This window comes from Tamandua tetradactyla, chromosome 18 (assembly GCF_023851605.1).
Source record: "Tamandua tetradactyla isolate mTamTet1 chromosome 18, mTamTet1.pri, whole genome shotgun sequence".
NCBI lineage: Eukaryota > Metazoa > Chordata > Mammalia > Pilosa > Myrmecophagidae > Tamandua > Tamandua tetradactyla.
In genome coordinates this window covers 28,720,028-28,792,116 of record NC_135344.1, presented here as the reverse complement: position 1 = coordinate 28,792,116, position 72,089 = coordinate 28,720,028, and the positions used below count along the sequence as shown (strand labels likewise).

Sequence of the window (72,089 nt, the reverse complement as noted above, 5' to 3'; positions counted from 1 at the left end):
AAAGAGGGTTTCCTTTTAGGAATTTAGCCTGCAACTAAGAAGAGTGTAAGAGAATGCCAGTAAAGTTCTAGTGTTCATATTTAAGAGCAGTTTAGACTAAGGCAACCATCTGATGGTGTGCGGACAGCAAGGTTAGGAGATTGATTTTGAACTGCCATTGAAGAGCAGGTACCCAGTTTTTACTTAGATTATACACTTATATAATGATTACATTGAACCTGTTAGTCTTCTAATACCACACAAACCACTTTATGGTCTTCTCCTATGACTCTCTCAACCCAGGCTATAGGGCTTGATCTTCCCTTCCCTTGGACGAAAACTAGGTTCTGCCACTCTGTGCACACTCTGGTAACTAAATATTTCACTCACTTTGGTCCCTAAAACAGTCACAGTTGAATAAAAATTATTCTGACCCAATGGAAGATCAAAACTCCAAATTTTGTTTCAGATTTAGCTCAAGACCATTGTCAGCATGAGGTAGTAAGGAAGCTGAGGCTATTTCAATTGAAATATCTAAAATTTCCTCTACAGCAGAGATAGAGAAGGAAACAGATGTTTTTCCTAACTGGAATCCATCTGGAATCGTATTTGTCTGGCCACAGCTTTGAAGCTGTCTCTTTTTGTGTGTTTTCATAAAGTCCTCATGGTTGTAGAACTCTTGCTTGCCATTTCCTGCTTCAGTGATGTGCTCCCTGCCTGGCCCTGCTTACCACTCTTAGGCACCTGGTTTTCTCCAGTCCATATCCTCACAGACTCTTTCTTTAGGTCCTCCATTCCTTTCCAGGAAGCTCTCTTGGAAAACTCCCTGCAGGATGACTCTAGACTCCAGGCAGGCATGCCCTCTCTCACTGACCAACCCTGGTCCCTGAGAAACAGATCTGGAACCTTTTATTGGTGGTAATGAAGTGGGGTCCCCAAACTCGGACTCAAAACTGTGACCTCAATGCTCTGATGTCTCATCGCGGAATGTGTGGTGCAATCAAGGCTGCACCTGAGCAAAATTGAGAGGAAATGTCCTAGTGCCCCCATCTTATGTATTACTAGAGGCAGATGTAAGGTTGTGAAGGAGATTGACAGGTATGCTTAAGGCTCCCAAGCTACTTCTAAGCCAATGGAGGGTACAAGGTGTTTAGAGGAGGTGAGGGAGAAAGAGAAAGCTGATCTCTGTTGCAGGGTAAGGCTGCTTGGGGGAATGAGTCCCTTGTCACCACAGGCTAGCATAACTGCCTGCAAAGTCATCGTTGAAGTAATAAACTTATTTTTAAACTACCAAAGCACAAGCAATGAGAACAGTCCTACATCACAGTTGCCAGCTCAGGTCCTGACAGACCTGCACTCACCCCATTTGAGGAGAGGCCACCTAAGCATTTCTCCCAGGTTTTCCACTTAGGTAAAGAAGGTCAGAACTCTCTCCAACCAGGGGGCAAGATGTTGCCTCAGAGATTCTCTAAACTTCCAAAGTAGCCTTAAATCTTTTAAAGAGAACTTTAAATGATTGCGTCCAACTGGAAAATACAATGAGTACTTGACAAAATTTTTGTTATTAAGTGGAAAGAAGTTTCCACATGGCAAATGTTACTGTCAAAAATCCCTTCCGGAGGGAAAATGAAGACAAATGAATTTTTAAGAACTATAGCCATTCTTTGAAAAAACAAAAAACCTATTAAAAGACAGTGGGATTTTTCCCCAGTGCCACCAGACCACAACTGGTGTAGAAGAAAATCCACTGTCCTTATAACAATGAAAACACTTTGTCCTATAAGACAGACATGGCTCTGCTAATAGGAGAAATATTTTTAATAAGGGATTAGGCTGTATAGTATAGTAGAAACATTTAAGGTGATGAGCTTATTTGCCAGATTCTCTAGAAAGAGAAACAGCAGATTCACCCTAACCATTAGCAGAGATATGTGAAAATAATTTGGGGACTTATACCATCAACCAGAGCCTCCAGGGGCTTTGGAAGTGTCTAAATCAGAACTCAGGGCTTATCTAACAAAAATTTAGGACTGTACCTGAAATGAAGATTCAGAGAGGAGTCCAGAAACTCCACTTATGTACAGGTAGGCATTCCACAAAGAGAAATGGTGCTTGAGTGACTCAAGGAAAAGGGAGCACATAGAAAACTGATGATTCAGGAAAGAAAGCTAATTAACTGGTGTAGGAGGCACCCATGAAGGGCCTACTTAGGAGAGAGCCCCAGACATGAAAGGCTTCACTTTTGTCAAACAACCAAAAGCCCAGATTAGCTGAAATTACAACCAACAAAGCTGTTAAATTATAGGGTTTGCACTGTAACAAGTCATGGGCTATAATATTTTTATAAATTCCTTCTGAAAGCGTCTTAACCCTTCAATTACAATCCAGTGAATCAGTTCAAAGAAGGCCGACAGCAGAAGGAAAAGAGCAGTCTCCTTGTCTAACTGCTCCCAGTGTTTTTCCTGGGCCCCTTCAGAGAAAGGAGGTGTTCATCCTAGAATGCAAAACTCCACATGGCTCCTAGAGGCATCCAAGAGAGATCTATGACCTTCAAGGTGGGAAATGGGAGTCATGAAGGTGTAAAATAGCAAGAACAAATCTGATTGCCCTGTAGATTAGCAAAGGCAACCTCTGCAGCCCAAGAAAACTAGTTTGCCTTTATTGAAAATCCATGCTTATTATAATATCAATTACATTTCCATTGGTTCCAAATTTCACCATAAATTAACATACTTTAATTATATCAGTATACTTAAAGCTCTTTGGGGCCAGCTCTCTCCAACATGTTGGAAGAGCACAACATGCTCTTTTCCTCCTGAAAATGGCAGAAATTTAGGGCACATAATATCAGAATACACAGTATAACTAATGGAGGAAACAGTGCTTGTAAAATAAAGGGGACTGGGTGATTCATGGGCAAATATCACCATTCAATACATTAAACACGGCTGCCGGTTAAAATTATTGGGGATCCCAGAGTGTTCGCTTCTGTTTTCTAACTCTTGAGTTTATAAAACTGATTCCCTAGTCCCTTTTTCCAATTAAAATTGTATCGCTCTGTTCTTATCCAAATAACCACATGCCACAGTGCAGTAACAGCTTTTCTCAGATTAATAACTATTTGTCTTTGTGGGTGACACAGTCTGAGCTTGTGGGCGATGATTGGTGGCAGAGCACAGATGGACAGGAAATTGTGCGTCTTCCACAGCACACTGCTCACATATTTTACTAGCGAATATAAAATACAGAGGTAATATTTAGGGCAAAGAGACGTGGGGGTCTTTGAAATCCAAAACCTTCTAGTCCCTCACAATATGACCAAGTAAGCTAATTTCCTCCATCTTCCAGCTCAGTCCTTCCAATAGGGAACATGAGAGAGCTCCTTGTTTTATGGTCCTCAACGCAATAAATTTGAACTCTATCAAAGATTCATTTCCCCCTTCAGCCATTTCCCCTCTCTAGAAGAACATTTGAAGGAGTTGCTTAGAAATAATCTCAGTTACAAGAGGTAGCTATTTAGGAGTTTCTTCTGCCATTTACGTAAGTTCATGTTCAGCAACGTAACTCTTTTTTAACTCGAACTAGCCTGTTGCAGGGACCCCTGGTGTGGCCACTGCAATGGGTGCTAAATAAATGCCATTTGTTAAAGCTGTTATTTATTTCCCTATCATAAGCAGCTTAAGGCATGAGAATGGCATATTTTTTTCCAAGTGCTTATCTGCATCAAGAGGGTTTTGCTCATGTACTTCTCTTAGCATCCTGACCCACCTCAAGTAAGTAATGCATACCTAAAACTTTTCTAATTAAAAGTTTATTTTAAAAATCCTGTGTTCACTTGGTAGCATGTTTGTGGAAACAGCTACAATAACCTTCACTATAGCCAACTGTTTAACAAGCTCTTCTATACATATGGAAACATATACATGTATATATATATATATATATATTCTTATATATATATATATATAGGATTAAGAAAATACTCTTGCCAATATGTTGTCAAAACCATTGTTCAATGTTGAATTGGAATAGAATGTGGAAATGCAATTCCAGATTATTTTGATGTATTATTTCCCAGTTGTCACATCCTATGTTGAATTTACATTTCCATATCCAGTGCCTAGATAATCAAAACCTCAAAATAGGTTTGTTCGATTTTCTTTCAATTACTTCAGAGTTCCAATCTACTAAGTATAAACAAAGTTCGGATCAAGATATGTTGCCCAGTGTTCTGACATTAGATCTTCAGTAAGTGAACCTATATTTTATTCATCACAACAGCATTTTTATCCATTTTAAAAATAAGAGCACAGTGATCTGAGACCTATTTCTTGAGACAACAGACAGTGCTGCCTGCCCAGTTGGAAGTCTTTATGATATGGCACAATTTCGGTGCTAGAAAATTTACCTATTGGGATTCTCAGTCAGGAAGGCTTAAAGGAGGAGATAGGAGCATAGCATATACATTAGCATATTCAAATGGAAAGAGAAAAGAGAATTCATTGTAGGAGATGAAGGGGATGGCTGTGTCTGATCAATCGAGTATGAGAGTTGCTTACAACAAATGTCAACTGACCATGGCGACAAATTTTTCAGAACTGAAGGCAGTCTAGAGCCCTTGAGGCAGTACTGGCCCAGAAATCCTTGTCAGCAATACCATTAACTGCCATGTGGCCTTGACTTCTTCTCTTAAATAGTAGATAAAATTTAAGAAAATATAAAATTCTACCTATCAAGTCGCAATATTACTCAACTGCCCCAAGCAATAGGACCATTTTCCACAAGAGTAGGCTCTCTTTCAGCATAAACCTGAGTAAGAAAATGAGTTGTAGCAGAGGTGCAGAAAACTTTGAGAGCCTATCACAAGGGCTTCTTTGGGCCATCTTAATCCCCAATTCCTTTAAAGCCCTGCCTAGCTCTCCATTTGCTCCAAAAGAATATATCTGATAAATCCTAGCCATAGTAATCTTGATCTTTTTAGTATTATATTTGGCACCTAAGAATTTTAAATAATGTGTTTCTAGAATCCAATACCCTACAACAAAGCTTACCTTTCACCTTTTTCATCTTAGGTACTTTCATACCTCCACAGCCCCACTTCATCTATCCATAAAGCAAAGAGATTCCAAGGAGACAAGATTGAGAAAGGGGCTTTAACTAAACTCACCAAAAAATTAAAAACAACCACAAAACACTTGTAATTACAAGACCTTACAGTTAAATGAGGGACCCCTTGCCAGTTATGGTTTAAGACTTCAACCTCCCAACATTCTCTTTTTCAAGGCACAATTCAAGTCCTATATTTTCTACAAAGCTGCCTACTTCCTTCCTTCCTACAAAATTGTATTGGTATATTTATTGTTGATATTATACATCCTACAAAATTATAAGGTCTTTTAGGTCACAGACATTGCCTTAAAATCATCATATCTCCACCCCACCCACCAAGCATTTCATGAAGTGCCTTTACATATAAACACTGCTTGATTTATGAAGTTAGTTTCTAGCCAGTTTTCCCTCATCCATTTGCCATGAGAACTGTCTCAGCTCTCTTAGATCCCTCTTCAAATTTCACTTGTTTAATGAAGCCATTCCAAAAGGCAGTGAATTGGGCTTCAGGGACATAACGCTGAAAACTGAAAGAAAATGCCGAACACATCACTTTAGTGTAAATCATTCATCCTCCATCAAGTACTTTTTACCCTTGCAATTTCCATCTTACCATGATTGTCAGCTCACAAAGCTGAAATTATGTCTCTGTATGCATTTCCCCCTCTGGAGCTAGATAATTGATATCAATATTATACATTTATTTTTACTAACTGTAAAAGTTTTCCCATATTTCTCCTGCTCTGAACTCTTTGTGTATATATACTCAATGCCTTCTGGTCTTATTTATACATTTATTTTTTTTGTTGTTGTTGTTTTTGTTTTTTTAACATGGGCAGGCACCGGGAATCAAACCCGGGTCCTCAGGCATGGCAGGCAAGCATTCTTACCTGCTGAGCCACCGTGGCCCGCCCTATACATTTATTTTCACTTACTAGAAAAAGGTTTTCTCACACTCCTACTGCTCTGGACTCTTTGTGCATATATATTCAATGTCATCTGGTATTATGGGATATGGGCAATGTGAAGAAGAGGGAAAACACAACTAGTACTTTTGGCTTTAGTTTTACTAACTGCAATTATAAGCAAGCCATTAATCAATTTAGACTTTAATTTCTTCATTTATTGAAAATAAAAATAACGAAAGAATCTCTAAGTTCCCTTCTTCATTTCACGGAGTACATTCATTCAAGTCTTCACAAAAGAAAGTAAAAAATAAATTGACTTAAAATAATTTACATCCCTCCTAACTTCACAGAGGCACGTGATCCAGGGATAAAAGAATGGTTCTGCCATTCTCAACAGATGGATTCTATCCTGAGCCTAAGTGGTCTGTTCAAGCTGCCACCATTAACTCTGCATCCCAGCCCTATGGAAGAAGGAAAGGTCAGGGGAGGGCAAGATCATTGCTTTTATGATCATGTCCTGAAAGTGGCACATAATCTATTTGGTTCACTTCCCACTGGCCAGAACTTAATCACACTGTCATGCCACATTGAAAAGGAAGGTAGGAAATGAAGGTACTACCAGGGTGGCCAGCCCAAACTTGGGCTCTTTTATTAAAGGAAGAAAGGAGAACACTTAATTCAGTTGAGAATATAATTGACTGTACTGACTAGAATATTAAGAACTTGAAGCATCTGAGATTTTATCCTACTTGCATGCTATCAATTTTGCCTAGCATGGTCTCATGGATCCTGATAGAAGATATGGGATTCCTGGGTCAGAGACAAAAACATTATTACTCATAGCATAGCAAGCAGTGTGTGTTTCACCATATTTGCTTCAGTTCACCTTGCCCCCAAATCCCACAGGGGCAGCACAGAAAGGTCCAGAGGGACACCTACGTACACAGGGGTTACATTACAAGAGAGGAACTTTGACATTAGGGAACCCAAATCTTTTATAAGGGGCAGCAAGCATGCCTGACTTTTGCACTAGAGAAAGGCACTATCCTTAACTTCCAAGGCTGCTCTTTCTATAAACATCCTTGAAAACACAGTTCAGAACAAAGGACAGTTGTTACCTTGCTTGCAAGATATGCACACAGGAAACAGAAACGTTGTGGGATGTCTCCCTACACAGGACAAAATGAAGAAAGAAAAAGGAAGCTATTACTAATTCTACTGGGACAACAGGCATGAACCAAGACTATTTCAGAAAAACCAGACATGTGTTCATGCTAATATTAGTGAATACTTAGCAGTGTCTGCCACATCTAATTTTAAAATGTGGCTTTCTAAGATTTCTGTATCATCTGTCATCTGAAGGAATAATATGAAGCACCACCCATTCTTTAGAGACCAATATATTTAAAAAGATAACAGTGCCCAATTTAGACATTTTCCAACTAACATGACCACTCCTTAATTCTAATGCCTCTAGTGTTAGTATCTTAAACAGATTTGAGAGATTCTGATTTGAAATGCTGTGTAATTCAGTATAAGAGCTCTATACCAGGACACCAGGTACCTGAGATCTGGGGCCAGATTTTCTATTAATTTTATTTCTAATCTCAGGCACGTCACTTAACATCATTTAACCTCCATTTATTTATTTTATATAATGAGTTATTAGTAGCTTTTCTGCCTATCTCAAGTTTCACTTGAATTCAAACATTGACCGTAGTCTAGGAATCTGAGTTAAATCTAGGTCATTGGCTATCCCCCAGACTAAAGTGCTTTCCCCTTTAGGGTGGTTCTACTAATTCAATGAGCTATTTTTGCCTCTTTTAGAGAAGACATTTCTTCTTTATTCTGCATAGCACAATGAAATTTTCTTTCTCTTAAACTTATTATGTTTGGTCTAATTTTAAGTGAATTTTATAGGAACCAGGTGATTTACTTACACTAGCTTTCAATTGGGTTTATTTAAATTGTAACTTTCATCTCACATACCGATTCCAGAGGCCATCCTAGGAAACTGTAGAGGAAGTTTCTGAGGCTGTCTCATATAGGCACTAGAGGAAAGATTGGTGCCTCTTGCACCAAATACTTTCCATCCTTGACCTGAATCCTTCTTCCTTATTTGCTACAATTTGATCTACTCCATTTCATTTAACTGCTTCAAAAGACAAAGAGTGAGCAGTGCAATGGTGGCTCAGTGGCAGAATTCACACCTGCCATGCCTGAGACCTGGGTTTGAGTCCTGGTGCCTGCCCATGCAAAAAAAACACACAAAGAGTAATAATCTTCTTAGTCACCTTTTCAATAAACACATAAGAAACATTTACCTAGTGTATTATTTCCTTTGTACTTTCTTGCCTTTCGGGTTTTAATTATTTTTCAGTTTGGTTCTGAAATCATTTCAAAATGCTTTACAAACTTTGAAAATAGATGGGAGAGGGGAAAGACTGTCTACATACCTAATTTCTCATCTATGACTTTGCATTATACCACCCTCCCCATTTCTTTTTCAAAAACCATTTTTCCCCCCAAAATTGTCTTTTTGCAAATTAGTCCTACAGGATTTCAATTCAAATACTCATCTATGTCTAGGGTTCCAATCATAGTATTTTTAAATATAGACTCCAGACTTCCTGTGTGGCTTTTTGTTTTAACTTTTCTTTTCAATATCTTCCTAATTAACACACTTATTTTATAACCATCTCTTATATACAATATGTTTTTTCAATTAATTTCTTCATTTGTATCAAATGTCATGAATGCATATGGTTTCAAAATAAAAAAACAGAAGGGCTCATAAAGAAAACCAACAATTCTCTTTTCTATGTCTCCTCATCCAGAGTCTTGATCTCAGGAGCAAACCCTTTTAACTGTTTCTTTTTGTTTTTCTAAAACTCGCCTCCAAATACTTAATTAGCACATTTATACCAGTATTTCTTGTCTATTGTCTTCCTGCTATGACAGATGGAGTCGCTTTACATCACTCCCTACCTCCTCAACCCCTTCTCTCTATATATAATTTTATCACCATAGTTTCTCCTCTGAACACGTCTGCAGTAATACAATTATTTAAAATTCCATTTTTGGGCTCATAAATTACAAAAAACATATCTTGGTTTGTCACTTTGTAAGATGGAGGACACTAAAGCCCCTACCCTTCTCTCACCCTATCCTCCCTCCACTATCTCCCATCTCTGTCAGCTGTATCTATACAGTAAGTAACAGGAGATTTGATACTATTTTATAATAGATTATATCTTGTTATATAATATTAGTACAGTCTCCTGTGTTCTATCTTTAGGCTGATTCTAAAAGATGAAAATCAATAAGCGATATTTAATTTATTATGACCATGTTGACTGTGAGCCATGCAATGAGCTATGACCATTTCCTTCTCCAGTGTCATGCTCTCCAGTTAAACTAGAAAGTATCCAGATTGATTCAAATGGATTTTTTTTTCTACTGTCTACCAGTTTCCTTTAGCATATTCTCAATCATTTCTAGGTTCATAATCATTGTATCTATCCTTTCATTTTTTTTCTTTCACTTCCAGAGGACTTTCTTTTGGAGTTTTCCTTCTCTCACCATAATATGGATTAGCTGTTCTGTAGGCCTGACATACCGACTTCCCTTCATTGCACTTCTGCTTTGAATCCTCTGTCTCCTGTATCCTATAAATCTTCGTTTGATTTACTCTTTTATTTTTCAGGAGTATATCCTCAGGAACTTTCTATGAGAGGGTATCTGAGCATCTTGGTGGGTGTGAAAATGCCTTCATTCTATCATCAAGTTGGATTTTCTGGCTATTGTCTTTGAGGCTACAGTGCTGCTGATGAGAAGTCTGATCTCATTCCTTTGCAAGAAAGGGTTTTTTAAATTTCTCCATGACTCACTTTTTAGGATGCTCTCCTTGTCTTTGGGGTCTGAATTTTCAGAAATATGTCTCTAGGTGTCTCTACACATTCATTGTGCTTAGCATTTCCTGATCCTTTTCAATCTGAAGACTAGGGATCTTTTTCAATCCTGGGAAATTATCTTCTGATATCTTCTTATCCACAAATTTGCTATAACCTAGTCTCTGTTGGTATTTTAAGCTTAAGGCTCAGTACTGCCCATACATTCTTTTCTATCTGCAATCTCTCCCTAGGAATTTCCTTCATCTCCCAATGCTTAAAATTCATCCATTTCCTGATAATTCCTAAATTTACATCTCCAGCCCTGTTCTCCTTCCAGAACTCTAGACCTTTAGATACAAATGCTTACATACAAATGCTTATATACATAAAAGCTTAGATACAAATGCTAGATACTACATACTTGAAAGCCAAATAAACATCTCAAATTTAACTAGGTCTAAATACTATTCTTCATTTCTTTTTTCACCCTTCCTTAACACCTGTTCCATATCCTTTCTGTTACAAGTCAACACCACAAGCCACTTAACTTGCTTAAAAAATACACAAACAAAAAATCTAGAACCTATCTGTAATTCCTTTGGTTCCCTCTCACCGAAAAGCATGTCCAACAACATATCCAAAATTTATCCTGAATCTGACAACTTGTCACCACCTTGAATAATCCACACCAGACTTGTCTTTTCCCAAGACCACTATCCCAAGAGTATATAATCTTATGTGCAAGAACACATGTTCTGGAGTCCAACTGACGGGCTTGGATTCAAGCCCCAGCTTTACCACTAACCATCTGTGTGACCTTGAGCACTGGCCTGTAACAACTTAGTGCCTCAATTTTCTTTTCTAAAAAATGCAGATAATAAACTATCTTCCTCATGGGTTGCTTTTTGGAGCACATGATATTCAATGAGTGTTCATTATAACGATCATTATCAGTTTTACTGCATTAAGCTTCCTAACTAATTTTACTGATTTTACTCCTATCCATCCTCTAGCTGGATGATTTTTTTCTTTCTTTTTTATTTTAAAATCATAATGGAATATAACACACATACAAAAAAGAACAGTATGTGTGTATGTACAGCTCAGTAATTATTAGAAAATGAATGTCTATGAACTCACAACCAGGTAAGGATATAAAATTTTGTCTGCACACCAATGTCCCTTCCCACCTTCTCCCAATCAATACCCCTTCTCTTGTCTGCAAAGGGAACCACTGCCTTCATTTGTAAAACTATAGCTTAATTGTGTACTCTTTTAACTTTATACAAATAGAATCACACAATGGGGGTGCAAGGGTAGTGCATGGTAGAATTCTTGCCTGCCATGTGGGAGACCCGGATTCGATTCTCAGCCCATGCACTTCCCAAACAAACAAGCAAACAAAGGAAAAAATAATTCAACAAAATGGTGCTGCAATAAGGGGATACTCACATGGAAAAAGAATGAAATGTGATCTCCATACAGCATACCAAAAAAAAAAAAAAATAGAACCACACAGTATTCACGTTTTGACACCTGACTTCTTTTGCTTAATATGTTTATGAGAGTCATCGGTGCTGTTGCGTATAGCAAAAGTTCATTCATTTTAATTGCAATATAGTCATATAACACTTCATTTTATGAATATTTGAAAATTTTTTATTCAACCAGCTGTTGATGGGCACATGGATTGTTTCCAATCTTTTGCTATCATGAACAATGCTGAGACAAAAAACCTACTACATATCTCTTAGTACACATCAGAAGGCATTTCTGTTGGGTATATAACTAAGAGCGGAAATTTTTGGCCATAGGTTGAATATACATTTAGCTTTAGCAGATAATATTAAACAGCTCTGCCGAATGGCTAATGCCAATTACACTCTCAACAGCAGCATATAAAAGTTTTAGTTGCTCTACAATGTCACCATCACTTGGTAATGTCAATCTTCTTTATTTTGGAGATTCTGCTGAATATGTAGGGATGTTTCAATGCGAATTTAATTTGAGTTTCAAGATAAATATTAGGTCACATGGATGCTCATATGGATATCCTTTTCAATGAAGTACAAGTCTTCTTTCTAATTTTCTATTAGGTTGTCTGTAACTTTCCTATTGATATATAGAGGACAGATAGATGAAAAGTTATAGACAGATACATATACACATAAAGATATATTCTAGGTTAGAGCCTTTTGTCAGTAATTTAAGTTTCAAATATTTTTTCCTACTCTGTGTGTCTACTGGGTTAATGATGTCTCTTTTAATGTAGTTCCTTTTATCTGTTTTTTATCAGTTTTTTTCCTTTATAAAAATTGTTTTTCAATTACTATTTAAGAACCATGCCTCTTCTCTCAAAGACATGGAGATATTATCTTCTCTTATTTTGAAAGATTTCTGATTTTAACTTCACAGTTAGATATAGAACTAACGTAGAATTAATTTTGGTTCATGGTGTGGGTAAGTAGCCCTTAGTTTCTCTTTTTTTTTCAATATTGATTTACTGGAAGAATCCTTTCCTTAATCCTTTGCAGAACTACCTTGATCATATGTCGTTATATGCCCAGGTCTGTTTCTGGCATCATCATTCTATTAGTCTTTTTTCTATTCTCATTCTAATATTATACTGCCTCAGTTACTGTAAGTCTCAATGAATATTAGTGTAAATCCTTTAATTTTGCTTGTCTTTCATAGCATCTTGACTACCCTTAGCCTGTTATATTCCTGTATAAATGTTAGAATTAACTTCTGAAATTATATACAAGGATTACTAGAATTTTTATTTGGTTTGTGAGTCTATAAATGAAATTGGAGTGAATTGACATCTTAATCCTCTTGTGCATTCCAATTCAACAATATGGGATATTTCTCCATTTATTTTAATTTTCTTTAATTTCTCTCAATAATTTTTTATAGTTTTCCACTTGGAGGTCTTATACTTCTTTTGTTAGATTTACTGCTAGGTATTTTAGAGTTCATTGATGTTATTGTAAATGACATCTTTAAAGTTTATTTTCTAATTTTTTTTGTTTATAGTATATTGACCATGTGTCTAGTGCCTTTTCTGAAGTCACTTATTATTCCACAGAATTTATCTGTAGATTTTTTTGTACATTATACCCTGAGTCCCAATAAATATATCCACATCTACTTTAAGTCTCTCAAGAAATTATTGAAATATCTATTCTTCTAATAGTATTATTCTTGTTCTCCTCATTACTATGAAGTTACTTCTCAATTTATTTACTCATATTTTAAAAGAGCCTTATGGAGGGCAAATATAAATCTGTGTACCCATTGACATCTTCAATTGGTGATTTCCTTTTGCAAAACAGATTGCTAATTCTTTAATTAAGGAAGAAGACTGATTAAAGAAAAGTGGCTTAAGAACAATGAGTCGAATATTCATAGCATATCACACATCATCACAGACTTTTATTTGAATTATAATGATGGTTTACTGTTAAATGCTTGTCAGCATTTACAAAATAGAGATTAAACTATGTATCCACAATGGGAGCTACAAATAGAAAATATATAAGAATAAAAAGACAACTTTTATTTTACTTTTAATACCTTTTAATTTAACAAATATAATTTCAAATTATAATAGCCAATGTTGGCAAAGCTGTGGTCAAATAAATAAATTCTACGTGTTGGAAGTTTATATGATGCTTTAGCAAAGCCACCGAGAACTATATAGTAAAAACCATGAAAGTATTAATACCATTTGACCCAGTGATGTTGTAAGAATTTACCCTAAGGAACTAACTCTAAAGGAAAGAAAACAATAAAAAATAAAATGATCCTTGTAACTTTGATACAATCATAGCAATAGTTAAAGATAACCTACATAGACCCCAAAAAATCACAGATGAAACCAGTGAACTACAGCAATTATGTGCATAGAAAATTATAGCATATAATTTTACTTTTACATATCTTTCTTCAACTCTAAGGGTACAGTTCCCAGTATCCATGAATCAGGGAGTTGGGAATTTAAAGGAATGTGAACAGGATGAGAACAGACATGGAGATCTTTATAGCAATGCCTTAGGGAAGATAAAAAAAAATCTGAGAAAATTAACATTTGATTATTAGAACACAATTTCTATAAGTTTCCAGAGGACCAGACTACTGATAGTAATGTTGGTAAAGTTGGCATGTACTTTGGTGTAAGGTCCTCATGGACAGAACTAAAGCTATACAATCCCACATCTAGGGATGAGTATTCAAACATACCTTAATACCTGAGTTATTCTGCATCTCTAGAATTATGATGCCATAGGCAAGTTAACATTCCTAAATTATGGGTTCATTCATGTCCTCAGACACTCAACCTTCAACCTTCATTTTTCCATTACATTTTGAGTCTCTCTACCTTGAAGGGCTTTTTTTTTTGCACAGACAGGCACCAGAAATCCAACCCAGGTCTCCCTCATGCAGGTGAGAAACCTTGAAGGTTTTTAAGAACCTAATATTTGTGATTGGGAAGAGATTGCTATCTTATGCATCAATTGAGCATTCAAGTTATAGACTATGCAGCAATCTGTAAAAGGAAATTAAATAATGTATTATGAATGTAACACACCATATTTAAAATTTTGTAGAAATATACAAAATGAACATATGAAAATGAAATCAGCTATTTTTTAAATTTTTATAAGGTTATAGATGAATTGTTTTCCTTTCTTAAAGACTTTTTTTATAGCAATTAGGGTCAATGGGCTATTTATGGTTTTAAAAAAATAAATACTAATTTTTCCCTTTCTGTTTCACAGAATTTGTTCAAAGTCATGTGAAATAAATGACTGGTCTTGCAGTTAGTGGAGAAGAGATATGGCAGAAAACATCATTACTAAGAGTCAGATGAGTAAGCCAACTGCCTAGAAGGCAGGCCCCCCAGCAGCACCCATTCCCTCAACCCCAACCACTATAGCTTAGGCCTGAAAGTACATGACTAGCAATTGGAGGTTTTCTTGACCGTTGACGATGACAATGACCAGTGAAAATTGTTAACATTTTTCCAATGTAGAAAATATCAACCCAGAAATAGGTGGAACCCCTAACTTGGTTTCACCTAGGGATGAAAGTGACTATAGAATAATACATCACATGTTATTCTTGCACAATATTTTATTTCAGGCCCTGGTCTAGCACTGAAACTTCATACGTGTGTTATTTAAACAAACACATTAAGAGTTCTGGGTGAGCTGGGACTGAGATTCAGGTATGTCCAGTGTGTCCACTTCTACAACACTTGTCCTTGGATCAAGTGTTTCTTTATATCCGGTAACTCATATGTGACTTGAAAGGATGCTCCCCCACCAACATTATTTATTTATATCCATTGATTTACCTGTGGCTAAGGTTAAAAATGAAATAAGCTGGAACCATGTTTGCATCTGGGGACCAGACAAATTCAGATACATCAAGTGCCTAGGGGAGAGGGAAGGGTGAACAGAGGTTAGATTTCAAGGGGGAAGACAAAGACTTTAAGATAGTCCACCACGAGGGAAGAAGAAACCTGGCTCTACTGGCCAGATTTCGGCTAAGTGGCCAAAATCATGGTTACTGAGTCATGAAATTTTCCTGACATAGCTACCTTACCTGTATGTGAGAACTTAAGGGAAAAAGCCCTACATTCAAGAACTAAAAGCGCCTTTTCACTCAACTCAAATACAGGCAAATTATACAGATTATATACCACATCATTTTAAACAAGTTCTGTGAAACAGGAAGGGACGAGAGTTTTTCTGTGTTGTTAATTATAAATATCTCATTAATTGTAATTATTACAAAAAGTTTATTATAAAAAGCTTATTGGTGATCCCATACACCAAAGAGCATACATATTGGTTGAAAGAACGATACCACACCCGGACATCTGACAGTTCTGTTGAGATTTACACCCCAGTGATAAATTATCAGTGCTGAGTACACTTGGTTCAGCAAGGATGAGGACAGCATTTCTAGTTTCCAGTGAAGATGACAGACTTTCTGGTTAAGGACAATTGCATTGTTCAATTTCTACTTTGTCGATAGTCAAAGATGGAATAAATGTGGTGTTATCTCAGAGATATATGTAGATCTATTGAAGGGAGCTTTGTAAGCAAATAAATAATAAGTGGGACTCAGTTCATCTAGAACCAGCAGATGGGTCATTCCTTTCCTTAAATATTTCCAGGGTTTTGAGATAGGGTCCTGAGGATTTCAGATGAGAATTCACATGAAAGTGATTGATTAGAGTATCCCAGGGAAATCAGGGGAATGGGAAAGTGGGCCTGGGAATGGAAGGAAGCCAAACAAGGGTACAAAATTAAGAAATCCAGCAGATGGCAACTTCAGCTCCATCCTACAGGGAAACGCCTGAAACAGCACTGGTCACTCTGAGCTCAGAGCAGCCTGCATGAAGGGCATGAGCATTTGGGTATTTTTTCTTCTGTACCTAATAGTCCTTGATTAAGAGCTCCTCCAGGGGACAAATATCTCTAGGCATGGACAAGCAGTCTAAGTGGACTCTAGCAGCCTGGGGCTATCCTAACAACAGCCACTGGCGCTGGATGTTGGGTGTGGAAGAGCAAAAATGGTCGAGGAACTCAAGGGAATATGGCAATATAGACCCAGACTGCTGTATGTGGTTTCTGGGTACCAAAGAAAATACAACTCAAAGTTTCATACTAGGGCCTCCATGTCCCAAATGTTTGTGCTCACCTGCTTCTGGCACCTATCTCCTACCTCTGTCCCTTCATACCCTCTCACTTCACACCTGTCACACAAAACTTTCTGTTCTTCCACTGTAAAAAGTTCCCACCTCTGGACTTGAATTTACTACTCCCCATATGCAAGTATAAGAAGGACATTTCAAAGCATGTAATACTCAGAATGAATACAACATAAAAATCAATTTCTGATAAAACAGTACTCATGAAGACCTCCAGCCAAAGTAAAAATAAACCAAGACAACCAACAAACAACAAACCTCAAGCAAGAGAAAGACACAACAATAAAGAAGTAGTGATAAGAAAACCAGTAAACACTAAAATTCCAAATGATTTTTAACTAAGATTTCAGATAACATTATACTGAGTAAAAAAACTAGGTGACATGAAATAAAATAAAACCAAAAGTTTCATTCTATTTGGAAAGAGTTGTATAAAAACTGTAAAATTACCTCTAAATATTAAAACATGTTTTTTTTAATGTGTAGAAAGATAAGGAAGATACAAAACACTTCCAAATAACTAGAGAGATAAAGGGGAGAAAATCAGATTGTTCCACGTAGAGTAAGGAAAAATGAAAAAGAAAATAAGAAATAACTATTTTAAAAGCAGCCAAATTAATTCCATATGAATTACAAATTTAAAAGCAAATATAAATTATTAAAACAAAATATAGATAAATGTATTATAAAGTATTAGGGTGTGAAAGGTGAAACATGTCACCAAGACCAGAAACCTTAAAGAAAATGATTAATAGATTTCACTGCATGAAAAAATAAAACAAAACAAAAAACTTCTGTAGTTAAGCTCAATAGAAAACCAACATAAGTAGTAAACAAAAAAGGTTTTAAACATGTAAATATTCTACACAAATCAATAAGAAAATATATATATTTACCTTTTCTTATTGATTTCTTGATATATATATAATCTCTTTAAAAACATGAGCAGATAATCCACTAAGACATTAAAACAAATGGCTCACTCAAATATGAAGATGCTTAATTTCACTAACAAATAAATATTCATTATAAGAGTGAGCACCTTTAATCCTGTATAGACACCTAGGGTATATATGAGATTCCATAAGGGTTCCATGCACTAGAGTAACTTTCCAGAAATCTACAACCCCAAGATGGGTCCCTGGTCCAGATAAGTCCTGAAACCTAGCCTAGTCGCTCCAGAACATCAGATAGTTCCATCTCCCAACCCCATATTAGTGACAGATACTTTCAATATGAAAAATTTAGAATTGCCATAGCCCAAACTATGGAAATAGAAAGGGATGGAAAGATCAAAGGTGATGGTGGAGTTATACAGAGAAGATAGTATTTAACAAGTGAATATGAATGCTGAATCATTAAATTGATACCTCTTTTGGTCTCTAGTATTTTAGAGCAGCTAGAAGTAAAAACCTAGAATTGTGGAATTGTAACCCATATCAAACTCTGCGATCTGTTCTACAACTAATTGTGGTGCTGTGCTTTGAAATTTATAGCTTTTTTGTATATATGTTATTTTTCACAAAATAAAGAAGGAAAAAAAGTCAATTGTGATGATTAAAAAAAATACTTAATCCCTCTAGCCTCCTATATTCTGGAGCAGCTAGAAGGAAAAATATGAGAGGATCATATGGTAGCCCATGACAAACTCTGGGATCTGTCCTGTAACTATTTGTTGATGAGTGCTTTGAAAACTATTGCTTTTTTATTTCTTTGCTTTGTATATGCGTTATACTATATAATTTAAAAAGTTAAAAATATAAAAATAAAAAAGTATTGGCAAAGTCCCTTGAGGGATAGGAAAAACAATAAGGAATTATTAAAGGCTACTACCAGGGAAACCCAGATACTGTGTCAAACATTAGGGACGCCCAAACCAATAGACTAAACCCTTGATCTTGAGGCTTGCTCTTGTGAAGTTTATGTTTGCAGCACAGAAGCTTAGCCTACCTATAGGTATGCCTAAGACTTACTTCTCAAGGACCTCTTTTGTGGCTCAAATGTGGTCTCTCTCTCTCCAAGCCCAACTTTGCAAGTGAAACCATTGCCCTCCCCATCACGTGGGACATGACATCCAGGGATGAGTTTGGCCTTGGCACCATGAGATCAACAATGTCTTCCTGCCAACAGGGGGGAAAGAAGGGTAACAAATAAGGTATCAGTGGCTGACAGAGTTCAAATAGAGTCGAGAAGCTACTCTGGAGGTCACTCTTATGCAAGCTTCAGTTAGACATTGCTACCATCATAACTTGCCAAACCCCAACCAAAATCATTCCTGCCAACCCTAAAGAACACCTAGGGCTCTATGTGAGATTCTACAAAGGTTCCATGCATTGTGATTACATTCCAGAAACCTATAACCTCCAGATAGGTCCCTGGACTAGATAAGTCCTGAAACGGAAAGGCGCCAGCTATCCTCTACTGTCAACAGCCCCTTCTAACATGAAAAAGTTAGAATGGCCATAGCCCAAATACCCCTAAAGAGTGAGAGAAAGATCAAAGGTAATGGTGGAGTTATACAGAGAAGGTCAATTTTAACAATTGAGTATGAGTACTGAATCAATATATTGATATTTCTTTTAGGCTCTAGTACCTTAGAGCAGCTAGAAATAAAAACTTAAAATTGTGGAATTATAACCTATACCAAACTCTGAAATCTGTTCTACAACTAATTGTTGCAATGTATTCTAAAATTTATCGTTTTGTATATATGTTATTTATCACAAAAAAAAGAGTATAACAGAGAAGATAGGATTTAACAAATGAATATGATTACTGAATCAATATATTGGTATTCCTTTTGGTCTCCAGTGTCTTGGAGCAGCTAGAAGAAAAAATGAAAAATTGTGGAACTATAACCCATACCAAACTTTAAAATCTATTGTATAACTACTTGTTAAAATGTACTTGGAAATTAAATATATATATAAATATGTTATATATATATATATATATATATGTTATATATATATAAATTAAAACAGATATCACATTGAAGATAACAGTATTCATGAAGCTATCTGGAAGCTAGTACTCTCATATTGTTGATGGGAGTGTAAATTTGTATAATCTTTTGGAAAGCAATTTAGAAAATGTGCATGAAAGTTTAAAAGTTAAAATACTCTTTGACCCAGAGACTTCACTTTAAGGAATTTATCCTACAGAAATTGTAATACAAATTCACCAAGATATTTACACAAAAATGTGTAGGTTTATAATGAAGAACTGGAAATAATCTAAACAATTTAAAGATCTAAGAGAATGCCTTAAAAACATGTTATAGTTATAGAATGAAATAATCATAGCCATTAAAAGAATCAGGTAAATCTCTGTAACCAATATATAGAGATACAAATGACATATTATGTTAAAAAGGTGCATTACTGAGACATGCTACATGTTTGAACCCCAAAAACATTATGCTAAATTAAGACTAGCTGCAAAGTAACGATATAGTACGATTCCATTATGTCCAGAAAAGGAAATCTATAGAAACAGAAAGTAAATTAATGGTTGCCTTGGGCTGGAATAGGAACAGGAATTGTAAGCAAAATGGGCACAAGAAATCTCTCTGTGATAGAAATGTTCTAAAACTGAACTGTTCTGTTGGTGGCACAAGTCTGTTAATTTACTCAAAATCACTGAATTTACTCTTGGTGAATTTCACAGTATGTAAGTCATGCTCCAGTAAAGCTTGTGACTGTTTGGAAGCATTACGTACCCTAGAAAAGCCATGTTTTAATCCTGATCTATTTTGTGGAGGCAGCCGTTTCTTTTAATCCCTATTCAATACTTATGTTGGAAGCTTGTTTAGATTATCTACATGCCCAATTGTGGGCATTAACCTTTGATCAGAGGGAGAAGTGACTTCACCCATTCCAGGTGTATCTTGATTAGTTTACTGGAATCATATAAAAGAGGAAACATTTTGGAAAAAGCAGCCAGAGACCTTTGGAGATGAAGGAAAATGCCCCCGGGGGAGATTCATGAAACCAAAAGCCTGGAGAGAAAGCTAGCAGATGCCACCATGTTCTCCATGTGTCTTTCCAGTTGAGAGAGAAACCCTGAATGTCATCAGCCTTCTTGAAACAAGGTTATCTTTCCCTGATGCTTTAGATAGGACATTTTTATAGCCTTGCTTTAATTTGGACGTTTTCACAGGCTTAGAACTATAAACTAGCAACTTAATAAATTCCTCCTTTTTAAAAGCTGTTTTGTTTCTGATATATCACATTCTGGCAGCTAACAAAATAAACAAAGCTCCTTTAAAAAAATAAGCAAAATACTGTTCACTATAATAATGGCATGTGAATATACAGGGGTATTTACATTCGTACAAAGAAAGTTATGCCTTAGGACGTTCTTATATTGTTTGATTTTTTTTTTTCAATAACAACCATTACTTTTACATTCAGGAAAATTTATAAAGACAAATACAAATATTATCCTTAAAAGCTCTTGGATTAGGTATGGATATGGTCTTTTTAAAATAGCTAAGTCTTGATTTTGTATATTTTCTGCCAGACATACCATTCTGATTTATTTTGCAAAAAAAAAAATAATAAATAAACAGGGTAAATAAAGAGGAAGCCATTTAAAATGGCAACATCCCAGAATGGGAGTAATAAAATAAATAAATAAATAACATGTATAGAGCACTGCTCTAAATGGTTTAAAAGAATTCACCTATTTAATCAGCATAACCACCCCACGTTACAGTCCAAAAGCTATGCACTTGGCAAAAGCTGTAAAGCTGGTGAATATAGATCCGGGGTTTAAGCCCAGGCTGCCAGACCCTTAACAACTACACCAGACTGCCCATTCCCGGGAGTGGTTATATTACACAAATCAATTCTTTTTTGATTACACAGGTCTGTTTCAATAAAGCATTTCCTACATTCTGCACCCTTGATTCTGGTGGTAAGCTTTTAAATATTTCTTTTGACTACATCCACATGTTGCCAATTCAAGTCAATAGAAGCTGTAAAGTCAGGCATTCAAGGTTTTTGTTTACACAATGTTAAATAGCTAATACAGGAAATGGCACAGAATAAGAGCTTAGCAAATATTTGTTGAATTATTTAAAAGCTTTCATCATTTTCCTCTACAAATCCAGGTTGGCTGGCAGTTTTGGAAGCAACCTTTTAAAACAACAAAAAGACATAATGAATGGGCCAAAGCCTTCCCATTTCCCTCAAGGTTTAAGATATCAGGAAGCCTGTTTCAATAAGCATTGCCCACTGAAAGAACATCACAGCCCATCACCTTTCAATTATTTCTACATCTTCACTGTCAAGTAATTAATAAACCGAATTCCCAAAGATACTGATCGTATATCAAACAGACATGACATGCTCTCCTACACCTCCCGCAGAAACAGGTAATGCAGCATGTTACACTGAAACTGGGACATCAAACCCCTTTTCAATTCTCACATCATTAGATGGGAGAAATAAATCTGCCCACTAATGCTTGGCTATGATTTCCTTAAAAATGATGCTGATCCACTAAGTTCCACATGTCTGCAGTTAAAGCTTACCAATGTTCTCACCACAAAGCACACCCTAAAAACAAAAAGATTCCACTGGTCTTAGAATTTGAAAACAATGGCCTTTTCCTTATTAAGTCACCCACAAAGTCAAAATAAATGCAAATCTCATTTGACTTAATAAAGGAGTATAGAAGGCTTCCACCCCTGTCTGGTATTATTGACATTATCCCTACCCTCCTTTGCATCAAGCTGAGATTAAAAATCAACAGTTTCCTAAAACAGCTGGGTTTCAATGCAATTTAAAAAGTCTCATTTAAATGGAGCCTCATTCACTAATTTTGAAATTAAGTTATATCAGCACTTGTAACCTCAATGTTCAAGTCCTCCAATATACATGAAAAAGTTATTATCTTATTCTTCTGCAGTGTTTAAAAATTAATAATGGGGAAAGTCCAATTCTTGACCAGCCACAGCACAGAGTCAGTGAACTGCATAGATTTTAAGTTTGGGTATCATTAGTAATTTTAGCCTCCTTTGCACTTGTAACCAACATTCATGTTCTATCAATATCATCATATTTAAACTCTGCATCATAAAGCTAATTTACAAACCAATTTCTTACTGCTAGGCATACTCCAGATTGGGTACTATTTTCATGTTAAGCCATTCAGAGAAGGAGTCTCTTCTATCTGGATTCTTCTTGGGAAATTCAGTTTTGGTTAGAGCTATCCATTTCGATCTCTGGAGCACCGATAGGAACTTTGGTGTTGCGTGTTTTGAGTTTAGTTAGGTTTTTATAGTGTGCTTCTGCTTTTAATTTCTGAGAATCAGTGCTTCAAGTCTTCTTTTGGTAGTGAAGGGGGCCCCGTGGGTCTTTGGGGTTCTTGCCTGTTGCAGCAGAATTGACAGGCCACACCAGTTTGGTCACAAAGGAAAGTGATGTGATAGAGACAGTAACCTCATGGTCGAAGATCTGCCTCCCCTACGGACTGCAAGAACCAGTTTTATATGCAGTATTCGGATCAAAGAGAATCCGGAACAAAGAAAAATCAGGAAGACAACATTTATGGATTCTTTGGGAAATGAAGAAAGTTAGAAAGTGTAATTTAAAGTTTAGGATGGGGGCAATCGAATTTCCTATTTGGTTTGTTAAAATGTCACCAAGATGCACATGGCTAAATAATTTGCTCAGGGAAACTTTGATGGAGGCCTGGAAGTCTGTTTATTGTTCAAGTTGACAGATCTTCCTTTTGACGGAAAAGGTCTATGGAGCTGGGAGAGGTTACAGATAACAGTATAATGTCATTCCCTCCACTGTGGACTAGGGAACTTCATCACAGGGGCCTTTTACAGAGACTAACACTGTGTTCCTATCATCAAAGCTGAAGATAGAGAGACCTAGCTGCAGGGACATTTTAGTACTCAATTGAGGAACCATTGACTTATATCTAAAATGCACACCAAACTGTTATATGCATACTGACTCACAGGGAGGGAGGGGCCCAGAAAATCCACTTTGTTGTATAAATGTGGTGGGTCCTCTTGGAGTTTACAGAAGTTACCTTACAAGTGAACTAATGGTGATCAGGGCTGTAACAAAGGCAGCCTCGGTAAATCTGATTAACTCCTCCTAACAGTTAGGGAAAATGTCTTATTTTATTTTGTATCCCTGGTATCTGGCACAGTTCCCAGCACACATTACACACTTGATAAAAATGAACAAAGGAATGAAAGAAGAGAGGGAAGAGATGTAATACAAAAGTGCTTTGAAAACTATAAATGCCATGAATATGTTAAGTTCAATGTTGTTATTATTTTCATTAGCACTCAAGAAAGTTTCTGATTTCCTTACTAGTGATCAGTTGTACTTAGAACATGTGCTCCGGCCATCTCAGTAGGAATGTTTCCGTGTTAAAGCCTGGCAATTCCTACATGCATCTTCTTGAACAAAAAAACAAATAGCAACAATAACAAAAAAAAAAATTGTTGTTAACCTAAGTCTAGTTGATGAGGGAATAAAAAACTTCTGCCTTCTGTCAGAAAAAGTAGTCTCTGCTTTCTTTCAAATTTTACACTCATTCAAGCATCCCCAGAGAGTTGCAGATTACCCGAAGAAAGAATGAGTGAATGAGTAGGACAGAAGGCCATTAAGTTAAAATGTCACAAAGAAAAAAACTACTCAAAATAGCCACTGCATTCTCTGTCTTCATACAGATTTATTTTATACTACTTTTTTTAACCTTCTCACAGTGCTCTTTTCTGATTTAGAAAGTAAGTTAAAATTATACGTAAAAATCAAAACTGTTCTGTGAAAACCTGTCAAGATGTGTTGTTTGTTGTTTTGTTTAATTACAGTTGTTTAGTTTTATTAAAAACAATAACAGAACAATAATGAAACCAGATGCAAGCCAAAACTGGTTTGTGCAGGGATCCTCTATCCTTATACAACATCTTATTCTGAGTTTGTTTAACAGCAAGTCACAGAACATGAGCATACAAAGAAAACACTGATGTGCTTTAGATGGCCTTTGAGACATCAGGAACAGAGGTCCCCTTCTTGGGAACCAAGATTATGTAGACAGGGAGACATCAGAAGCAAATCAAATGTGAGAAGTCTTTCTATAAAGAAGATCCAGCCTAAAATCCACAGCTCTATAATTAACCAATTGGACTGTGCCAAGTCAAATTTCCCACCTTCTTTCCCCACCTCTCACCTCGCATCCCTATAAAATCTCCCTTAGTTCTCAGATCAGGAAGACAGATGTGAGCCTGTCCTGTCTCCATGCCAGTTGACCTCACATTAAAGCTCTTTCTTTTCTCGAAATCCTGGTGTCACTCATTGGCTTCTGTGCACATTGCGCAACTAGCCCCCATTCAGTAACAAATTATGCTGCTGATATGTACAGAGAAGCTCAACATACAGAATTCCCAAGGACACATATACACTCATAAAATGTGTGTGTGTCTATGGGTGTGTGGGTGTGTGTGTGCGATATACCCCAGAAGGGTTAGATCATAAAAGAAATATCAGATGTAATTCAAGTTGCCATATTTTGAGAAAAACAATGAAATGAGGATATTCCTAGAGAAGAATATGAAAAATCTATGGGTATTTTTACATGAGGACAATTTAAGAAAGTAGGGTTATTTAACTTTGATCCCAAAGAATCCTAGAGGAAAAGAAACATAGTCATTTCTTTAAATATTTGAGAGTATTTCCTATTATAGATGAAAGAGACATATTTTGAACGTCTCAATGACAAAACTATGAATATTATAGGATAACTGAATATTATGGGATGCTTAATCCCAATCACTTGGGAGAGAAATTCAAGAATTTGTTTGGGGAAGGTAATTTATAGATATCAATTAGATAACTAAGTTCTGAAAATAAGGAAAAGTTTGAGGTACAACTTTGGATGATACTAGAAAATGTAGGCATGTTTGTATTTACTTTGGAAATAAGTCTTTTTTAAGAAAAGAGTTCCAAGGATTGAGCCTTTGACTACTCTAACATTTAAACATCTGTGCCAGTTTGAAAGGATTATATACTCTAGAAAAGCCATGTTTTACTCTTAATCCATTTTGTGGAGGTAGCCATTTCTTTTAATCCCTATTCAGCACTGCAGGTTGTAAATTTGATTAGATTATCTTCAGGTGAGTCTTGATTAGTTTACTGGATCCTTTAAAAGAAGAAGCATTTTGGAAAAATCTCGAGATCTACAAGAGAGCCATGAGAGCCCTTACAGCCAGAGACCTCTGAAGGCGAAGAAGGAAAACACTCCTGGGGGAATTTCATGAAACTAGAAGCCTAGAGAGAAAGCCAGCAGATGTTGCTATGTTCACCATGTGCCTTTCCAGTTGAGAGAGAAACCCTGAACTTCATCAGCCTTCCTTGAGTGAAGGTAACTTCTTATTGGTGCCTTAATTTGGACATTTTTATAGACTTGCATTAATTTGACATTTTCATGGCCTTAGAACTGTAAACTTGCAACTTAATAAATTCCCCTTTTTAAAAGCCATTCCATTTTTGGTATGTTGCATTCTGGCAGCTAGCAAACTAGAACAACATGGAAAAGAGGAAGATTCAGGGTGTAAAAATGGCTTAGTTTGGGTTTCCCCAGAAGCAGAGCTGGGGCAAAATTTAAATACAAGTAGTTTATTTAGGAGGTGATCCCAAGAAACACTGGTAGAGGAGTCAGAATAAGAGACAAGAAGGGAGTAAGCCAATAAAAACTACATTACAAAAAAAAGAAGTACATTAGAAACAAATCACTACAGTAGGCAACTGGAACTTATTCCTATAGGTGCACTCTGTATACTTGTGTAGAATGCACGCTTCATAGTTATTCTTCCAATGAGAAAGGAAGCTGGGGATCTTTAGATTTCAACTGCTGTAAGTCATTAGTTGGAAACTGTTCTCAGAAGCATTAATACTTTGGTTAATCTGAGCCTCTTATGCTTGTGGGCTGAATGGGCTCCAACGGCAAAAAAAAAGCCCAAAGTTGCAAACCGAAGATTGGCTAAAGAACACCGAACTGATAACACCTGTGGGAGTATGAGCACAACATCAGCCTCCGCCACAAGATACTATGGTCCAAAAGATGGGGAGAACACAAAGAAAGGGTGGAAGCCAAGGAAATTATGAATTAAAAATATAAAATAGATCCTTGCATTATGTTTGATATTAGGGACATGCCCTGTAATTGTCCTTTCAACAATAATATTCTATTATATTAACCAGTAGAATAAAAAAAAAAAAAAAAAAAAAAAAACTCTTGACATTGAGTCCCAAAAGTAACATTCTCCTTCCACTACCTTTAAAGGGCTTTCTGCATAATAGCAGATAAGTGGCTTATAAAATCCAATTGAGCAATACATTAAATGAAAGAAGAGGTGCCAACAGCAAGAGCATTATTTATAAGCTTTGAGAATCCATATTTTCAGAGGCCAGCACAGAGGGCATATTGTGTGCACAAAAGATATTAGTTGACCAACCATCAGTAATGTTTACTATTGAGTACATTATGTATTTTATAAAATCATGGAAAAATGCACATTTGCTTCTCTATACAGCTTCTACTCCACTGGAATGTAATTCTTCACAGATAAAATCCTCCAATTTCAAAGCACCAAAGTCCCCAATCATGTTCATGATCACATTCATGTTTCCTTACTCAATCGACATGTTTCTTTTTAAAGTATTTTCTTAATTATTTGAAGAAACAAATGTGGGTATTTGTTATGGGTTGTGTCCCCCCAAAAGAGGTATATTCAAGTCCTAAACCAAGGTACAATTAATGTGACCTTATTTGGAAATAGAATCTTGAAAGATGTGATTAGTTACCATGAGGTCAATCTGGGTTAAGGTGGACTCCAATCCAATATTGTGGAGGGCCAGGAGCAATCAATCAGGCCCAAGCAGGGAAAGTCCCCACAACACTGGGGCAGAATGTACCCAAGAGTTAAACAGTAACTAATGTTAGGAAACTGAGGGAATGGGATGTGTTTTGGCAACAGCTAACAGCATTTTTCTGCTTCCATGATACGCTTGCTTGCTGGCAACTGCAAAACTACAACATGATTTTAGCCTTTTTAAGCACACCTTGAAAACCTCTGGGGGCTGCTCTCTTGACTCTTTCTTCTTGGAAGATTCTGAGACAGTCTCCGGCCAGCTAATAAAGACTCCAAATTGGCTTGCAGTTTTGAATTATGTGGTCTCTCTTTCGGTGCACCCCACAACATTTGGAGGCCCCAGCGAGATCATCCCTAATGGGACATCTGGTGACCACAGGTCCTGGGGATCGCCCCTGAAACTGAGGTCCGGCCTAGGGGAAGGCCTCGGAGAGACATTCCTCCACCACCCCAAGGAAGGACCAGGGACCAGGCCAGTTCTACAGAACCCTCCAAAATTATACAAAATCTGGTGGAGCCATCTGTTTCTGGAAACCTCACCAGTGAGTACAGGTCTGATATTGGAATTAGTGAGGACCTCTGGAAGACGCAGCATTATGTCCAAGGTCCAGTCCTGGAGCAAGACGTCGCCCAGGATTCTGGTTAGGAATCAAATAGGAATAATGCTTTGTTTGTCTTGGTTCATTTTGTCCCTCCTCTCAATTGTTGGTCTCATCACATTCTGTGTCGTTCTTGTCATAATTGCCATGGGTCAGTCAAGTTCATCTGTCTGTACTCCCCTTCAATGTTTTTTGACAAATTTCCAGGAATTTCAGCAGAAGGCCAGAGACTATGGAGCCCCTGTCAATGCCTTCAACTTGGAAAAATTCTGCTCATGGGAATAGTCAACTTTTGGTTCTGGGTAGCCTCCTGAGGAAACCACAGACCTATCTATAGCTTATAAAGTCCAAAGGACAATTTTTGGTAATCCAGGCCACCCCGACCAAATCCCCTATATATAATTTGGATTGAAATTTTAACAGAAAAACCCAAGTGGTTATAGTCTTGCCTGGAGTCCCAAAAGGAAAGACCCCCCCAGAGTCAAAATGGCCCTCTTAATAAAAACCTCTGAAAAAAGAAAGGACTAATGGGGTCCCAGTATTGACAGGACCATCGGAAGATCTGCTCTTGATGGGCCCTCCCCCATACCCAACAGCCCCTCTGCCCCCTCTAAAACCAGAGGGGAGAAACAGCCAAGAGGCGGCAATAAGCCCCTCTGATAGCTGGGAGGTGACCTTCAGTCCCCCCATACCAGGAGTGGCTCTGCTTGCCACCCCTCTTCTGGTTCACAATCACCGGATTCTTCGGAGCCCCAATTTTACCCTTGAGGCAGGTTGGCCCTGCCCCGGGGAAAAAACGCCCACCTTTCATGGTCTATATCCCCTTTACCTCTAGTGATCTGTATAATGGGAAAAACCAGAATCCCTCTTTCTCTGAAAAGTCCCAAGAACTCATCTCTATCTTCGAGACTGTCTTTTTTACCCACCAGCCCACAGGGACGACTGCCAACAGCTCCCCCAGGCCCTCTTCACCTCCGAGGAACGAGATCGAGTCAGGAGAGAGGCAAGAAAGTTAATTCTTGGACCTGATGGTAAACTACTACTGAGTCAACCTGATTAGAGTCTGTGTTCCCCTCCACCCATCCCAGATGGGACCCCAACACCGATAGAGGTAAGGAGGCTCTCGATCGGTATTGCCAGACTCTGCTCCCGGGGGAATATGAGTGGCGGCCAAGAAACCGACCAACTTATCTCGGGTAAGCAAAGCCTTACAAAAGCTGGACGAATCTCCGGCTGCTTTCCTTGAGCACCTCCCGGAGACATACCGCTTATATATCCCTATAGATCCAGAGGCGCCCAAAAATAGGCGAGCTGTAAATATAGCATTTGTCACCCAGTTGGCCCCAAATATAAGAAAAAAGTCACAGAAATTAGAAGGATTTAAGAGTAAAGTGCTGTCTGAACTGATAGAGATCGCCCAAAAGACTTTTAATAACAGAGATGACCCCAGGACCATGCAGTCCAAAAAATATCCAAAATTTTAGTATCCACAATGGCTGAACAGGAAAAACAAAAAGGTAAACAGAAAACTGTTGAAAAAAGAAAGGGAAACCAAGGAAAATGTTGGGCCTAGGTGCAAACCAATGCACCTACTGCAAAGAAAACGGACATTGGAAAAATGAATGCCCTAAAAGAAGACCAAGGACTGAAGCCGGCCCCCATTCTAGTTGAAGAGGTGAATTGATGGGGCCAGGACTCCATCCCATGGAGCCCCTGGGAGCCCAAGGTCACCTTAGAAATTGGGGGCAAGCCTATAAAATTTCTTGTGGATACTGGGGCGACCTTCTCCATCCTCCAGCAGGCAGAAGGGCCCATATCTAAAGAAAAAGTCCCCATACAGGGAGCAACGGCAAAGACAAAGTCTTATCCATGGACTAAGACTAGGATCACTAACCTTGGGGAAGGAACTGTCACCCACTTGCTTCTTATAGTGCCAGAGTGTCCGTACCCCCTTTTGGGGAGAGACCTTCTCCAGAAATTACAAGCCACCATCTCTTTCAAAAAAGATTCAGCCAAGCTGTCCTTCAATACAACCCCCTCGGCAATCCTCCTCACTTGCCCCTTATCAGAAGAGTACTTACTTACTGCAGAAATGGCACTGCTGGCCCCAGGCCCATATTTGCAGGAATTTAAAGAAAAAATACCAGGTGTATGGGCAGAAACTAACCTACCAGGATTAGCTGCCCACCAGCCCCCATTGTTGTCTAGCCAACTAGCACCGCCACCCCAATCAAATTCTGACAATACCCAATAAGCTTAAAGGCTAAAAAAGGCATTGCAGTCCACATCAAAAGACTCCTGGAGGCAGGTATTCTGGTCCCCTGCCATTCGGCCTGGAACACGCCCCTTCTCCTGGTCCAAAAACCCAGGATCGATGATTTCCAGCCAGTGCAAGATCTCAGAGAGGTAAACAAAAGAATTGAAACCATTCACCCCACTGTGCCTAACCCATACATGCTCCTGAGCCTGTTACCTCCTAGCCAGCAGGTCTACACTGTTCTGGACTTAAAGGATACCTTCTTTTCACTTCCCCTGTCCGCAGTAAGTCAACCCATCTTTGCTTTTGAATGGACTGACCCAGAGGGGGGGTGCTCTGGACAACTAACCTGGACTTGATTGCTGCAGGGTTTCAAAAATTCTTCCACCCTGTTCGATGAGGCCTTAAGCCAGGATCTGGCTCGTTTTAGACAAGAGCATCCAGAGATAACCCTCCTATAATATGTGAACGACCTCTTACTGGCAGTTAATAACCTGTCAGACTGCAAAAAGGCAACCAAAACCTTGCTATAGAATCTAGCCCAGTTGGGCTATTGGGTCTGAACTAATAGCTCTGACCCAGGCTCTAAGGTGGGGAAAAGGGAAGGTTGTCAACATGTGTACAGACAGCAACTACGCCTTCGCAACTGTGCATGTCCATGGGGCACTATATCAGGAGTGGGGACTTTTGACATCAGGAGGAAAGGAAATAAAAAATATACCAGAAATACTCACCTTGCTAGAGGCTATCTGGCTGCCAAAAAGGGCGGCCGTTATACATTGCAAACGACATCAGACTGCTGAAACTCAAATCGCCAGAGGAAATGCCCTGGCTGATAAAACAGCAAAAGAGGTTGCCCAGAAACCAGTGGGGATGCTGCAGATACTTCCTGTTTTACCAGGGCAAGTGCTGCTGAGCCCTCCAAAATATACCGGGGAAGAGATTAGACTGGGCGAAACTCTGGGCACTAAAACAGATGGTTGGAAAATTCTCCCAGATGGGAGAATCCTAGTGCCAGAGCACCTGGGGAAAAACTTGGTTACCCACGTTCACCAAAGTACACGCCTGGGCAGTACAAAACTGACTGAACTCTTACAGAGAGATTACTACATTCCCCGATTGCAACAACAAGCCTGGCAGGTATCATCCAGATGCCACCTCTGTGCCCTGGTAAATTCCAGCCAAGGGAAAGAAATGCCCCAAGGAACTAGGCTGAGGAGACAAGCCCCAAGGGAACAGTGGGAAATAGACTTCACGGAAATATTACCTGGTCCATATAGATACAAATACCTGTTAGTCTTCATCGACACCTCCTCTGGATGAACTGAGGCATTTCCTACCAGAACCAAGACAGTACAAATAATAATTAAAAAACTAGCTTCTGAAATTGTCCCCCGATTTGGCCTCCCAACTGCAATGGGGTCAACAATGGGCTGACGTTCATCGCCCAAATTACACAATTATTAGCAAAAATATTAAATATCAAATAAAAATTACATTGTACCTATAGGCTACAGAATTCAGGGCAAATTAAAAGAATGAATAAAACAATAAAGGCAACTTTAAATAAACTAAAGGTCGAGACTGGTGAAAACTGGGTGAGTCTCCTTCCATTTGCCCTCCTAAAAACTAAATGTACTCCCTTTATGTTAAGGAAATTACCCCATATAAAATCATGTTCGGGCAACCACCCCCACTAATCCCTAAATTGGGAAAAGAAAAAATAGCTAAATTGAATAACCAGTCTCTTCTAAAATCATTACAGGCCTGGCAATCTGCCACCCAGCAAACTCAGGAACTGGTGAAGGCAGCCCATCCGGGACCAACAAATCCTGCCTCTAAAAAAGATCTATTTCAGTTGCAGCCCAGAGACCTAGTCTGGATAAAGAAGCTTCAGTCAGCCACCTTGGAGGCCCGGTGGACAGGACCCCTGCCAGTGATATGAAAACTTATTTTCCTCATCCCCATGACTGACCACGCTCTTGTCTGCCATAGCAGGGCCCCTAATTCTCATATTATTAAGCTTAATGTTTAGACCCTGTATAATCAACTGTCTAACCTCGTACGTGCAAAGAAAAATACAAACTGTTAAATTATTAGTCCTTGGAATCCAATATCAGCAAATTTATACTCAAAGTAAAGAAACAATTTGATTCTCTCATAAAACCAGTAGGGAATGTGGAGGGCCAGGAGCAATCAATCAGGCCCAAGCAGGGAAAGTCCCCACAACATTGAGGCAGAATGTCCCCAAGAGTTAAACAATAACTAATGTTAGGAAACTGAGGGAACAGGATGTGTTTTGGCAACAGCTAATGGCATTTTACTGCTTCTATGATACGCTTGCTTGCTAGCAACTGCAAAACCACAACATGATTTTAGCCTTTATAAGCACATCTTGAAAACCTCTGGGGGCTGCTCTCTGAATCTTCCTTCTTGGAAGTTTCTGAGACAGTTGCCGGCCAGCTAATAAAGACTTCAAATTGGCTTGCAGTTTTGAATTATGTGGTCTCTCTTTCAGTGCGCCCTACAACTAATATGACCAGTGTCCTTATAAGAAGAAGAACTATGACATACACCCACACAGGGGAAATGCTATGTGACAACTAAGGCAGAGGTTGGAGATACGCTGCCATAAACCGAGGCACGCCGACGATTGCCAACGAACCACCAGAAGCTAGGAAGAGGCAAGGAGGTATTCTCCCCAAAGATGGCAGAGGGAATGCAGCCCTGCCATCACCTTCAATTCCTACTTCCAGCCTCCAGGTCTGTGAGACAATAACCTTCTGTTTTAAGCCATCCAATCTAGGGTACTTTGTTATGACAGCCCTCATCAACTAAGATACAGTATTCTCTTAATTCTTGTGTGTGCAAAAGGATCAGGAAGAGAAGACTGATCTGTGGAAAAAGACATAAGTGAAAGAGATTTGCTCTTCACTTCACCTTCACGAAAAAGGTAATTTTTGTGACTTTACCATCAGAAAAAAGACAGAAGGAAATCCATACAGAGTTACACAGACATCTGTGTAAATAATTGCATTTGGCATGACTAGCAGCAAACATATGCTATAACACTTTTTTTTTTTTTTAGCAAATCATAAAAAAGATATTCAGCGTCTGATCACTGCTGTATTGTGTTTAGCACACACTACTTCAAAATAATTCTATACTACCTGGGAAGGCCTTCACTGAAACTAGGACCTGGACATTAATTTAGAGAGTATTTATCAAGAAAAATAATCATGGCTGATGTTCTGTGGGATTGGCAGTCCTTCCTCAATTGTTTGCGTTTAAGAGCCATTTAAAGGACAAAGGGGAAAGGGAAAATTGAGAAGTAAATTACATGTCGGAAGTAAAGGGCTGCCACCTCAGATTCAATAATGTCATTATTGAAGGTTAAATACCAGGTAATTATGGATATGAAGATGGAGAGAGTCACTGCCTGATTACAGAAACATATAACCAGAATTCTCAGAGCTAGGAATTTAACTTCACACGCAGAACTTTCTTAAACTACTCATATCTTATACACAGCCTATCCTTATTAGCCCGTCAACCCTAGGTAGTTAGAAATTCCTGGAGGCATGAGATTCACTTTTACTCAAATGCAATCATTTGATTTTTCCCTAACCTTTGCTTGAGTTCAGTCTTCTGAATTGGATGCCCCAGTGTGTTGGTGTGTATATGCCTAGCTACCTTGCAAAATGGGTCCCTCTGCAGGCAAAAACTTTATGATGATATCATGTTGAATACAGATAATAATTCTACCACAGTTTTCATAGGATTCATTCAAGAATGCACAGCACACAGACTCATCGCTCAACTTCACTCTTCCTTCCCTATTCTAATATTCATCACTGGAATGATGACATTCAGGACCATATTTCATCGGCACATGTCTTTCTCCTGATGTATTGTGTTTCATGCCATTGCTTTTGCAGCAGCACAGAATTCCTGGTGAGTGCAATCTCATAAATAATATTACAATTAAAAATAAAAGATTACTTGGAAGGTAGTGAGTATGTTTAGACGTGACTTTTAAATGGCAGGTGCATGGTATTTTACAAAGCTCAGAAAGATCTATTATGTGGGCCATGAGGGACCTACACTTTCTTGCACAGATAAACACACACTTAGAGAGACAAACTTGCATCCAGATTTGAGGGATATTGAAGATGGACATGGAAGTCTGTTCAACTTTTATTTTTTGAGTTGTTAACATTTCTCTCAAGTTGTTACCATTTGCAAGTGTCAAGAATAGTTTGCATACTCATTTTTTTGAATTGTCCTTTCTTGTCCCTCTATCATCCTCATTTCTCCCTGGCCAGTCTTATGGACAAGGATAAATTACAGTATAAGGCCTAGTGCTGGGGGAAGTGAGGAACAGCAGTTCTCTCTCAGGCCAATCCCAGTGACCACTACTCCAAACCCAACTGAAGCTACTGTTAAAATAGACTGGGCACTTTGGTAAGTGATCAAGGGATGAGCTCACCAAGTGCTACCTAATCCTTGGAAAACAATCCAGGAATAAGACAGTAACCAGTTCCTACATTCAATTATTTAACAGCTATTTTTACACATCTGTTTATTCTAAAAGAGCCCATTTACATGGTTCAGAATTTACAAAAAGCAAAAGACTACATAATAAAAACTTTATCTCCTAGAGCTCCAATTCTACTCCCCAAATGAAACTGCTTTTTAACATCTTTGTGCATAGCTGTTTGCAGCACAACTGTCCACATAGAAATGGCATACGAACCACATATGCAATTTTAAGTGTTCTAGTAGTCACTGTACGAAAACTTTGAGAAATGGGAAATTAATTTTAATAACATATTTAACTCATAATCAAAATCATATTTCAATATGTAATTGACATAATGTTATTAACAAAGTCTTTTACATTTTAACACTAAGTCTTCTAAATTCAGTGTGCATTTTATATTAAAGGGTATCTCAATTCAGACTAAGCACATTTCAAGGGCTTAAAGTCACATGTGGTTTACCAGCTACTATATTAGATAGCACAGTTCAGGATGTTTCCCTACTCACGATTTTTACACATAAGGAAACATACACTGCGCATTGTTCTGTATCCTTTTTCACTTCACAGTATTACACAGATTTCAATACCAGCAAAATGAAGATAAAGCTCATTCTTTTTAACAGCTGCTTTTATGATGCTTTCCACCTTTACGATTATCCCTTAAAATATATCATTTCTCACATGTGCAAGAACTAAGCTTTGTGAGTGTGACTCAGACTTCTGGGTCTAGGAGTACATGCCCTTTTAACTTTGATATGTAGTGCTATTTGCCTTCCAAAGATGTTGCACGGGTTTATGTTCCTTCAAATTGTGTATAAAAGTATCTAAAACCTGTTTCCCTTAATCATTATTACATAATGTTTCCAAACTTCATAATTTTTGCCAACTGGATAACCTAAAATATGGGAGATATCTCCCTGATATCTGGTAACTGGAACATCTTTGCAGATGTTTACAAGCCGTGTATGTCTACTTTACTGTGGACTCCCAGCTCGTATACTTACCCCAATTGTCCAGCAAGTCATTTTTTTTTGATTTTTAAGTACTCTTTTATTTTAAGAAAATTCGCCTCTAATATGTGTGGACATCTCCTCTCTTTGTGATGGGTCTTCTGACATTGTATGTAGTATTATTTTGCTGAACAACAGTTTTTAATTTTTAGTCGCATTTATCAATCATTTCTTATATTGTTTCTGTCTTGCCAACTTCATGATTATCAGAAAAAAAATCACTATTTTTTCTTGTAGAACTTTTATTATTTTTTGGACTTCAATGGAACAGAATTAGATTTACCATAATCCTCACTTCGTGACACATTTTCATTCCTATGTATGCATGACTTTTTTTGGGGGGGCGGGGGGAGTGCATGGTCTGGGAATCGAACCCCTGTCTCCCGCTTGGAAGCCAAACATTCTACCACTGAACCACCCGTGCACCCTGTATGAATGACTTTTACTTAGATATTATGATAATGTGAAAAGGATTGCAACCCAAAGCTAATATATCCACAACAAATTACAATTTACCATATGGCTCCTCCACATCCCATCTTCCTAACTGCCCCTCTCGAAGTAATCATTGTACTGAATTTTGGGTTCACTATCCTCTCACTTTTCTTTTTAAATTGTTTATTGTAAATATTTGTTTCATTTATATTTATACCTGAAAAGCTTGTGTGTGTTTATACATCTGACAGTGTATGTGCATGTGTGTGTACGAGTTTGGCTATTTTAAACTTTATGGAAAAGTGTCACATTGCATATTGAGAGTTCCTTTTTAAATTAAGATTCAACAAACATTATCCTGCAAACATGAATCTATCTTGTTGCCCGTCACTTTGGTTTAATGTTGACTACTGTATAATATTCCATTTTGGGCTTAACCACAATTTATCCACCTACTTTCTAGTAGGCAACACTTAATTCATTTCTAGATTTTTACTACTGTATACAAGGCTGCTATAAAAATGCCTTAAAATATCTCTCTTGTATGCATGGCTATACCTAGGAGTGGAATTGCTAGATCATTGGGTTTATGGATGTTCAAATTTAGGAGAAAGTGCCAAATCTCTTTCCATAAAATAGTTGCACGAATTTACACTTCCATTAGCAAGGTTTAAATCTTCCTGTAGATCTGAATGTACATCCTCTCCAATACCTGGTACTGCCAGACTCTATTTTGTACCAGTGAAATGGGTGTAATATGGTATATGAAGACATTTCATAATCTCATCAGCCATTTAAAGATTCACTTCCGAAATGTTACTATTCAAATTACTTCCCCATTTTTTCTTTGTATTTGCTTGGAAGAGTTCTTTTCATATTTTAGATGTGAGTGCTTTATATGAACAGATATCTTCCCCATTTTCAGTTTGCTTTGGCATTCTCTTAAGGGAGTCTTTTAATAAACAGTGATAATAAATAAATAAATAAATAAATAAATAAATAAACAAACAAACAAACAGTAATAAATTACTTCCCCATTTTATTGTAGTCATATTTAGCAATCTTTTATTTTATGATTAGTGATTTTTTCATTCCTATTTAAAATATCCTTCTTACCCCAAGATTATGAAGACTTCTTCCTTAAATTATATAGCACACTTGTTAAATAACTCCTGGGCTAAAAAGAAATTAAAGTATAAATTTTTTTAAATCTGGAAAGAAAATTAAAAATTACTAGGCATATCCAGAGACCAGAATTAAACACAAACATAAAAAATAGATCAACAGTACAGTCATATGTAATATACCAGAGTTATTGTACATGAACTTCAAAATAACTGTGATTAAATTGTTCATGAAAATTAATCAAGATTTGGATAACTTCACCAGAAAGATCAAATGGAAATTCTAAAAATTCCAATAATTTTTACTGAATACCTATTGGATATGAAAAATTATGAAAACTTTGCATTTATTTATAAGCTTATTTCTAAATATTTGGCAAATCAGAAATAGGTTTTTGCAAGTAAGATGAGGTAATTAAACCCCTTTTTGTCCCTTCCTGCTGAGTGTAGCTATAAAACCTGGACAGAATATGTGGACAATTATTTGAGGACTGAGAAAACTAAATAGTAGCAGAAAAATTGGGGAAGACCAGAATTTGAAATACCACCAAACTGGCAGAAAGTTTACCATAAATTTTCTTCTACTATCCCTCAGAGTGAATTCAACACACCAAAAGTGGGAACCAGGAACAGACAGAAAAAACTCTAGAGTCTGAATCTGAATCTAATTAAATCTAGAGACAAAGTATACATACATGTTTAAAAGTTTTTTAAACATATATATTATATGTTTTTAATAAAATAACATGGCAAAGATGAAATCAGCCAAATTCAAAATATGAGAAATTTACCAGATTTCCTCAACATATAAATGGGGAACTACATGCAAAATGTGGAAGAGGGAACTGTTATCAATTAGAAGAGACTCACTCAACAGGATTTAATATGTGGATCTTATTTGGATCCTGATTTGAACAAATCACTATAAAGAGAGTCTTTGAAGACAATCTGAAAAATTTAATATGGACCAGGCATCAGAGGATGTTAAGAAATTGGCATTAAGGAATTAATTTTGTTTGGTATAATAATGTTATTGTGGTTTTTTTTAAAACAAAGAGTATACATCTTTTAGAGATGCATATGGATTTATTTATGATGATATAACATAATATCTAGAATTTGCTTTAACACATCATTGGGAAAAACACATAGTGGAGATGAATGAAAAAATATTGATAATTATTGAGTCAAGGTAATGGGTATCTGAGATTTTATTACACTTAAGCTCTTTTTCTACTGTAAAAAAGAACTCTGATCAGCTAGATAACCAGTGTAGATGATATCCTTTATGACTTTAACATGCCCTTTTCAAATTTATGGAATGAGAATGAATTCAAGTTTGCCGGCTATCCATGGGAATATTTGCCAATATATTGTTCATTAATTTATACTCAAATTTTCTGTCATTTAAAGTATGTTATTTGTATACAATATGTCATTTTTTTTCACCCATATCTGGGAGTCTTTTTGTTTCAATACATAAACTTGTGTAATTCCTATTTATTTATATTATGATGAGGGAAATCATCTTGCTCAAACTTTTTTAAAAATCACTTGATAGATTTTTCTTTATCATTTGGTATTTAGGATTGAGAGTGCTACTTAGTTTCAATGATGATGGTGTTTTGATTTGGTTTTTTTTTATTGGTCATTACTTTTGCATGCAGTAAAACACATTACTTTACTTTGCTGTCTTCAATCAGATGAACTTATTTAACAAATACTTAATGAGCCTCTGCTTTGCAAAACACTATGCCAGGCACTGGAGATGCCACAGTGAGCAGAGCAAATATGACCCCTCTGCTTGTGGAAAAGAGAAATTAAAGACATAAAAATATATATAACCATATAATTTTTAGGGTTGATAATTGTCACAATGAAAAACTACAGGGCACTCACTGAGATTGAGCAGGAACCTAATTTATTCTGGGATGTGATGAAAGGCTTCCCTCAGGACAAGTCATTCAAGACGAATCTTGAGGATAAGTAGGAGTACACAGGCAGGGGAAAGAGATTCAGAGAAAGGGGAAAACTTGCAAAGTTCCTGAGGCAGGAAGCAGCCTGGGGTACAGGAAGGACAGAGAAAAGACCAGTGTGACTGTCAGTAGAAACAGTGGTACAAGTATGAAGAGGTAAGCAGGGACCAGATCGGGTAAGACATTACTGATCTTTTTTAAAAAATGGACCTTATCCTAAGAAAAATGAGAAGTGGGGCTAAGAATTGTATTTAAAATCTTATCTTGTCTTCTATGTGGAGAAGTGCTGAGGAAAGGAGGTAGATATCTGAACACCAGCTAAGGAGTTACTGGACTAGTGTAAATAATAGCAAAGAATATCTCCAATTACAATGGTGGCACAGGAGATAAACAGAAGATGAATTGAGATCATTTGAAGGTATTATCTCCCCACCTGCCATGCCTTAAATCCTATCCTCCAATAGTAATAAAATCCTCAGTATTTCCCACAGAGCATCCCATACATGACATCATGACCACACTGCTCTAGGTGTGAAGACTTACTTCAGTGAAGACCACCTTCCAATGTCACTTCCTACTGTAAGTGGAAAAAAAAATAACCATCTTCCTATATGTCCCACTCTGTCTCATGCATAGTTTGCCATAGTACCTGCCCCAGAGAGACATGTAGATGTTTATATGTTTTTATTCCCCTTCTTATCTGTACATTTCATAAAGATAGGACCATATTTCTAAGTATTTCTTCTCCCAGCTCCTGGCATTATGCCTGGCACATACCACTAACTCAATAGTGAAGGTTATATACAATGACTTAAAGTTCACTTATAATATTAATTTCTGTGTTTTCCTGTCAGATAAAAAGAAATCTTCAAAAGAACCCCATGAAATTCCTAAGTATCCTAAGTCATGGCCATATAGACAATCTTCTCATATTCCCTGCTATACTGTCTTCTTCAGCCCACTCCTCTGATATGAGGAAGTGGAATACACCATGGAAGTATCGTATTTCAGTGGGTACCAGGGGCAATACCAATCTCAGGTGCTGGATTGAGGAGTAATCGGAGATCTCCTCTCCAACTTTGGTAACTCACCAGAACACACCAGAAGGGACTTTGATTCTACCCTTCCTAGAAGGAAGGTCTGTAGAGGAGTGATACCAGCCCTACCTCTGGTTCTCAGCTCTTTAAGTCAATAGTCCTGTCCTCGCTGCAGACATCATTCCTCATAAAAGTGAACCACAACCTAGTATCACTGGAGACCACCGAAGATCGCCCTCGACCCTTTTATTCTCAATCTGTTCTTATGCATCAGTATACCCTTGTCTCCGCCACCCCAGATGCCATCTCTTTAAACTACATATTTAAATATGTTCCTGTCCTCCTCCTCATATTCAAACTTCTGCCTTTCTTATCAAATTCAGACTTGATTTTTCCCTGAATTATTCATATTCTCAGTTGTCTTGGGCTGGTGCTCTCACTTTAAATTCTATCTTACAAAACCAAAATCCTAATACCAGATATCCCTAGATTTAGCACTTGTAGAATTTAGCTTCCGACAAAGGCCCCATCCTCATAGAGAACCTGATCCAGAAATATATTCAAGATAGACTGAGCCTGGAGAGATAGAATTCTGAAAATCCAGCTGGAGATCTCAACATCTTACTCTCCTCTCAGTGTTCAATAAATGAACATGAGTTATCTAACTAAGCTGCTATTCCTCTCTCTGACCAAGTGTAGTCTGGACCTGTTTTCTTCTCAGAAATAAAACAATTTTGGAATAATGCAGATTTCACTTTGTGGGGGTCTGCTTCAAACTGTAGAGGAAAAGCTGACAAGAGGTTAACTTTAAATATCTGACTGCTTAGAATTTTATGAAAGCTTGATTGAAGATATTTCCCTTTCCCCGTGGATATAACCTGAAACAGCGTCAAGAGGATTAATGAGCCTGCAGGTATGAAAAGGGGACCAAGCTGAAACCATCCCCGTGACTGTCATTAAGGAGATGAAGTGCACGTGAGTGCCATTCCACCAGGCAGTAGCAATGCTCTCCCACATAAGTCACAGCCAGATCCAACAGCCATCACTACCCCAATACAACACCAATCAATACAGAAATGGCAGGTTTTAAGGACATTATTTCTATGGAACAAAACTGAAGGGGGAAGAAGACAAAAGGCAAGGCCTGGTTCCTGGGAATTGAATCATGTACCCCACACAAGACATGTTCAAATCTAAATCCACATTCCTGTCAATGTACACACATTTGTAAATAGGACCTTTTGAAGAGACTATTAATAGTTAAGGTGTAGCCCAATTGAATCAGGGTGAGACTTAATCCATATGACTGGAGGCCTTATAAAAAGAGGAAATTCAGACACAGTCAGTCAGCAAAAGCCAGAAATCAGAAGAAGACTGAAGCTCAAAGTCAGCAGAAATCAGAAGAGCAGACACAAGGAGAGAACAAGAGATTGCTTTGTGTCTGTCACAAAATGATTACTGGAATGCTACAGGGTTTGGAGATAGCAACCCTTGCCAATACCTTTATGCAGGACTTCTAGCCTCCCACATTGTGAGCTAATAAATTCTCACTGCTTAAGCAAAACCAGTACATGGTATCTGTCACAGAAGACCTGGCAAATAAGACATCTAGCCAACAAGAATCCTTTAAAATATACTGACACTTTCCATATCTCTTTTGTGGCTAGCAAATGACTCTCCAATATATGTAAGATTCATAGTATGATTATTACTTGGACTATGAGGACAGAAAGGGCCAGAGAGGATTAGTGTAGCTGAGCTGGAAAAGCCCAGGACAATAAATCAGAATATTTGAAAATGAGATTCCAGAAATGTCAAGCTGTAGTTACTTCAAGATGACTTCACCACAAACAGATGAGAAAAGGAATGTGGTTTCTTTTCACTGGATATTTCCCTAAACTTATCCAGCACAATTTCCCATCTCCAAGTAGAGTTTGAAATTTCCTTTCAATGGAAGTAGTTTCCTCAAGAAATGAGATGTCATATATGTGCTCCGTTTGCTTTGGGGAAGCTCAGAGAAAGCACTAGAGCTGCCCTATCCAATATGGCAGCCACCAGGCATGCATGGCCATTGAGCACTTAATGTATTTGGCTAGTCCAAATTGAAATATGCTATAAGTGAAAACTACACACTGGATTTCAAAGACTTCAAATGAAAAAAGAATGTGAAATAGCTCATTAATAATATTTAATATTGAATGCATGTTGAATATTCAAACTTTTAACATATCAGGTCAGATAAAATATACTATGAAAATTAGTTTTACCTGTTTCTGTTTTTGGGGGGAGGGTGCTTTGTCCAGGACTCGAACCTGGGTCTCCAGTGTGGAAGGTGGGCATTCTAACCACTAAACTACCCATATACCCCTGTTTCTGTTACTTTTTAAATGTGACTACTAGAACATTTTAAATTACATACATGGCTCACATTACATTTCTATTGGATTGTGCTACTCTATAAGATTCTTGGGATGGGTGGAGATATGAGTTGGTATAAACCAAAAAGGAACATAATTATGGAGATGGTAAGTGCAGTTCTGATCTGTGTGCTCAAGTGAGAGCTGAGGGGGAAAACCAGCTGCATCGAGCTACTCCCAGTCTGATCCACAGGATGACATCAGCCTATAAACTGTTTGTGGCCTATGACAAGAAATCCAGAGTACATCTTTACAAACTCTTACACAATTTGACAGAGTAATTCTGCATCCATTAAATCTAACATTTTTAAAAATGGGCTTGTATTTTGTATATACTTGTGTGGGGTTTTTTCATTTTATTTATTTTATTGTAATTTATAAAAATATCAGCCTGTAGTGGACTTGAAATGATAAAAATGAAATCTGATGTTCACCACAGGTAGTCTGAAAAACACTGGAACATACAATTGGTGTAGCCCTAATGTTTAGTTTTGATATCTATGGGAAAAGAGATTTGTGGATTCCATATATACTTACTGAAAGTCAATGTTTAATGGAGAAAAAAAAATTATTCGATTTCCCTAGACCGATCTAAAGCACAGCTCTATCTAAAGCTTTTTACATTCATGACCAGTTTAGCCTTAAAGTAATGGGCTAGCCATTTAACTCTATAGAAATGTTCCATTTTCAGTAAAATAAACTGGAATAATTTATACTTAGTCAGCTTCAAAGTTATGTAATTGGGGGGAATCCAAGTTTAGATGGGGAGCTGGGGAGCAGCTGAGGAGAAGAAAGGATTTGGAAGTTAAGTGTTATCCTTTCATTAGAATATAATTGCATATTCTGCCAAGGGATGAAAAAAATTAAGCTTTGAGAGTTGAAGATTTCTAGCTTCTCCCTGAAACAAGGAGCATTTTCAATTTGGATACACCAATTGTAACTGCTGCCTAAATGCATCAGAAAGTCAGCCTAGTCTCATGACTCCCAACCCCATAGCAGTACTGTCATGACTATAACAAGGCATTTCAATCCTTGATTATATAAGTTATTCCCAGAAACTGAGTCCAAGATAAAGAAACATCCACAACGGAATAATTGAAAATTTGTAAAGATAAGGTTTCTTCTTATATACAACATCCTGAGATTGAGTAATACAATTTCCAGAAAAGAGACCACAAATGGAACTTTCATAATTTCTCCCTTCTCATAATTTTAAATGTCCTTACCATTAAATACCATAGCCCATAATCTGATTTTCCCACATTCCACTGATTTATTTAATTTGCAGAAGAAAGTAAGACAATTTGGGACCTTGGAAGGACTGGGGAAAATATAGAAGGGTATTAAAAAGAAAAGATGATAGCATGCCCTAGATGTCAGCTCTCAGAGAGCAGCACTTAGTACTCACACTATTTGGAACAACGCTTGACAACTAGAAAGCAATAAATGTTGTGGACTGACTCATGGTGGAAAAACATTAGTTAAGCTTCTACTATATGCTGATACGGGTTGAGCATTTTATTCTTAGCATAATCCTGTGAAGATGGGTATTTTGTGATGAGGAGGTTGAAATTCAGGTCGCCACCCCCCCCCCCCCCCCGCCTCCAATACACACATATAATGCACAGCTCAGGTGCACAGCCTTTCTCAGCCCTTCTCACTCTGCTTCTAGGCAAGTGCTAAAGCTCTGCTCAGAGAGTAAAGGAAATATCTTAAGCTGTCCAGCACTGCTTTTCTGTGACCTTGACTTTGCATCTATGAAAGTAGGTTAAGTCAAAGTGTGAAAAACTTAATGTGAATTTGAAATTGTTTCTTAGTTATACAGGTGTCCAAGTTGATGATTTCATTTTCTCTTTGTTGATTTTCTAGGAAGACAAAACCTGAACCATGTCACTGACTTCCAGAAGAAAGCAGCACAGTGCTTATTCCACCCCCCAAAAAACGTAGACTTTTCTTCTTAAAAAATATGAAGAAACTCTGCCTGGGTCTGTCTTTATGTATCTGAAGATCATGCTACCTTCTGCACAAGGATGCTAGCAGGCTCCTTCCTTCCAAAACATATTTATAATATTTCTACCTGTTTCCTGATATTTAAGTTCCCTAAAAAGAAGGCAAAAAGGTATATCCTTCCCAAATGACAGCTTTCTTCTGCAATTAGAGAAAGACAGTGGATTGAAAGGCAACAAGCAGGGACTCTAGAGTCAGGCAGACCTAAATTACGTGAGAACTTTGCCCCTTAATTTCTGTATGATTTAACCAAATATATCAGTCAGAGTTTAATCAGTTAAACCAAAGCCACACCAGGTATTTCAAGCAAAAAGATATGAAATACAGGGAATATGAACACAAAATCATTGAAAGGGCTATAGTACTAGAAAGAAAGGGAGAAGGGAAGAAGTACTAAATAGAGATCAGGAAAAGTAGCAAGCCAGACATCACTGCTCAATCCTACACTCCTCTGTGCTGCCACCGCCGCACTGGAGACCCCATGCCCAGCTTCCATCAGAGGTGCCCACTCTACTTCACCACTACCACTTTGGTAGGAGGCTTCACCAGTCTACGACCACCACTATTGTCAAAGCCAAAAGAATGGCTCTGTCTTTTTTGTGGCTTCCATTCCCAAATCCAAGCCAGAATCCTGATGGCAAGGGAGTATAATTTCTAGGCTTCCAGCTCCTGTCATACACGGTAGAACTTACAAGGGTGGGAATGGTGCTGAGTACCAGTATAAAAATCTATTATTTTTTTATACTGGTACATAATCTGTCTGAGCCATAGCTTTCTCCTATAGCAAATAAAAACAATGACCTCATGCTGTATTCATTTTTATAAGTGCCTGCCCTATGTTGAGCATTGATACAGGAAATGCAGATATAAATACTTTTCAAAATTAATGATAGAGTCACTGGTTTTACATGCTTACATGAGACAGATATATAAGTAGATAATTATAATAATGGTTTAATGCCCATATTAATTCTTCTACCCATAGTAGAAGAAATGGAAAGGAGTTTTAAAGGCGATGAGACTTACTTGACTCTCAAACTATGAGTAGGTTTAGCCAGATAATTGGTAGCAGAAGCTTGGTTGGGATGAGGTGGAGAAAGGGGAATTAGTAGTTTTAGGAAAAAACAAAAGCAGAGACAATTTTTTAAAAAAGTAGTATGTAATATAGAAAATAACACAAGCAGTTTTAAATTGCTGGAGAATAAAACTCAAGGAAGGAAATGAGAAAAGAGAGGTTGGAAGAGGCAAGTTCAGCAAAGGGCTACTGTGTTCTGTAGAAAGTTCAGACATGAGCCTACAGGAAGAGGGTAGGTACTTAAGGGTTTGAAGTACAGCTTGGAGTGTGATCCAATTTATGCTATATCTAGTAGCTATGAGATGATGGGGTAAACATGAGCAGAGTCCAGTTAAATAACTTTCAGTAGTCCTGGAGGGAGATGGTGAAAAGCTGAATGAGGATCAGGACCAGAAAAGGGTGAGTCAATCAGGCACACTCTGTGCCATGCACTAAGGCAGTGATGGCTGTGTAACAAGGTAGAGCCCCATGCATCCCCCAATCTCCTTTGGGAGGAGAACTCTACATATTTAGGAGGAATTCTTTGAAAAGAAAACTGGAGTGAGAACCAGGGCCCACTGCCAGCCCAGGGTCATACTTGTAATGGAAAGAAGTTCGACCATGTGCAGGGCTTTTACTTTGTGGTGCAGGATATACAAGTTTGGGGCAGGACTGCACTGCACAACCAGGAGTGGAGAGACTGACCCAGCCACCACCCAGAGACCTGACCTCTGATTTTCTCTACACAGTGATCATCCTCTCCTCCAAATAAATGTTAAGTAATTCATAATAATTTAAATAATATTGGTATGAAGGGCCGCAAATTTATTAGCCTGCCCTGGATACCCACCTGTTTCTGTCCATTGTTGACTAGATTAGTGGTAGCAAGAAAAGAACAAAAAGACCGACTGTAGAAATAGAGGGTAAGTTGTCAGGACTTGATGGCCAGTTAATGTGGAAGGTGCGACAAAATCAGAGATCAAAGATAGGTATTAGAGCACATAGCCACAATCACTTATATGAAACCCTTCAGAGCAGAAGTGCTCTGGAATGTGGACAATTATGGATTTAATAACAATAATATGGTCTATATGTACCATGTGTTGCCTAATACACCCAGGAAGGTCCAGGCCAGTATGTCACTCAAGCACATTAATATGTCTTCAATGAAATATATGAATATTCATAATAAGTGAGCTAGATAAAGAATTTAGATGGCTTTATTTCAATTCAGTCAGGTTTTACATCCAAATGGATTCAGGACATTACCTTGTAAATGATGAAAAACTTCTCACTTTTCAAAGGTTTTGAATTTCACAACCGTGAAACCTGTATCTTTCTGGGACAGAAAATGAGAGTGTTGGGTGATTTAGGCAGGTTTACCCTCTTTTTTCTTCTCTAATTCCTTGTAAATGTGAGGAGACTTCTTGACAGTCAGGAACTGAGCAGGAACGGGGATGTCCCCCTCCACCCCATATCTTCTGATCCCCATGGGGCCCATAAGCTCTAACAGAAATCACTTGACTTGGGCTATAATGAAGAATAAGACTTTACTGATTGTTAGTGACCTGGATGGATCCCATATGAGCTCATTTTAAAGAGAGAATGAGGACCCTGAGAGAATATCACCATGAGATAGTAAGAAACTGTCCAAGTACACCAGACTGAGTAGATACTGAGCATACAGTGTGCTGCATCCTGGTACCTTGAATCTGGGGAGGCAGGACTCCAAGCAAAGAGAAAGATGTTCCCTGACTATCTCCTGAGATAGACCCACTCCTCTCTTCCACCACCAGACATCATCACTTCCAACAACAATAAAGTAAACAACCAAACTCTTAATGACTTAAGATGATCCTGGCCAGAGAGGGTGAAGAACACAGGCCATGAGTTTTCTGGGGAAGAATAGCTGCAGTTCTTGGGGTGGCCCCTGGAGGTTAGTGATCTAAAGGGGACCACTGGTGACAGTAAAGTAGAGAGAAAGTGATAACTATGAGCAGCAGAGCGAGTACAAATGATGGAGGAATAGGGGGCCTAAGGTGATGGACAAGAAAACACAGAGTCTGCAGGGCTACCAGGTAAGGATTCATCACCCCACTTCATAGTCTGCTGGGGGAAGAACTAAAATGAATAATATTTAGTTTTAAAGCTGGTGGGGGATGGTATTATATTTGGAGAATTACTATACATTTGACATCTTTGTACTCACTATCAAGAGTCACATGGAACAGACTACTTATAAATGACTCACAGGCTATAACTAGGGAACCTGAATGTATGGTGGAAGAAAGAGAGGTTTTAGAAGAAAGCTGGTTACTCCGTTTTGGGTCATACTGAGTTAAAGTTCTCATATATCATGCAAGTAGAACTGTCTAGTTAACTACTGGGTGTATAATTTTCAAGTTGGTAGGAGAGGTCATTGCTGGAGATAGTGTTTTCAAAGCACAGGTAGAAGACAAAACTAAAAGAATGTTGAAATCACCTAACAAGAATAAGTCAATGAGAAGCTTAGTAGATTGATGTTAGAACGTAAATAATAACATTTAAAGAATGAGTGGTGAAAGAGGAACCAACAGAAAAGACAAATAATAGTCAAAGATGAACAAGAAGAACCAACTTAGTACAAACTCAAGGGAGAATAAAGATTTAATAAAATGGCAATGGTCATCAAATGAGAAAAGGAATAAAATGTATCCATTGGATTTTCCAACAAGGGCATAGATGACTCAGAGGTAGCAGTTTGAATGGGATGGTGGAGGCAGAAACTAGACTGCAGGAAAAAGGAAGGGATTAAGTGAAAAGAATAAGGACAGAATACTCTTTCAAGGAATTTGGATAAGAACAAATGGAGTAATTTAGCAGAGTGTTTGGCAATTAATGGGGACTATTGTCACCACAATTGTTTCAAGTCACATAAGAGGTGTAAGGCTTGATATCAGATTCTCCCCTGAAGGGCATATTTATGTGATCATCAATTCTCACTACCCTATCTGGGCCTGTCCAGATGTCCAGGAAATAGGAATGGGAAGGAGAACAACTGACACAGAAGGCTTAGTGCTATTGGGATGCTTGACCATGGACCAGATTGTGGGGAAACAACTGCTCCTCATTAGTGGATGGTTTTAAAAACTTATACTTTTATTCTCTACCCTGAAAGAAAAGAGACTTAATATATTTATTTTTAATCCAATTTATTCATAATTAGAACCCTCAACTTGTAACCAACCCAATGTATCACCTGTAAAATATTGTCTCTTACTAATTTCCTCTTTAAACAATTTGTATATCATAGCTGATGTCAAAGCAGCCCAACTTTACTTTCATACTTCTACGTCTAAAATTCTTTGCAATGATCCAATTACCTCTTTTATTTTTATTACTATATTATTATTTTAATCTTTCACTGTGACATTTCAAAGATTCCTCTCATTTTCTTCTGACAGCAGAGTCCCTTATAAAATCACCAGTCCAATTCCTTAGCTTTCCTTTTTTCTTCTTTAACTACTTCCCCTACTTCCTCCCCACTCTAAGCAAGGGTTCATTTCCAAATGTTTGGGTCTAAGTGCCTCCTCCCTCTGTTAGTACTTCAGGCATCTCCAAACGTCTACATCTGTGTCAGCTCTGAAGCAACTGTGCTTTCCCAAAATATTTACCTCTTTAAAGAACTCCAGTGACTAATCAAGACCCACCTTAAATGGGAGGGCTCACACCTCCATGGAAATAAGGTAATCAAAAGTTCACACCTACAACTGGGTGTGTTCTGTATCCATAGAAACATCTAATCAAAAAGTTATAACCAGTTCAGCTCTGGGAACTGCACTTTACAGCAGTCCTAGAACCATGCATGTGTGTGGCCATCAGCCATACTTCCTATCTCTGAGAACATGCTCACCTGCATAGACAGGTCACTTCTGCCCCCAGTCCACAAAAGCATAAAGCCAACCTGCTGCCAGAGCTCTACACATGTGCACAAAGGGCCCCATGCCTTAGACCAGCACACACAGGAGTATGCCTCCCTGACTGGTGCACCCACACAGCTACATCCTCCCTGGCCACTGGGTGCCCATGTTCACAGGCATCAGTGTAAAATCCCCAACCTGTACCTATACCTGCCCTGAAACAAATCATCACACTGAGCGCCCACCCCATGCCCTACTCCCTGCTGTACAACCATCCCACAAACACAAGGCCTTAGACTACTGAAAGAAATCAACTCCCAAGTAAATCAATCAAGATATTTACATGTGATGAAGACAGCAGAAGATCACTAAGCATATCACAATGCAGACAGATATAGCCCCGCCTAATAACCAAATTAAAACACCAGAGGAGACACAGACATTGGAACAACTAATCAAAGATGTTCATACAACTCTACTTAATAAAATAAATGGGATAGAAAATGACAAAAAGGAGATCAAGAAGACAGTAGAAGAGCATAAAGAGGAATTTGAAAGAATAAATAGAAAAATAGCAGAAATCACAGAGATTAAAGACTGTTGACCAAGTGAAAAACATACTAGAGGCACACAACACCAGATCTGAAGAGAGTAAAGAAAGAATAAGTGATATAGAGGACAGGTTAGTTGACTTTGAAGACTCAAAACAGCAAATGGCCAAATAAAAAGGAAAAAATTGAATGCGAATTCAGGGAAATGATAGACTAAAACAAAGCACAATATAAGAATCACTGGTGTCCCAGAAGGAGAAGAGAGGAGTAAAGGGCTAGGAAGAGTAGTTGAGGATATAATGGGGGAAAACTTCCCAACCCTCACAAAGGACATAAATATACAAGTCAAAGAATCTCAAAGAACTCCAAACAGAATAAATTACAAGTCAAAGAATATCAAAGAACTCCAAACAGAATAAAAGAAATAGGCCTTCCCCAAGGCATTTACTAATCAGTCTGTCAAATGTTGAAGAGAAGAAGAAAATTCTGAAAACAGCAAGAGAAAAACAATCTACTACATACAAGGGAAATCAAATAAGACTAAGTCCAGACTACTCAACTGGCACTCTAGAGGCGAGAAGGCAGTGATATGATATAGTCAAGATCCTGAAAGAGAAAGACTTTCAGCCAAGAATTCTGTACCCAGCCAAATTGTCCTTCAAATTTAAGGGAGAGATTAAAGTTTTCACGGACAAAGAAGACCTGAAAGAATTTGTCAACAAGAGACTGGCTGTACAAGAAATACTAAAGAGTTCTGCCAGCTGAAAAAAAAAGACAGGAGAGAGAGGTTGTAGGAGGGCACAGAATTAAAGAGTATCACTAAGGGTAATCCAAAGAATACTAAGAGAAAGAGGCAAAAGAATATATAGATCTGACAAATAAAATAAAAAAGATAAGACAGTGGGATCAAGTAACACATTTTCAGTAATAACTTTGATTGGACATTTCTATAGACTTGTTGTAACTGGGACATTTTCTTGGCTTTAGAAATGTAAACTAGCAACTTATTAAATTCCCCTTTTTAAAAGCCATTCCATTTCTGGTATATTGCATTCCAGCAGCTAGCAAACTAGAACAGATGGAAAAAGATTTTCCATGCAAGTTGCAACCAAAAGAAAGCAGAAGTAGCTATACTAATATTGGACAAAATAGACTTTAAATGTAAAGGCATCATAAGAGACAAAGAAGGACACAATATACTTATTAAGAGTCAATTCACCAAGAAGATATAACAATCATAAATATTTATGCTCCTAATCAAGGAGCTCCAAAGTACATGAGACAGACATTGGCAAAATTGAAGGGAGCGATAGGTGTTTCAATAACAGTAACAGTAGGAGACTTCAATACACCATTCTCCTCTATAGACAGAACAACCAGGCAGAAGATCGATGTGGAAATAGAGAAGTTAAATAACTTGATAAAAGAATTAGACCGAACAGACATATATAGTCATTGCACCCCAAAGCACAAGGTTATACATTCTTCTCTAGTGCTCATGGAACATTCTCTAGGATAGATCATATGCTGGGGTACAAAATAGGTCTTTATAAATTTAAAAATATTGAAATTATTCAAAGCACTTTCTCTGATCACAATGGGATGAAACTGGATCTCAATAATCACCAAAGAATGAGAACATTGACAAATACATGGAGATTAAATAACACTCTTAAACAACCAGTGGGTAAAAGAAGAAATTGCTAGAGAAATTAGTAGTTATCTAGAGATGAATGAAAATGATAATACACCTTATCAGAACTTATGGAATGCAGCAAAGGCTGTACTGAGAGGGAAATTTATTGCCCTAAATCCCATATTAAAAAACAAGAAAAAGCAAAAATTGAGGACTTAACAACAAACCTGGAGGAACTTGAGAAAGAACAGCAAACTAGCCCTAAAGTAAATAGGAGAAGAGAAATAACAAAGATTAAAGCAGAGATAAATGAATGAAAGAACAAAAGAACAATAGAAAGAATTAATAAAACCAAAAGTTGGTTCTTTGAGAAAATCAATAAAATTGATGTCCCACTAGCAAGACTGGCAAAGAAAAAAGAAAGGGGATGCAAATAAACAAAATCAGAAATGAGAAGGGGTATGTTACCACAGACCCTGAAGAAATAAAAGAAATCATAAGAGGATACTATGAATAACTATACGCCAACAAATTAGACAACCTAGATAAAATGAACAAATTCCTGGAGACACACAAACAAGCTGCACTGACTCAGGAAGAAATAGAAGATATCAACAAACCAATCACAAGTAAAGAGATTCAATCAGTCATCAAAAATCTTCCTACAAAGAAAAGCCCAGGCCAGACAGCTTCACAGGGGAATTTTATCAAACATTTCATAAAGAACTAACATCAATCCTGCTCAAACTTTTCCTAAAAATTGAGGAAAATGGAACTCTACCTAACTCATTCTACAAAGCTAATACTATTTTAATGCCAAAAGTGGGTAAAGATGTTATAAGAAAGGAAAACTACAGGCCAATCTCCCTAATGAACATAGATGTAAAAATTCCCAATAAAATATTAGCAAATCATATCCAACAGCATATTAAAAGAATTATACACTAAGACCAAGTGGGGTTTATACTAGGAATGCAAGGATGATTCAACACAAGAAAATCAATTAATGTAATACAGAACACTAAAATTGAAAGGGAAAAATCACATGAGCATCTCAATTGATGCTGAAAAAGCATTCAACAAAATTCAGCCTCCTTTTCTGATAAAAATATTTGAAAAGATAGGAATCAAAGGTAACAACCTCAATATGATAAAGGGAATATATGAAAAGCCAGTAGCCAGCATCTAACTCAATGGAGAGAGACTAAAAGCTTTCCTGCTAAGATCAGGTTTAAGAAGAGAATGCTCACTGTCACCACTATTATTCAACAGTGTGCTAGAAGATCTAGATAGAGAAATCAGGCAGGACAAAGAAAAAAAAGGCATCCAAATTGGAAAGGAAGAAGTAATGCAGATGATATGATACTATACTTGGAAGATCCTGAGAAATCTACAGCAAAGTTACTTGAGCTAATAAACAAATTCAGCAAGGTGGGAGGATATGAAATTAATGTGCAAAAATCAGTAACATTTCCATATACAAGCAATGACCCAGATGAGGAGTCAGTTAAGGAAAAAAATCCATTCAAAATAGCAACTAAAAGAATCACATACTTAGGAATGAACTTAACTAGGGATATAAAGGACTTATATATAGAAAACTATATAACATTGCTAAAAGAAATCAAAGGAGATTTAAATAAGTGGAAAGACATTCCCTGCTCATGGACAGGAAGGTTAAATATAGTTAAGATGTCAGTTCTCCCCAAATTGATCTACAGATTCAACACAGTACCAATCAAAATTCCAATAACCTACTTTGAAGATTTGGAAAAGCTAACTACCAAATTCATCTGGAAGAGAAAGAGACCCCTAATAGCTAAAAGCATCCTAAAAAGGAAGAATGAAGTGGGAGGATTAACACTCCCTGACTTTAAAACATATTATAAAGCCATAGTGGTCAAGACAGCATGGTACTGGTGCAAAGACAGAAGCATTGACCAATGGAATCAAATTGAGAGTGTAGAAATAGACCAACAAATCTATGGTCAACTGATTTTTGACAAGGCCCCTAAATCCTCTGAACTGGGACAAAATAGTCTTTTCAATAATTGGGCATAGAAGAACTGGATATCAATAGCCAAGAGAATGAAAGAGGACCCCTGTCTTACAACCTACACAAAAATTAACTCAAAGTGGATCAAACACCTAAATATAAAACTATCACCAAAGCTTCTAGAAGAAAATGTAGGGGAACATCTTCAAGACCTAGCAATAGGAGGTAGCTTCCTAAACTTCACATGCAAAGCACAAGCAACAAAAGAAAAAATGCATAAATGGGAACTCCTCAAAATCAAATGCCTCTGCACCTCAAAAGACTTTGTCAAAAAGGTTAAGAGGCAGCCAACTCAGTGGGAGAAAATATTTGGAAATCACATATCAGACAAAGGTGTGGTTTCCTATATATATAAAGAAATCATACAACTCAGCAACAAAAGAATAAACAACCCTAATATAAAATGGGCTAAAGATATGAATAGGCATTTTTCTGAAGAGCAATTATGGATGGCTCAAAAGCACATGAAGAGATGCTCATTTTCATTGGCTATAAGGGAAATACAGATCAAGACTACAAATAAAGGAAATGCAGATCAAGACTATAATGAGATATCACCTCATACCTATAAGAATAGCTGCTATTAAACAAACAAGAAACTACAAATGCTGGAGAGGATGTAGAGAAACTAGATACTTGTGCACTGCTGGTGGGAATGTATAATGGTGCAGCCACAGTGGAAGACTGTTTGGCAGGTCCTTAAGAAACTAAATATTGAGTTACCCTATGATCCAGCAATAGCACTACTTGGTATATACCCAGAAGAGCTGAAAGCAATGACACAAACAAACACAAACTTTCACACTGATGTTCATAGCAGCATTATTCACAATTGCCAGAAGGTGGAAACAAACCAAATGGTCATCAACAGACAAGTGGATCAACAAAATGTTGTATATATGTACGATGGAATATTACGTGGCAGTAAGATAAAATGACATCCTGAAGCACATATCAAGATGGATGAGCCTTGAGGACATACAGCTGAGCAAAATTAGCCAGACACAAAAGGACAGATACTGTATGATTCCACTTTTATGGCCAGCAAAAAGGTATAATCAGAGGCTTATTATACAGAATATAGGGGACTGAGAGATACACAGAAACTAGAGATGGATGAACCGTTAGCTAACAAGGTTAAACTCCAGTATAAGGAATGAAGGTGATTCACTAGTGGGTCTAGAAGTAATATTACCATATTGAAGATGAGCAAGATTGAAAGGGGTTGTATAGACCTACTTGTCCCACTGATTCACACTAGAAATGTGAATTAGTTCTCCTAAGAATTACTTCAAAGATATGATTCTTGTATAAAGAGTGTTAAAGTCCAGGGTACAGAGGGAAAACTGCTATTGCATGCTATGAGCTATGTTCACAAGGAAACCATCAGCACTACCACAGCAACAGCAGAGGTAAATAATGGGGTGAGGGACAAGAGTTAAGAGGAAGTTTAGAGTTCCTATTTGGTGAGGGTGTGTTTATTGGTTTTCTTTCTCTTGCGAACAATGAAATTATCTAAAATTGAGAATGTTGTGGATTTGGGGCCTTCCACATGATGCCCAGTGAATGCAGGTGGCTGAAGGATGCACTGATGGAGAAGCAGATTGGCGAACGAGGGTGTATACTTATGAATGAAGGCTGTGCTGCTACAAAAAGGAACAATGTAGTGAGGCATGCAACGAAGTGAATGAACATGTGGGACATTTGGTGAGACAAAATATGCCATAAACAAAAGAACAAGAATGGTATGGTCACCTTTAGAAAATGCTTATAAGACAACAGGAACCTGGATTGTAAGCTTTTAGAGCAGACACATTAAGTCCAGAGTGGTGATTATTATATCTGGATTCTGAGAGGCTGTTTTATATATATAACCTGATGTTTAGAGATAAGAACAAAGCCAAACAGGCTGGGGTTAAAGTGATTCAGAACACAGAGGTAGGGAAGACAGCATCCTTATTTTAGAACCACACATACTCTTTAAGACCAAAGGAAGAAAGGTTTATTTGATCTGGAACTGAAATTTTCTGTAGTGCATAATCTAATTCAACCTATCTGTATAGCTCATTTGAACTGAAACACAGGGAGCACAGAATAAGAAAGAGGTCCTTTAATTCTGTATAGATTATTGTAATGCCTGGAAGCATCCTAGAATATATTAAGCAGATAATAAAAAAGTATTGGCAAAGTCCCCTGAGGGAGGGGAGAAAGAATATGGAACCATTAAGCCTTACCATCAGGGAATCCCCTGATACTGTTTCAAACTTTAGGGACACCCAAGTCAATGCCAAGCCCTCGATCATGAGGCTTACTCTTGTGAAGCTTATGTAGGTAGTGAATAAGCTTAGACTACCTATAGGCATGTCTAAGAGTTACTTCTGGAGGACCTCTGTTGTTGCCCAGATGTAGCCTCCGTCTCTCTAAGCCCAACCCTACAGGTGAAATCATTGCCCTCTCCCCTACATGGGACAAGACATCCAGTGGTGAAAGTCTCCCTGGCAATGCGGGAGAGGACTGTCAGGGATGAATCCAGACCTGATACATGGGATCAGCAATTCCATCATGACCAAAAGGGGGAAAAGAAGTGTAATAAATAAGGTATCAGTGGCAGAGAGAGTTCAAATAGAGTCGAGAGGCTACTCTGGAGGTTGCTCTTATGCAAGCTTCAGGTATACCTTGCTACCTTTCATAACCTGCCAACCCCCAACATGGACCATTTCATCCAATCCTGAAGAACACCTAGGTCAATATATAAGATTCCACAATGGTTATATACAGTAGAGTAATTTTTCAGAAACCTACAACCTCCAGATGGGTCCCTGGTCCAGATAAGTCCTGAAACCTAGCCCAGCCTCTCCAGAACATCAGATAGTTCCATCTCCCAACCCCATATTAGTGACAGACCCTTCCAGTATGAAAAATTTAGAATGGCCATAGCCCAAACAACCCCAAAGAGAGGTATGGAAAGATCAAAGGTGATGGTGGAGTTATAAAGAGAAGATAGGATTTAACAAATGAATATGAATGCTGAATCATTAAATTGATATCTCTTTTAGTCTCCAGTATTTTAGAGCAGCTAGAAGTAAAAATCTAAAATTGTGAAATTGTAACCCACATCAAACTCTGAAATATGTTCTACAGCTAATTGTGGTGCTGTGCTTTGAAATTTGTAGCTTTTTTGTATATATGTTACTTTCCACCAAAAAAAGCAGGAAAAAAGTCAATTGTGATGATAAAAAAAAATATTTATGCCCTCTAGTCTCCTATGTTCTGTAGTAGCTACAAGGAAAAATATGAGAGGATCATATGGTAGCCCATTACAAACTCTAGGATCTGTCTTCTAACCACTTGTTTAAGAGTGTTTTGAAAACTATTGCTTTTTTATTTCTTTGCTTTGTATATATGTTATATAATACAATTTTTAAAAAGTTTAAAAATTTTTTTAAAAGGTTACACCCACATTTGGGTATATCATATCACCATAGAAGCAACCTAATTAATAGGTCCCACACTGCAATATTGAATCAAGGAAAGGACATGGGCTTTTCTGAGGTACTTAAAAGTTTCAAACCAACACATACCAAAATGAATGTGCAAGAAAATTCTCGGTGCTGATTTAGTGGGGGGTCTCTAGAATTCCATTTCTTATTTCTCTAGACTAAAACTGAAAAGATCCATTTATTCCAATTCCTCAGAGATAATTCTATTTTCTCCATTAAAGCACTACTTCCCTATTTCTCTCAGAAATATGAAAATCACCCTCTGCCCTTTTAAGGCTTTGAACAAATTAGTTGTGCTTAAGTCTAGATGCAGCACCTCTTCAAGAAACTCCATGCCAAGTGCTAGGGAAATTTTGCTAAAACCTGTGCTTCGTAATATCCCAACAGAGCTCCATTTCCTCAGAATGGGTTAGGAGCTATGTGACCAGGGACCAAACAGAGACAGCTTGAACCCTCCTCAACGGTCATGTTTTGGCTCCAGTTCTGCTTCCGGAGCCCATTTTGGTTGAGCCCAAGCCCACGGGATAAATGCTAGGGCAGGAAAAATGACCTAAGCAGCAGTGCTCTGATCCCAAACCAGTTTATTCTAGGAAAACTAGCTTTCACCAAATTCCTGTCTAAACTTCCTTCCAGGCACCAGTGCTGGTGGCGTGCAGCAAATGATTTATGATCTACTTTGGTTATGATGAAACCTGTGACAGGAATTGCAGGTCTGTAGTAAAGCAAGGCAGAATTAATTTGACTTACACAATTCTGTGCATGTGCAAGTTATTTAGCTTACAAAGTCATCTTTTGTTTCGGGAACACCCAACCCCCAAATTCTTCCTCAGACCATTCCCTACGGTGGAGCTATAACTTAGACCATGTGTTGCTCTGCCTCTTATTAGAATATATTTAATTAGCATGTAGGCTTTGTTTTTCATTCAATTATTACTGTAAGGTTGGAAACACAATTGCCAGGGCAATCTGGATGGGAAGACACACAATTCAGCTTTTATTAAAATCCCAAATTAGCTCAAATGTAACTGTGTTCTTGTTTCCTTCCCATCACTAAGAAGTAAAAAGGATGGCGATTTCTCCCTTTTGTATGTTCTTTCAAAGAGTATTACTGACATCTATAAGTTTCCCTGAATTTACTGGCCTCAATATTTCTACTAACATTAATATCATTCCATTCTCCAAAATCATAAATTTCCCTCTTGGATTCTCACACTAACCAATTCCACCCTCCAAGAAAATAGAAAAAGGAATACAGGAACTATCTATTCCACTCACCAATGCTTTAAATTCTAACTATATCCAAGTCTTAGGTCAAGTTACACTTCCACCATGAAGTCCCATTTAGTCCTCCTAGAATCTTTTCCTCTTCTGCACTTCTAACATTCTAAACCCACAAACCTCGATGAGCATTTTCCCATGTCCCTTGTATTGCAATTTATCATTTTATCTATATTTGCTTGTTCTCCAACTAGAACATAACTTCTTTCCACCATTAATTTCTCTGATAAACATTTACCAAACAATAACTATGTTCTAGGTACTCTAACATGTGTTAGTGTTGCAAAAATATATAAGAAAAAATTGTCTTCAACAAGTTCACAGGCTAGTAAGCAAAGTAGTGGTTTATACACTGCTTTGTCTTGGTATATGAATGCTAAATCTTGAAAATGATATAATAAACTAATATCTAAAATCCTCAAATGGCATGAGATTCAAGTAAGTATTATAAATTTCTCAGTTCTTTATGAGAAACTTTCCTGAAGGAGTCCAAGCAATGCTTCTAAGCCCCCTTCTTAAGATTCTATAGAATCTCTGCCTTAGCGTACTTATTTTGGCAAAGCTATGACTTAAAAAAGAAACTTATTGATTCTTCCCTTGAATAGCTCAGAAAAAGGATTACAATCCACTCTTTTTCCACCTCCTTCATCTAGTTCCAATGTAATCTCCAGCCTCCATGATATTAGTGAGACAGTTAAATGCTGTTCCTAGAAAAATTCATCAATTCCAGCTATCCCTTGAAGGGCTGATCCAATAAAGAATTAAAGAAATATATTCTAAAATATTGCTAGATTCAGATTAATATAGCTGATGTGACCTGTTCAAACTTTTTCTTGATTAAGTAAAAAGGATGAAAACTTATGGGGATAATTGGGTATATACTTGAGATTTCAAAGATTTCAATTTACATGCAAGCAGATTTTAACCCTACTGCTCCAGGTGTCAGGAAGCAGGAAAGACCCCGCTGTAAATGATCATGATCCTTTGTGAGCATGAGAATACAACTTCTGATGTTCGTGGATATTCCATCAATGTTAGTCAGAAATTCATGTGAAATCTTCCCTATTCATCATTGTCAAGATGACAGATTCAATCTAAACTTAGAAAGGTCCATCCCTAATATAAACCCAAATGATTCTGGACAGTAAATGTCTAATGAGTAAAACCCTGAACTAGTCTTGCAGAAAGACATTTATTACCATCCATTCTATTCAGTGTGGTATCAGTTTTTCTCCTTGTATCCCAATTAAAAAGTTATTTTCCCCTCCAAATGGTGGGAAGGTTAAAAATTACCACAACACAAACATCCCCAGCAATGTTACAAAGAAGAATGAACACACGAGAGTACAGGTCATCCCTCCAGGTATTGTTATAAGTAGGTATCTGGACAGTATTTACCCTACTTAACTACTGAAGTATGTTTAATATGCTGGAAACCAATGAGGCCAAAGCATGCTATCATGCCACTCAAGACCATTCCTGTTTAGGTATCGTGCCTCGTCAATATCCCTGCATAGCGCTAGAAACAGTGAAAGTGCAAAAGATACCCTTGAGGTGTGCCTCTCTGTCACTAATGGCCTCAGGCATCATTGTCCTATGGATGTCTATAGAAATTCCAGATTCTATTTTGTATCTGCCAGGATTGGCCCTAATAGACACTGTCTCCATAATTCCATTTCTGTCTCATCTTGACCACTTTGGAGACCCTGCTCACATTACTCATCCTTGCCTGATCCCTCCCAGGGAGACTCATGTCAGTTGCTGAAGACACATTTCAGCTCACAATGATCATGGTGGGTGACCTTGCACAAGAAGAGCTAAATCAGGACTCGACTGAAAAGGCTACAAAATCTCACCATGCATGCAGTGGCCAAATCCAGCCAGAAGTCGGGAATCAGGTTCTAGAACAATTATAGCTCAGTATCTTCCACATGACTGATTCTTATTAAATGTTACATAGCTTTGAGAATCCTAAAATCTCACTACTGTTTAAAGACAGAGGCCATTAGGAAATTAGGAGTTAATGCTAGCTGAAAAAGAGGAAAAGTTTATCAAATAGTTATATAAAGAAACACAGTTATGCCTGAGCTACTCTGCTTAAAGGTCAAATTAACTCATATCCATACCTCTTCTGATTAACAGGGCAAGTAAAGATAATCCCCCACTCTACACTCCCTGCCTGTCTAGCATGAAGGAGAGTTCACCATGGCAAGCAGTGTGTCATTTATTAGGCTTCTTTCAGACAAATCCACTTAAAGTCACCTAATTACAGGACGTGCTGTGTCCAGACACTTCCTCAGAACAGCACAGTAAAGAAAAGCATCAGTAATTGGTTAAAATGTGTCAGGTACACAGTCTTTCAAGTAGAGAAGGCTCTGCAAATGTCATTTCACACACAATAGATTGTTACCAAAAATTCTTGATATAATACCAAGGAAATGCAAAGCCAAGGGGTATCAAAGGAAACACTACATCCTGCTCAATGCATGTATCCCTTCATTGGATCAGTGAGCATTTACAGGACTTAGAATGAGGTTATTGGTGTTGAGATAAAGTCTTAGCCCTCCTGCCATGAGTACAAATAAATAGAAAGAGCGAGAGATAGGGAGAGAACCCAAGTGCTAGGGATAGAAAGGACACTACAATAAATCCTCAACTATTTCTAAATTTGTGCCTCTGATTTTCTCTTTTGCCCCAGGTAATGGTTTGTGTATCCAAGGAATGCTGACTACCCTAGACAAGGCATGTTTGGAAGGAGGCATAACCTACACAAAACAACTCCACAGCCAGCATGAAGAGATAAGATCAGAGAGACACCAGAAGACTCAGGAGCAGTTCACAAGGAGTCAAAAAACAAAAGTAGACAATTAAGTAAAAGGGAAATTGTGCCCTTTTATAAGCCACGTTCTTTTGTACAATCATCTGTTAGTCATGCAATACCAAGGAACAGTTATAAATGGATTTTTCTCACTTCCAGTAATTCACATACACACAAGGATAAAGCACTTTTCATCCCAGGGACCAAAATGTCATGAGAGGCCTTTTAAAGTCATGAAGTCTGACAACAAACTTTCAAGTAATTCCCTTAAAGAATTTATCTGCATGCCATTAGAGTCATTAAATATGTACTAAGGCCTCCTACCTAACAGACAAAGGCTAGGGAAAGAAACATCAATGAGGAAGACAGATTCAGTGACAGCTCACATGAAAAATTCAGTCTCCGGAGACAAGGGGAAGGGGAGGGCAGAGGTAGACAATGAATAACATGCTCCACAGGACCAAGTCTGGTGGTAAAGCCGAAAGTCGAGCACTTCTCTACCTAGTCATGGCTCACCTCTACCCCTGCCCATAGCTGGCTCCATGAGTCATCTTCAGATGAAAAGGGACTCACCATCTCTGAGTCAGGACTCCAGTGAGGTCAGTCAAATTGCAGGCAAGTTCAGGCTAGAAGACTTTTTATTTCTGTTTATTTTTCAATCTAAGCCATTGCACCAATTCTTCGAATGTCTCCAGGTGACTGAGTCACAAACACTTTTATCATCAGTGGTCCTTGACATTAAATAAATTGATTGCACCAGAACAGAAATCAGCTGCATGCTAAGTGATGATGGCTTCCCTGAACTGCAGAGGGCAGGGATGTTTCTATGTCTATCAAAACTTTTAAAGTCAGTATGAGCAGAAGAAAAAATATATATTTTTTAATCCAAAGAGACTTGTCTTCTTTCTCACGAGCATCAACATATAATGACCAACAGCAACATTTCCCGGTAGTACATTCAACTGAACCAAATTAGATTTGTGTTTAAATATAATTATTCTATCTAAAAACTCAAAGCATATCCACATACTTTATCATTCTGCACATCAAGTTATTATTTATATCCTAATTCTGACAATTATAACCTTCTTTACACTGTTTAACATGTCAGGTATTTATTAAGTATCTCCTTTACACTCACCCTGGGGAAGGAAGACTTTTAAAACATAATAACTTTTCTTAAGGATGTTATCATTTATTTGGAGAGAACAAGTAAATATGGGTGAAATAATTTATGGGTAAGCAAGTACATAGGATATGAAACAGTATTAAATCACAAAAAGGGAAATTGAAGATAGAGACAAAGAATAGGATACTAATTCATGGCATCTCATAAGCTTCTAATTGTATGATAGAGTGAAATTAAGAAGGGAACGATCAATAGACTTATAGCTCATCAAAAAAAAATGGAAGGCTTCTCTGAGGGACATGAAACAATTTCAAAAGTCTGTAGTATTTGTGTAACCTGATTCAAAACTAGCTAGAATTGGGGGTCAGGTCTTACAAGTCTTTTGTCCTCTCTCCAGCAGGACCAGCCTGAGGATATGTGAGGTACCAGGCAAATAATCTTATGGAGTCCTTGTCTAAATAAACTATTTGATTTTAAAAGGTATCAAAACATTTGTGAGCCTTTTTGATGCGTAGTAATTACTGATGAAGGTTTGGAATTGTGGATAGAGAAGAGACCCTTTCACATGTGTCTAGTTTCCAGTCAGTGCATGAAAAGATCCTTTGTAGCATCCAGATACTATCTTTTCTTGTTCAGATTAAGGAATTATTCCTTTTGTTTTTTATTGTTAGGTGTGCCTTCTTGGCTGATTTTTATCTCTTGCCACAAGACAAACTTAGAAGCATTGTTATTACAATGCTATGGTTTTTGGAACATAACTGTATTGAAACAATATAGATCTGGCCATGGCAGTGCCATAATACCTTTTATTTAATGCTGCTTTTATCCTTACTCTTTCTGTATACTATACACAAAGACTGACTTTCAACACTCTCTCATGGTTCATGCACTGGGCTTAGTTGATGATGACCACAAATGTGAATCTTACCCAGGAATTGTGACCATAATTCATTGGCTGGCAATGTTGAAGTTACAGTTCAGCATTTTGTTGTATGAACATAGAACAACACATCTTCCAACCACGTTTTCTATTAAACTTCTTATGCCATAAAAATTGTATCCCTAGAATGTGATCTCTTTCGAGTAAACCGTAGCTTGTCTTCCAAATCTCACCACTGGACCCAAGAGTGGAGAAGAAAGAGTGGAGCGAAGAGTGTCACAGGAATGTCAATTAGCATAGCTTAAAACTAACCCAGGAAAGCTTAACATTATCACATGTCCAGAAGCAACTCTGAGGACATCTGTTAGAATAGCCTTTTGGTGTGGGGCAAAAGTAGTCTTCAAAGGTCCTGGAGGAGATAGGTGCAGCCATCCCGAGAAGACTGCCTGATGTTGGCCCAGATCTGGCAGAAGGGATGGTGCCGATGCTCGTCTGCTACCATTCCCACCATCCTCAAGTGCTACAGACTGGAGGCAGCATTGTGGTGGGAACGCTGATGAGTTCTGACACATGGCACATGCACATAAACACACAGCTCAAGCCAAGTGTTGTCAAGTGGCCACTGTTACCCCAGAGCCCTGAACTCATCCTGTGAGTAAGCATCCTCCAAAATTGGCATGTCAGCAACATCAGTAGTCCAATCTCATGAAATTCACTGAAAGAAATTTTGAATGCCCGTGGGAACAATGTTCTTACTAAAACACCCTCCTTAAATTAGGGCTCCGCCTTAGGGCCTCAGAAAAAAATATCATAGGTTCATAGGCTAGAGGGTAGGAGGGTACCCTACAGAGGAGAAATGGGCAACAAGGGCCAGCCACATGGCTCCAGCTCCAGGCTCAGGACAATCTATCCAGATGGCATTGCCAGTCCTGCCCAGTCTAAGCCATCAGAATGGGACTCAAAATACTGAGGTAAGCATTTCCTGAAACTGGGATCTACACATGACCAGGTGTGAGCTCAGAATATAGCTCATCCCACATGTACAAAGAAGGCTGAGAATGTTTTAAGAAAGGCTCTGCAAAATGAACTCCACTTGCCCAAATCTCAGGGCAAAATTAACCTCTACAGCATCTCACATGATTCAGGGTAAGGACTAAATGTATGATGACTTTAATAATTCATAAATTAAATAATTAATAATTATTTGTGAATTAATAAGTATTTGTGAATAATTATTTGTGAATTAATAATTCACAAATAATTCTTGATTTATCTATGAAAGAAAAACAGGAAGTGATCCAAAGAGCAGTAAATATACCCCTTCAACCTCTTCTGCTGTTCCCCAAATAGACTGAAAATTAGTTTTCCTTTTGCATACTCATTTGGAATATAGAAACTGTGGGGAATTAGCAGCTGGAATCTCTTCTTCTCCAGCCCAGTTGGAAACTCCAGTCAGTGCTACATGAAATTCTGTTTTTATTCTGTCAAGTAGGAGCTAATTCTCTTTAAGAAAAATGATAAAAACTCTAAATGCAAAGTAAGCAAATATTTGTTTATAATGAGAAAAGTCACAACAAACCTTTCACTTAATATTATTAGCACTGCTACAGGTTTGTTTCCTAAACATAGGAATTCTGATTAATTTTTGGCACTTTCTGTAATAAAAGAAAAACATATGATACGCATATAGTTATGTGAAGTGTTTTATTAAATATTCCTGCAGAAAGAACTGTTGAATTGACAAGGTGTTGATGAGAACCTAATCCTCCATTTATAATTTTGCATGTCTGATGACTAGCTTCTGGCTTCACACATTTCAAGCTTTGTTTCTCTTCCACTATCCATGTGTTTTTACTCATATCACGATATGACCTTCGGTCCTACTTTTCTTTTTTATCGTGACACTATTTGAATTGGCATAGTGGGAGAGGGGCGAGAGCAGTACTACTAGAAGCCATTCATTTTTTCATTTGGACAGCAAAAATTAACTGGAATGCAGGGAATTCTTGGTAAGCTACATACCTATATCTCATTATGTTCAAACAATGTATTCCCAACACAACTTTCTCTGAGTTTTAAAGGCCCAGGACCACCCAAAGTCACCTGGCATGAGGATCAGTATAATAACAGGGAAGTTGAACTAGAAAGAGATTTGTTCTTAACCCACTGAAGTTAAAATATCCTACTTTTGTCAACTTTACAAAACTATATAACTATGTTCATACATTGCTAGGGATATTCCTAGATCTTGATATTGTAGAATAATGAAAATGGGCAATGAAAAGAGGGTCTCTAAAACTCAAACTTCATTAGCTTCATGGTAAAACCACCTCTGCAACTGAAACAATATACTTTCGGGAATAAGGATAGTGATACAAATTTTTGAGTCTCTACATACATATATTAACATAGAATGCCACAAGTAGCATGGACAAAATTATTTGCAAGAGTGAAATTTCAACCATTTATGATCATTCTTTGAGAGAAATTCCTACCATTTACGATCATTCTTTTTTAATTATGCACTTATTAACTTTAAACGGTAAGAGTAAAAAAAGTGACCCATGGATCTTTCCAACTTGTTTGGTTGAATTTCTCTAAGAAAGTGAGCAGAGATCCAGACGTGGTAGAGACTCAGATCTTTTCAGTAGAATCCTAACTTCAACGTGGCATATCTTTTCAATTATTTCTTTTAGACATTGGAAGTAACCAATCAAGCTCAGTTTCCTGTTATAGAATCCTCATTCTTTCCAGCTCTACACAAATCTGTTTTCCTCCTGAAATGAGCAAAAATTCATCAGAATCCAAGTAAGCCAGCTTCTATTCATTTCCCCAAATCATTCAATGTGGAATTAAAAATTTTTACTTATATAGCTGTTAGCTCAATTATGTTTCTTGAATTACTCCATGATTTCTTATGTTAACAAAGTTACTTATGTTATAATGATCTTACTATTCATCTCTTTGTGCTTCTGCATTATTGATACCAGGTTCTCAATTGCCAAATTTGCTGAGATGGTTTTATAGAGTTAAATCTATCAGGGGAGAATACTTAATTCTAAATCTCCCACTTTGCTTCTCAAAAAAAAAAAAAAAAAAACACCTGGAGGAAGAAGGAAAAAACAATGCGAAAAAAAAAATCATCATATTCCATGGAACAAGTGGCAGACAAAACCCCAGACTCTAAAAGAAGGTAAGCGCCACCAAAAGCAGCTGAGATTTTGCCATGCGGAAAGCATCAAAGAATGCAGCAAAAGAAAATAGACAGTACAGGGGATATAGTTGCAGTTAGCATCAAAAATCACTATCAAATATATGACAGCTGAAGAAAAGTGATGGGCGATCCCACGTAGTACCTGCACACATAAACCCTTAAAAGAGAGGAAACAAACTTAGAATGCCATGCCTGCATCCCACGGTGGTAGTTGGTCAGCAAAAGACACCAGTGAGATGTAGAACTTGTAGTAAAAATCCTCCTGAACACAGTTAGGTTTGGAGACACAGCTGAGAGGCACCATAAGGTTTGGAGACATAACTGAGAGGCACCATGTGTAAAAGAAAGTCTCTCACTAGAGCAACAGAAAAGAAATCCTGTCATCTGAAAATAGAAAGGCTACTCCCTTCTATTCCCTCCCTCTACCATCTCTGTAGAAACTTTCTACTTATTCTAACATGAGTAACAAAACCCAGAAATACATGGAAGCCACATGTGTGTCAAGGAGCATCAAAACCTTCCTATAAAGATGATGGGAACTCATCAGTAAAAAAAAAAAATAGTTACAATGAAATGGAAGAAAATTGTACCATTATTGTACCATCATTTTAAACAATGAATAAATTATAGCTATAAAAAAATCACAAAATGAGGGGTAGCCAGATTATAGGAAGAAATGAAATAGGAATAAACAGGTATGAGGAAAACAAAAAACAGAAGGAGAAAAAATCACTGCAGTTTCAAAGAAAAAAAATGGTATGTGTATAAAGAAGAAGAGATGATGAGGAACACACATTAATATTCATGAAATATGCAATTTAGAAAACAAAATGAGACAAAATAAAGAAAGAATTAAACATTAGAGAGAAAATAATATACAGTAGACAAGAAATGGTGTTCAGACATAGGTATAATTGGAGTTCCAGAAAAAGAGAAAACTAACAGAATGCTACAGAACACATAGTTTTAAATATAAAGAAATTTTCTGGAATAAAGGCAGCATTAATCTATAGATGAAAGAGCATATTGTGCATCAGTGAAAATAACTCAAGGTCAGTCAATGTGAAAACCTAGCCTAGTAAAGATATTATCATACTGTGGAACTTTATAAAGAAAATACTCATTTGGCATCCAGGCAAAAATTCTAAGTCACATACGACTTAAAATTGGGCTGGCATCAGACTTCTCCCCAGCAACATTGAATGCCACATGGCCAGGGAGCAAAATCTAGAAAATACTTGAGAAAAAGTGAAGGGATTTATGTACAGTCAAGAATTTCAGATCCTTGAAAGTGGGATGCACAGATTTTATATTTAGCTTGCAGTACATCAACCACCAAAAGCTGATGAGCAAAACTTTGGCAAAAGGGCTGGCAGTAAAACTGAATATATTTAAGTGCAAAGCTAGGACAAAAACCTAACCATGGGTAAAGGGTTATAAATTCCCTAACAAAGTAGAAACTTTCTAACTTACAAGAAATAAAAGGGAGAGAAAGAGGAAAGTAAAATAAGCTAATTTCTTGCCTTATCTCCATGTGATGACAAATTATTATCAATAAAAGTTTACCAATCAAGAATGGAAGAAAATGCGTATTTCAAAATGCAGAGGTAAATGCTAACATTTAGATCATCCTGTTGACTAGAATGGGGTGATCTAGGAGAGGGAGGATAGCCAAGGAAAAAGAACGTCAGCCCACTGAATCATGGCTCATAGTAGGGAACTAAGTGAAAAAAAGGAGAATAAGGGCATTATATTAAGGTATATTTATAAACAAATATCTATACATATATATGGAACAAAGACATCATCTTAAATGTCACAATAATGATAAGTTTAAAACTACAAGTTTATATCCAAAAGAACTGAAAGCAGGAATGTGAACAGATGTTTGCACACCAACATTTGCAGCAGCATTATTCACAACTTCCAAAAGATGAAAGCAAATCAAGTGTCATCAGCAAAAGAATGGAAAAACAAATTGTGGCATACACATATGATGGAATAGTATTCAGCCATTGAAGGGAATGAAAGTCTGATACATGTGACAATATGTATAAATCCTAAAGACATATTAAGTGAAATAAACCAGACACAAAAGAGCAAAATTAAATGTTTTCATATACAATATCAAATAATTAGAATAAGCAACTTCATAGAGCCAGAAACTAGAATAAGGGTTACCAGGGGGGCTGGAAAGGGTAGGGAACAGGTAATTAATATTTAAGAATTTCTGGTTGGAGTGATGGAAAAATTCTGATAATGGTTGGTGGTGATACAATATTGTGAATGTAATTAATTCCACTGAATTATATACTAGAACGTAGTTAAAAGGTGAAACTTTAGGTTGTATATATGTTACTAGAACAAAATTTTCAAAAGCCATAGGACTGTAAAACACAGTGAACCCTAATCTAAACTATGGACTATAGTTTAAAGTATAATTCTAATAATATGGTTTTGTAAAGGGTAAGATATTAATGCAAATTGTTAATTGTGGGAAAATTGTTGGGAGCGCATATTGGAGCTTTCTATTTTTTGCATGATTTTTCTTTAAACCTACAACTTCTTTAATGAAAAAATTTTCAAAAAAAAAAGCAAAACAGGGGGTGCAAGGGTAGTTCAGTAGTAGAATTCTTACCTGCCATTCAGGACACCGGGGTTCGATTCCCAGCTCATACACTTCCCAAAACAAACAAACAAAAAATTCAACAAATGGTGCTGTAATAATCAGACACTCACACGGAAAAAAGAATAAAATGTGACCCCTGCCATACAGCATACACACAAACAAATTCTATAAAAAAAGAAAGCAAAACACAAAGAAAAAAGACTTTTACATTCTATAAAAATAAGAAGAATTAACAAGAAATATATCTAGCCTATGAATGAATGTTAATACTTAAAAAAAAAGATTTTCAAATTAGACCGTAATTCATAACCCAATTCTGTATTGTATGAAAAGACACACCCAAAACAAAGTTGATTCAGAAATGAAAAAGAAAAGATGAGATAAGGAGTATCACAAAAAATGTAAACAAGAGTCAGGGTCAAGATCTTAATTTCAGACAAAATAATATTCAGGCCAAAAAGCACAGAGATGGACATTTTCTAGGTATAAAAGATATAACCCATGTTCTGCTGCTATAGTTACAGATATGCGCACGCTAAATAAGAAATCAGCAACTTACTAAAACAGATGTCACAGAAGGTACAATAAGAAGTTACTGGTAATGGGAATTTTAATTCACCACACTTAGCCTCTAACACATAAGATATCCATTAACTTAATTAATAAATACAACACCACGTCTCTATATATACACCACAGAGCTATTTTTTCTGGAATTATATCATTTTCATTGAAAAATAAACAAGGAAATTCTGAGAATAGAAGAGCAACAGAGAGAGAGTGCCCTATTGTTAAAAGCCTCCGTAAGTAAACTGACGTGGTTCTGATATATGACCAGACAGGCCAAAAATATTAACTAAAAGGTCTTTCTAGAAATAGGTTCAAAACCATAAATGGATTTTGTAAAGATGAAAGTGGCATCTGAAATCAGCAGAGGAAAAGCACATGTTTTAATATAGAATGTTGGAACAACTAAGTTACCTTGAGAAAAGAATCAGGGGTCTGGGTAAGGAAGGAAAGAAGGAAAAACTGGAAATGCATCAAAGATTTAAAGAGAACCAATGAAATCACTAAAATGCTGGGCAAAGAGTTTAAGCAAATTCCATTATAACCTTAAAGGAAGGGGGCCTTTCTCACCATGACCAAAATCTAGGAGCCAAGAAAGGTTGATACGTGTGATGCTAAAAATAATTTTAAAAAGTAAATCTGCATTTAAAAAAAAAAAAAACAGAAGCAACATGTAAAAAAAAATAAAATGGTAGCCACGACTTAAGCCCCTTGCTCGCTCAGGTCTAGGGCTAGTAAAGGCTTCCCACTATTCCGGGCCTCTGGGTGCTCGGTTCCGCCATTGTTCCCAAAACACTGTCAAATCGCTGTAAATCTCATTACATTTATTTATTTCAAACCTCTGAGTGGAATAGTTTCCTGCTTGGATTCCAACTTACATAGTACGCCACCTTATACATAAGAGTGAATAAAATTAATGGTTAGGGTTCATTTGCATTTATATTTTAAGAAATACTGAAAGGAAACACAAGAAACCCATGTAAGTGCTGACCTTGAAGGGTGACGGGGAAAGAGAAAAGTGTGTAGAATAGAAGAAGGGGCGAAATTATTCACTAAACATCGGCGTGCAATCTTTTCATTTTTAACCATGATAACGCATTAGCTTATTTTAAAATAATTTTTAAAAGTAAACAAAAAGAGGATATATAGGATAATATGGGGTGACAAAATAAATTTATCTTGGTTGCAAGATAAAGGAACGAGACATTCCTGTTTAACAAAAATTCCCCCAAATGTATTAAGTGGTGGGGCAGGGGAACCCAGTAGATGGAGAATAACATGTATGAAATGCTCGCATCTGCTAAGAAGGAAAGAAGGGAGGGAGGGAGTGGATGTCAGGTGCATACAAACTCTGCGCATCGCAAATATCGCTGATGATACACAGCAAACTTGTAACTATAGATTCCTTGGGAAGAAGAATCAGAAGATTGGGGAACAAGGCAGGGAGGCAGAAGTACTTTTTACGATATACTCTTTTGTACCTTTAGATTTAATTTTTTTCCACATGCATGCTATGTTTTCAATTAAAAGAAAGTAGATGATTTTTAAAAATAGGCATAATCCAACTAACATTCTTCTGAAACCAGCCACAAAAGGGGTGGAGGGTTTAATGATGTACATTCTCTGTTCCAGGGCAAACTCATCACCTATCAAGATCTATGAAACTATATCATCATTTTTCCTAGAAAATGATTGGAAGCCATCATTCAATTGGAGCATTTTAGGAAATAAGAAGTTGGTTTTGTTTTTTCATGTGTCATATTCTCCTCCTCACCTCAATTTCTATAGGAAGTTTCAGATGTAATTTTCTAACTGTCCTCTCCCTGTGGCAGTCAATTGTGAATCACTAGGTAATTAGGAATTTGATTAAAATTGTATTATTAATAATTTTACTGAAAACACTAGTTTAGAGAAGGGTAGAATTGAATAGGTAGGATTGTAATAACTGGTCTAT

At 37.4% G+C, this 72,089-nt stretch overlaps 1 long non-coding RNA gene across 1 annotated transcript; it reads left to right on the top strand.

The window, feature by feature from the left end:
* Positions 1 to 18,977: 18,977 nt before the first annotated feature.
* Positions 18,978 to 62,375, top strand: LOC143662582 (uncharacterized). Its single transcript, XR_013165439.1, has 3 exons — positions 18,978 to 19,115; positions 29,048 to 29,229; positions 61,597 to 62,375. It is a non-coding gene; the product is annotated as an uncharacterized LOC143662582 (long non-coding RNA).
* Positions 62,376 to 72,089: the final 9,714 nt, after the last annotated feature.